This window comes from Coenobita brevimanus, chromosome 62, assembly GCF_032717465.1.
Source record: "Coenobita brevimanus isolate Jiangsu-jjx chromosome 62, ASM3271746v2, whole genome shotgun sequence".
Classification (NCBI taxonomy): Eukaryota; Metazoa; Arthropoda; class Malacostraca; order Decapoda; family Coenobitidae; genus Coenobita; species Coenobita brevimanus.
The window spans coordinates 36,130,663-36,197,113 of NC_137015.1; the positions used below are offsets into that span (position 1 = coordinate 36,130,663).

Here is a 66,451-nt window from a genome sequence, read left to right on the forward strand (position 1 = left end):
TTTGAAAGATCAAATCCTCGAATGTCACCGCTCGCAATTATACACGGTAAGGGCTGGGATACATATAAGACAACGTAAGATTAAAAAACCATCATGAAAACTACAAATTAACGCAGGAGAGGCCTTTGAAAGATCAAATCCTCGAACGTCACCGCAGCGCGCGGTTTGTTTTGATTATGTGACGATCTAGGCGGGAAATTATTCAGTGAGTGAGACATTCCCGAGTACAGTAGCACAGTATTTGTAAGTTAAATATTTAGAGTACTGTACTGTTCTGGTAAGTTTATGTGCAACTTAAAGTACTATTAAATAACGTTAAAGCAAGAAATAAAGTCTTATAACCAGTTTACCTGATAGGCGTCAGAATATTGCCTTTTTTATTTGTTCGTTTTTTCCACTACTGTACAGTATTTGTAAGTTAAATATTTACTGTTCTCATATGTACTGTACTTGTAAGCACTTAAATAAAGTTAAATCATTAAATAAAGCCTTGTAACCAGTTAACCCGAATTATATGATTACCCATGATCGGCGTTGGAATATTGCCTTTTTTGATTGTTCGTTAAACTCTTACTGTACTGCTTTTCTACAGTACTGTATTTGTAAGTTAAATATTTACTGTTCTGGTATGTACTTTTAAGCAATTAAAGCATTGAATAAAGCCTTGTAACCAGTTAACCTGATTTATATGATTACCCATGATCGGCGTCGGAATATTGCCTTTTTAGTTTGTTCGTTAAAGACTTATAATAAGAGAAAAATACATTTTTGTCTTGGTATCTTTACCTATTTGCTCAGGTTTGCTGTAATGGTTTGGATCATTTGATGCAATGCAAATTGTAGAAAACTGTGAAAACTTTCGGGAAGTGAACGAAAATCTGGGACATGAGACTGACCTTGACTTCACCCTCTCGTGTTTTCATCTGTCAGTTCACCACCTGATATCGTGATGAGTGGATGTACGATTTTTTCGCTCGTGGCCATGCCTAACCACACATAGTTACACCCATTATCTCGACCCAGACAGAAAATACAATCTTTTTCCTCCCTTGCAAAACACAAACAACCACCCTGTTTATGAGACAGCAATATATATTGCGAAAATAACAAGGTAAAATGATAGTGAAAGATGAACATGTTATGACGGAAGAAGTACGTTTTCCCCGTCTGTAAACGTATTTATATCTGCTTTGTATCTGTATTCGTAATAATTAGACTTATTGTTAGTTCTGAAACTGCATTACGATTCTATTTTTAGCCATACTCGTGGTGTGGGAGCTGGAAGTTGTGACACAACTTCCTTATTGCTAATCGGACTGACCCTCCACTTTATTCTCCCGTGGCAGAGTCTAGCCTTGGAGGACGTGCAGTTTTCTCATTTAGGACTGAAAATTCAACTCTTTTGCTCCCTTTTCCAAGCATGGGCACAACGATAACGTAAAAAATAACTCGAAACTACCATAAACATATATCAAAAAGGTGAAAATGTATTCATAACATTTTTTTTTTCCAGCCATTCCTAACAGATTATGTACTGAAATCATTCGATATCACAGTACTGCATTTCTAAGTTAAATATGTACTGTTCTGGTATGTGCTTGTAAGTTAAAGCACTGGTACCAGTTAACCTGATTTATATGATTACCTATGATCGGCGTCGGAATGTTTCCTTGTGTTTATGTACAGTATTTGTGTGTTGAAGTTTTGCTGTGGAGTACTGTATTTGTGAGTTATAACATTAAATAAACCTTCTAACCACTTAAAGCGCTTTCTAGTGATTACCAGTGACAGATAACAGCAAAACAACACATTTGGGGGCTCTAGGGAGCAAAATATGGAGTAGTTTAAATATACGCGATTTCGCACCTAACACGGCACGGTAGGAACGAAACCCACGTGTTCCGTGCAAGTTACCTGTATATCAGTTCTAACATCGGTAATGGGGGCTTCTGGAGTTCAAAGAGAAGGGGTCCTCATTGCATATGTTGGAAGGATAAGTGTCACACAGGTGGATGATTATATAAGTAAACATGCACGCAGCCCTTGCTTGCAATAACCACGTTGTGGCTGTACAGTAAGGGGGCGGAATGCTCTATGAGGGGGTTGTAATTACGGTTGTTTTGTTTTTTATTTTTTATGGCCCAGGCAATGCTTCAAGGATTGGGCATACGCTCTTAATTGGATATTGCAAGCTGGACGTTGCACACTTTGTTCACATCTGTGAGATGTAGGATCACACATTCATAGCCACCCATTCATTCACCAATTTTTTGTTTCCCCTTTTTGCAAGAGCTCTGGGACTATGGTCCTTTCACAGCAAGAAGTCCGTTCAGGGTGTGGCAGAAGTTGGAATTCCCCCGAGTGCGACGTTGCCAATTTGACCACCAATTATCGGATTATCACTCTGTCTCCCTACCTACCCCCATCACACCTGTTTCTCGCTCTCTCTCTCTCTCTCTCTCTCTCTTTATATATATATATATATATATATATATATATATATATATTGTATATATTTATTATTTATTTTCAATTTTTTTTCCACACCACTTATGAGGTAACAGTCTAGGCTCGTTTTATTTTTAAGAGGTTTCCCCTGTAGGCCTAATCCTCTCTCTGATCTTTAATCATAATCTTCTTCGTCATCAGAACTTTCTGTTATATTGACGAGAGAGAGAGAGAGAGAGAGAGAGAGAGAGAGAGAGAGAGAGAGAGAGAGAAACAGGTGGGATGGGGGTAGGTAGGGAGAGAGTGATAATCCGATAATTGGTGGTCAAATTGGCAGCTCTACGGCGTGGCAACATGGGAAAAAAGCACTGCTACGTGTCATAGAAATTCGTTCAAATCGTTGTTATAATTCTAAAAAGTGATACTCAATATACTATATAGCTTCCTTTATTATATACAGAATATGAAAAACAATTTCAAATAGCACATAGATGGGAAATAAGAGAGAGAGAGGCATGTACTACGGTTGATTTGGCAGAATCGCTAGAGGTGATTCACCAGGTGGGCCCCACCCTGAATGGACTTCTTGCGGTGAAAGGACCATAGCTACTGACTGATGTAATACCTTATGGGAGTGCTGTAACTCCTTACACCACCATGTGACTATCTAGTTGTATGTTAACACCAAGTGTAGTAACTTATATCCTGGGTAGCAAGAAACCACTCAGCTTCTCACTCATCATTGTCATTTGCCAGATTCGAGTAAAGCGACTAAGGCTATAGACAACTGGCCAGCTGTACACAGCCATAGGCTATGAAATGTTTAGCAAGACTCCTGTCCCGAGCATGAGCAAAAGTATGTAGGCACTTCTCTGCCGGCTGTAGGAATGGAAGGTGTTGTTTGAAATATTTTATGTGGTAAGGAATTCTTTCATAGTCCACCATTCTCCTTTAGGGGCATTGTAAAGGAACTGAAGGCTGTTAGTATAACATGATGACTTCATTATCTGATCATTACCTTATGAAGGTGTCTGTTCCAAGCATCAGTAAAACAAACAAGAGAAGGTGTGTTGCTCTCTAGTCGTTTGGGGAAGAGTGATAAGTATGACATACAAGTTAGTGTTGGCAGAGTATTGTTGGCATACTTTTGCACATGCCTGTACATCACAAACAGATGCAGAAAGTCCTGGTTATATGCCACAGATGCTAGCAGATACAGGGTGGTTCATATATAACATGTCTGACTCCATGTGTTTTGTTGTTGCTTTTTTAATCATACCTTACCCCATCCTTAGGTGGGAAGAAGAGGTTAGGATGATGATGATTGCAGTGGTGATTTTAATAATAATGAATGATGATTATTATATTGATTTTTATTATTATGTTGATGATTGGTATAGTGAAGCTTTACCATCTCTACCCTTGATCATTTTCTGTTTCCCATAACTCTTTCTTACACTGTAGTTATTGCTTGTTTGCATCCATTGTTTGCATTTTTTTTGTAAAATAATTAAATCTCTTACATTTGCTTCAGTAATTGCTTTAAGTTCACTCATTTTAGTAAGCAGAAAATTTTACCCTCCTCAGACTTTTATGTCTACTGCCAGACATCTTAATCCCATAGGGGGGAACCACAGACAAATTAACTCCATGTTGCACTGTCATCTGCCATTTGACTGCCCTCTCTCCAACTCACACCTCCCCTCCCTCGTATCTCTCCACTTCATTCTTCCATCTTAGCCATGGTCTCCCCTCCTCCCCTCCCCCTCCATGTCATAGACATACCTTTTTCTAGTCAGTCTCTCATTCTCCATCGTCTACCTGGCCAAACTGTCACAAAGTATTTCTCCTAATAGCACCACAATGCATCTCTGCTTCCTCATTTGTATATCTGTCCGTCCATAAAACTCCACACACTCCTCACTTCATTTCCACTGCTCTCACTCTTGTGTCCTTCCAGCAGGATCCAAGCCTCACTTCCATGCTCACTTCCCAACTCCTTATCACAGCTCTCAATGATCCAGCAACCTTTCTACCCTGTTGTACTCATTCAAGCACTTCCTTCCATCCATACTCATCACACTACATAAGTACTTGGATGCACTCTCATTCTCTATTTCCTCACCATCCAGTCTCACTGTGTATGCTATGACTTCTTTCCCCCAAAGATCATAATTTTACTCATATATACATTCTCTTTTAGAATTCATTTCCTACATACACCTCCATACCTATTCACCAAGCCTTGCATTTCATATTCATCCTCACAATACAGTCTCATCATCAAACAGTTCAGGAAGTTTCCACATCTTACCCTCTCTCATTAGACAATCCAATATATTCACATCCCAACCTGTTTTCTTTTTTATAGCTCCATCCATATATAAATTGAACAGCCACAGAGACATGACACGCAGAAACATGTCACACAGACATGACACATAAAAGCATGGCACAAGCTATGACAGAGGCATGACACAAGGGGACATGACGTTTTTGTCCTTATGCAGATTCATTTCCCATACCTCACTGGCAGAATATGATAGCAATGTGGTCCAACATCCTTCCCATAGCACTTCTTCATGACTAGCACCATATTAGTCGTGTTTCAACTGGCATTTACAAAGGAAAGATGGTAATTTAATCCCCAGTTAAACATAGCTTAATTGAATAAAGTCATCAAAATACATGCATCCCCCATACCCTCAGACTGAGCCGACAGCACACCAGATATATATGGGCAGCCTTGTATTTTGGTTTAGTAAATTGTGGGCTGCTGTTACTGTGGTCCTGTATTCCTCTGTAGTAGTCCTGTAACCAGACCACTTCTCTGAACCAATATAGCGTCAATTTCAGCATTTTTGCTGATACAATATTTGCTCCCTAAGTAAAACAGTGTCAGTTGTCTGTAGCTTATCTGTGTGTGCTGATCATCTTGCTTCTTAAATGAGATGTTGCTAAATGAGCTGAGAAATTTTGCTAACATTATGTTCGTCATTTTCCAATGCATACCACTGAAAGATGCACACACATGTCTGAAAAAGATTATTAGAGGATAATCTTTTTTGTAAGGAAGATTCTTGGTTTTAACTCATCCGAAGGTTCATATTGCCTCTTTTCTTTGATTTAATTCCAGTTTTTAGTTTCTCCATCATTGACTCTGATTCTTAGTAGTTAAAATGAGCCTGGGACCACCACAACAGCAGATATTGTCAGCCCAAAAGATCATAAATAAATGTGACATATAAAAGGATCGCAAAAAGCCATAGTGCTTTTTTACCCAGCAATGAAAGTAGTTGTTTTGCATATATTATTCTTCCTGAAGTATTGATGTTGGTTATTATATTTGTATGCCAATTTTTATGCCCATTTTCTTGTTATATTTGCATTATTATTTTTGCCATGTCATTGTGATGTACTGCACAGTCAGCCACAGGAAAAAATATGCTGAAAAAAATATGTGCTCTTGTCCTTCTTTGGTTGATTTTAATTAGCAACAGGTCATCTATGAAATTGTCTTCCTCAGTCTGTACTTCCCTCTGCCTATGACCTCCAGCCTTTTATATGCAATGTGTGCAAGGATTTCACAATTAACAGATCTTGCATTTGGCTCTCTTCTGTGTATTATTTCTTGCAGCCTTATTTTTTCATCTCTGCATTAAAAAGAAAAATGTATTGCTCTAAAGAGCACTGAGAATTTAAAACTAATAAGCATCCTTAGATAACATCCACTTATGTCAAAGATTAATGAGCATCTTGAGTTGATTCTCATCATTAAACATCCCCAGTTGATTCCCTTCATTTATGTAAGAGAGGAACGAGTTGAGATTTTTCCCTGCATATATACGAATATTTGTCGTTAATAAGGTTTATGTTTTTTGTTATTATTTTTTTTTCCTGTGGCTGACTGCATGTTTTGTATTGTTGTGGGTATGCTTTTTTGGTGTCTGTTTATTTCTATTGATTTATTCTATAGTCAGTTTGCTTTTGCCTGACAGAGTTAATTTGAATAGTAACCAAGGAGACATCATTACTTCATCACTAAGGCTTATCATATTTTATGTAGCCACAGAGATTCATAACCTATACCTTGGATTATGGCCAAGTGTAGTCAGACTGGAGATTTTATTTGAATAGTAACCAAGGAGACTCATCTGTACCTCATTACAAAGGCCTATTGAATTTTATACACCAGTGATTTAGTACTGAAGTTATCAAAGTTGCCTCATTTTGTCAGATGAAAATAAACGGGCTGTAGTTATGTATGTGTTGAATTGTAATATGTTAACTTTATATCTCTATTCTTATTTGTTGGGGTGTGGGAAAATGTGCCCTAGTAATGTCATCTTCAGGTGTTTGAAATTTTATAACTATATGGATAAGGGCGTCGTGCTATAGATAGGTAGATAGATAGATATGGAAAGATCCTAAGGTGCCACAGTGGGCTGAAGTGTTTTTGTTTACTGTTTCAAGGCACACAGTCATTTGCCATATTTTTCTAAGCATGTGCAAGAACTAATTTGCCTGTCAGGTCCCTATTGTCTATTAACCCATGGCATCTCAGAAATCAGCAATATTATGTGTTGAGCAGATTATTTTCTGCAGTATGCAGTATTAAGTTAGGCAATACGTTGTATAAAGTTGTAAGGTCTCCAACATCACAGCCAATTGTTTATACATTTTAGAACCATTAGTATTCTTATTGTTAGGCTGTGCTGTCGATATTTGTCCTACTTCGTTGCATTTTCTTTGTCTGTTGTTTGGGTGTTTGTAATGGTGTTGGTGTCTGTTGGGTTGGGTTGTAGTGGTTTATGATTGTATAGAGAGAGAGAGAGAAATATGTAAATGACAGTGATTAAATATCGGTGTTGGAATGAGCAAGGAAGTGTGATGTCCCCATGGTTTTGTGTGTGTGTGTGTGTGTGTGTGTGTGTGTGTGTAAGGTACTGGGATTTGAATGGTGAGTGAATGAGTGTCAGAGTCATTTCAGTGGGATTGCAGTTGGCTAGTTTCTCCCTCTTTTGAGTTTCCTCTTTGCTTTATGGGCCCTATACATTTCATCCATATGTATAAAAAAATGAATTGGATGGTAATGATTGCTTGAAAAAGAAAGAAAATGGTTATGATGATGATGATGATGATGATTTTCCACGTCACTAGGCATGATACTGATAGTTCCCCCCCCCCCTTAATGCTTGTTCATTCTTTGTTTTTTACTCCCACCTCAAGTATTTCTATCAGGAGAGAGAGAGAGAGAGAGAAATTGGGAGAGAGACCCTGTTGTCGTAGTGCTAATAATCATTAAAGGCCTCTGACCCTCCCATCACCTGTATTGACAGTCTTCCCCCCCACCTTCCCTTCACACAGACAAATTGATTCTCATGATAAATTTAATTCCTTTGTCAATACATGATAAACCTATTAGATCATGATTATGCTGTTTTGAAGAATATTTGCTATGTATTAGTAAATCTTGGCTTGTAATCCCCCTTGACTGACTACAGAAATCCTGGCAGCCCCAAGCATCTGTGTATAATGATTGTTTGTTGTGGTAGTGTGGTGAGTGTAGTGTGGTGTGGGAGGAGGCCTTACACTGTGGTACATGTGGTGAGTGTTTTGTGGTAGTGTGGTGTTATAAGTGTGTGTGGTGTGGGAGGACGCATTACACTGTGGCCATAGTGTATTGTCTGTGAGTTGTATATTGTGTTGGCACTGAAGTAGAGAAAGATGATGATTGTGTTGAAGTCCGGTTATGCTCATTTCACACTAACTTGGCACAAATTTTCATGTTTTTGCAGATTTTTTTTTAAACATTTCCCACTGACAGACACAAAATATTACGGACCAACATTCTTTCCATAGCTTTTCATTGTGACAGGCATCATATTTTAATGCTTATTTACTGTATTCTTACAACTCAGCATTCATGAGAGAGCATAAGCCATTTTTAAACCAGGTTAAAGTAGAGATAGAGAGAGTATAGGTGTAATTTTGTTTCTCTTGGTAGGGTTGTGTCTGAAGGGTGGGTGTCTCGTGATGGTTTTTGAAGGCTTCTGTTGTATGTCTAGGTAGTAGCTATGTACCGTCTGAAATAGTAGAAATAGTTTTAAAAAAGTGGTTGACGGCCACAGCCACTGGCGGACTGCACTTAGGCTACTGGTATTGCAGATGGTCGGTGCCGGTGACCTGTACTGTGAAATTCCGTATGCTTTTCACAGCACAGTTCTGTTGGAATGGGGTCCATTTTAGGGGAGAGAAAAAATATACAGTATATCCTTGTGAAAGTTAGTGTTGGGTATAGGATGAGAATACTGTAGATTTTTTTGAAGTACTCTGTGTAGTGTAAGTTTTGATTACATGCTTTGCATAGCATTTTTTTCATAACAAGCATCATATTTTAGTGCTATAGGTAGTAGCTATGTACAGTCTGAATAAAAAAGTATATACAGTATATATATACATATATACGTTAAAAAAAAAAATCATATTTTAGTGCTATAGGTAGTAACTGTGTACAGTCTGAATTAATTATATATATATATATACAGTACCCTCGCGTCCAACACGGTAATATTGTCATGCACAGGTCCCGTGTTGGACCAAAAACGTGTTGGACAAACAACAGAGCTTATGGGGAAAAATGAATTATGTCAGCAACCCTAGGAAAAGTCACCCTAAATGCCTACCATATACCTTAACATATATTGGTACTAGTGTAATTATAATAAATGGTGCTGTACTGTGAATGATAACTAACCTTTTAGGATAGTGTTGGTGGGCTTGCTGAGAATGGAAGGTGGTGTCCGAGGCTGTAGGTAGTCCTACTGGGTACCCAGAGGATGGCTGCTGGCGTCACTAGCGGGTAATGGCTGCCGCTCCTCCTCAACCTCCCTCATAAATCCTGCGAAATCACACTCAGAATCACTATCCTCATCCGCATCCATGGAAGGTCCTGCTTCTGCCTGTCCCAGCACTCCGGAAGCCTTCACTGCTGCCAGGATCTTGTCTTAGTTTTTTATTATGGTCCTCACACTGGCTTTATTCACGTCGTAGGCCGTGGCGATGTCCACTTTCCTCTCCCTTTTCTTCTTCCTCTTGATGATTTCTAGCTTGGTGGCCTGAGGGAGGTGCTGTTGCTTCTTGGGGTTCTCAGAAGGCTTCCTAGGCATCGTGAGCAGGATAAAATGCAATAGCAAGGGTAGAAAATGCAGTGAGAAAAAAGCACCTTCCAATGCAAATTATGCGACTGAGTGGCACTGTGGCGGGAGAAATTTAAACAAAACATCATGTGAGAGCAGAAGCATTTTTGATTGGGCGACATCAAGATCACGTTACGATAGCGTGTGGGGGAGGCAACTTGATCAGAAGTTTTGATTGGCTGTCAGCATCACAGGAACGTCCAGTATGACTGTTGGACCGGGGGTGATCGTGTTAGAGGCAAACTCTGTGGATTTCGCCCACTTCTCGGAGCTCCGTGCGTGTTATGCTAATGCACCCATGTTACAGTAATTAAATTGTATTAAATCATACTAAGTTTTTGCTCTTCGTGCTGGACAAACGCGTGTTGGACGCAAGGGTACTGTATATATATATATATATATATATATATATATATATATATATATATATATATATATATATAAATAAATCATATTTTAGTGCTATAGGTAGTAGCTGTGTACAGTCTGAATTAATAAAGTACATATATATATTGAAAAAAAAAAAAAAAGGGGGGGGGGGAAGGAGGTTTACGGCCACGGCCATCGCCAGACTGTGAATAATGCAGGTGGTCGGAGCCGATGACCTGTACTGTGAAATTCCATATATTTCCACAGCACAGTTCCTTGTGAGTGGGGGCCATTTTAGGGGGAGAGAAAAAAAAAATATCAAATATATCTTTGTGAAATTTAGTGCTGGGTGTAGGATGAGAACAGATGTTTTTGATGCACCAGTGTAGGTTTTGAATGGGTGTAGGTTCTGGGTAATGACTATACACAGTAGCTAAAACAAGTATCTGTGCAGGAGGGGGGTCAGTGTTCCCAAAAGTCAAAATGTAATGTGTAAAAGCTCAGGAAGGTTGATATACAGTACATGATTTCACCCACCTCTCTTTAGTGTTACCGTACAAGAATGGTATTACATTTGATTACTGTCTTTCAGTATAGGGGGACAGTTCTTACCACAGCTAATATTTGGTGTACATAGTCCATCTGTCTATAGCCAGACACCATGATCCCATAAGGGGTGGTTATTTGTCTTTGTGTTGGTAATTTTACAGGGAGGGACGCCAACCCCCCACCAAGAACATGTTGACACACAGGGAACATATATGGTTGGGTTATATGGTTACCACCCAGTGTTGTGAATGGTTTCCTGGCTTACAAGAAACCTTTAGGTTTGTCACTTAATGTAAAGCCACCTGAAAGTAGAGTAATATAAAGTGACAGTGGATTTATATAGCCCTGGAGTTAGTACATACAAATTGCCTTGACACTGAATGCCACATAATAATTGAATCATAAGACCAAGTTTGTTATGCTGGAACCTGATTCATAAAACATCCCATTGTCAGAGCTCTGCCAGGATCAGCTGGTGGCAATATCCCATTTCACGATATTTTAACAATTAGGATGCCATATCAGATGCCTATCACTAGAGAGAGAAATTATATACTGTTTAGAAAGAGTGGATACCATTTACTGGAATACAGATGCCACTACACAAATGGCAGGTTACAGTAGACTTTACGAGATTATTGCATCGTAAAATGTATTAGTGTGAATATGATAAAGCTGTTTTCAATATTACAAGCTTGATGCCCCAGAAATTATCACCCCAAATCTTAAGTTTTACGTCAGTTTGTCCAGCCATCTCAAAATGAACGGATCTTGAATTTGGCTCACTGTCTTGTTTTTATTTTTTTCTTGAAGGGAACATTCATGTGGGCTTCTGGCCTTCACTTCCTTCTTTGCATTATAAAGTAAAAAATCTTTCTCATGTAGTATGCACAATACTTGTTTTAGTTACTCTACAGTATGAAAAAAATAATATGCATTTCACAACACAGGTCCCTTAGGATGGAGGTCGTTTAGGTGAGGGGGAAAAAATTGTGTGATGTGTTTTGTTAGGTAGAGGAAGAAGAGAGAAGTGTAGTGCTGGGTATAGGAGGAAGAGGGATGTGTAGTGCTGGGTAGAGGAGGAAGAAGGAAGTGTAGTGTTGGGTAGAGGAAGAAGAGGGAAGAGCAGTGCTGGGTATAGGAAGAAAAGTGAAGTGTAGTGTTGGGTAGAGGAGGAAGAGGGAAGTGTTGTGTTGGGTAGAGGAAGAAGAGGAAAATATAGTGTTAGTTAGAGGAGGAAGAGGGATGTTGTTGAGGCAGTGCATGTAGTGTTGGAGCTTTTGAATGTCTATAGTGGCTAGGTAGTATGTACATTTTAAATTATTAACAGAAAAAAAATGAAATTAAAAAAAGGAGGAAAAATAAAACAAATGGTTGCACGTTTTATTTGGGTGGTCACATTTTAATTAATTTAGAACAGTGGTCAAGAGTAATTTAGAACAGTAGTCAAGTGATAGGTCTAGTACAACTTCCTTGGTGGTTTGAATGGCCATAATGCTTTAATTTTCCTCTGACAAAGTGGGGCCAGACTGGAGGACCACTTTAACTAGTAATCAAGGAGACTCATTCCTATCTCAGTACTAAATTTCACTGTTTCATGGGTTTGGTCCAGTTCTGTCAGATAAAAATAACTTATTATGAAGAGGTACATAGTGAGGCTGGGGGGAAGAGGCAGCCTTATAAGTCTGTGTGGAGGTCTTGGGGTGTGGTGGTGTTTACATGTTCGTGTTTTTCTGGATTGAGAGTCCCTTGGTTGTCCTGTGTCTGTTTAGCCATGAGGGATCTTTGGCACTGAGAACACCAGCTGATATTGTATTGGTTTTGGTCTGGAATAGGAAAGTCATGGAGTTGATAATTACGAAGCACTTATGTGGAGAGAAATATGTGGTCAGGATTCCAGGGGCTTAATGGTAAATGAATGAGCATCTGTCCCTTTTTCACTGGACATAGTGTGGTTAAATCAGTGCCACCACATGAAGATGTGTGCCTAGCACCAGATTTTTATAACAACTGGGTGTGGAAGGTGAGAAGTGTGAATTTCGGGGGTAGGGTTGCAAGAGGCAGACTGTAAGAGACACAGGACGAGGTTGTAGGGTGGCTGCCAGAAATTGAGCAGATTAGATAGCCACCATTAGGTGACCAAGGCCGATGAAAGCATGTTGGAGCTTTCATAAACAATATGATACGGATGATATAAAAATACTGAACTGTTTCTACTGGCCCATCATGTACTCGTCAGTATATATATGCATAGGTTTGAAATATCTTGAAACACATTCATCTGAGATGTAATGGCACATTCTCTGCACTATTACAAACTAAATATGTGTAAATTGTGAGGTTTGTTTGTGTATCTGCCAGCAGAAAGTAATTCCTCATTTAATAATTGATACATATTCCTGTAAATTGCTGATAGGTGAACATTGCGTAGTTAGGTCCCAGCAAGAGGGACTTTTTCTTAAGCATTTGAGGATCATATGCAAGACAGCAACTGCTGTATCATGATATGTATTTGTGTTAAATTTGAATTAGTAATATTTTTAGATGAATTAAGCTTGACCTTTCACGGCACACCTTTGAGATTAAGAAGTTTGTGAAAAGTGTATTTTTGACTGACAGATTAAGAGAGAAATAGTATCTTAAATGGGGACTTACTGATGGGGGTTTGCCAGCAAGTTATTGACTAACAAGCAATTTCTGAAGCTTAAACTAATGATACCCCTTGTTGGCATTATACTACAAATGAAAACATTTCAGTGTTTATTCTTTGTGTGTTTTAGTATTTCATATAGTTAAGTATTGTATTAGGCTTCCTCCCTTCATCTGCTTCCTCCTCTTCTCCTCCTCTTCCTTGTTCTTCTCTTCCTTCCTCTTCCTCCTCCTTACCTTACCACCCATCCAACCTCTCAGTCACCACCACCATCATGCAACCCACTCTACCACCACGACCTTGCAACCCACCCTACCACCACCACCACCGTGCAACCCACCCTACCGCCACCACTGTGCAACCCAACCTATTGCCACCACCCTGCAACCCACCCTACCGCCACCACCGTGCAACCCACCCTACCGCCACCACCCTGCAACCCACCCTACCGCCACCACCCTGCAACCCACCCTACCGCCACCACCCTGCAACCCACCCAACCGCCACCACCACCCTGCAACCCACCCAACCGCCACCACCACCCTGCAACCCACCCAACCGCCACCACCACCCTGCAACCCACCCAACCGCCACCACCACCCTGCAACCCACCCAACCGCCACCACCACCCTGCAACCCACCCAACCGCCACCACCACCCTGCAACCCACCCAACCGCCACCACCACCCAGCAACCCACCCAACCGCCACCACCCCCCAGCAACCCACCCTAGCGCCACCATCACCTTACAACCCACTCTACCGCCACCACCACCCCGCGACCCATACAATCGCCACCATCACCCTGCGACCCATCCAACTGTCACCACCACCCTGCAACCCACCCTACCGCCACCACCCTGCAACCCACCCTACCGCCACCACCCTGCAACCCACTCTACCGCCACCACCCTACAACCCACAACCCACCTTACTGCCACTCACCCTTGTTATGCCCTGCCAGGTGTCCCCTGCTATTCCTGTCATCCTTGTCCTGTTCTGCCATCCCTGTCTTGTCCTTCCATCACTGTCCTGCCATCATTTACCTGCCCTGCACCCTTTCACTCTCCTCCCCTCCCCTACACCCTTGCAATACACAGCCATATCCTCTCCTACACCCTTGCAATACACAGCCATTCCCTTCCCTGCACCCCTTGCAGTACACAGCCATGCCCTCCCATGCATCCCTGCAATACACAGCCATACCCTCCCCTGCAATACACAGCCATGCCCTCCCCTGCAATACACAGCCATGCCCTCCCCTGCAATACACAGCCATGCCCTCCCCTGCAATACACAGCCATGCCCTCCCCTGCAATACACAGCCATGCCCTCCCCTGCAATACACAGCCATGCCCTGCTATTCCTGCCATCCCTGTCCTGTCCTGCCATGCCCTGCCACCCCTGTCCTGCCATCCCTACCCTCTGCTGCCACCCCTACCCTCTGCTGCCACCCCTACCCTCTCCTGTCACCCCTACCCTGTCCTGCCATCCTTGCCTTGTCCTGCCATCCCATCCCTGCCCTGCTCTGTCCTGTCCTGTCCTTCCATTACTGTCATACTGTCCTGGCTGTGATCGGTCCAGCATCCTTACTATGCCCTCCTGTACTTCCTGTCATACAAATATTTCTCTGCCCTAGAACTTGCCCTGCACTTGTCTGCTGTTTTCTTCCCTCCATGTCCTGTCCTCCCATCACTGACATACTGTCCTGGCGCTGACGCGCCCAGCACCTTTGCTCTGTCCTAATTTGTACTGTTGTCCTGCCCTGCACCCATGCCTTGTTTTGGTATTCTTGCCTTGCCCTTCCTCTGCCACACTAACCTTTCTGTTGTGGTGTCCTTCCTCTGCCCCTGCTCTCGTCTGCTGCTCTCTTCTTCCCTCTTTTTACTCATTATGTAATTTAAGTTTATATATATTTGGTTTGTTTTATATATTTCAATATTTTAATAAATTTCTTAGCTTCTGTAATATTCAAACCAGATGTGTATCTCTTGGGAATGTGTGTGTTCATGCTTAGCAGCTGTTTGTAAGTCCCGTTGCTGATATTGTACTAAGTTGCTAAGTCATGTTGCTGCTATGTTACTGTCATGTGTTATATCAATATTTTTCAAAGTCAAAAATATTTTCATTGCATACTTTCTTTTATCAATTGGGTTAATTGTAAATATAGTACAAAGTGCTCTCCATAATATGTGTACAAATTGTGTACTTTGAAAAAATATCAAAGTGAATAATACCGAGACATATATTAATAGTACGAAGTTATGTCTCCTTCGTACTATTCATATGTGTCTTGGTATTATTCTTTTGATATTTTTTCAAAGGCCACATTAAAATATATATGTACCAAAAAATATAGAAAAGGTATATACTAAAGACATTGTACTAATACATTGGTTTTATTTCCACTAGATATATACAAGAGTGGTGCAAGTCAAAACATAACCTATCTCAATAAATGGGCCAGAGAAATACTGACTGGTAACCCAAGGTGCATGGTTGCCAGTCTGTATTTTTGTAGCCCATTTATCGAGATAGGTTCGGCGCCCTTCCCCAAGATCCTTCCAAGAGCGTGCCCTGCTCACCACTTTGTATATGCCATGTCTCGTATTGCTATAAGCCAAGCAGAGCTATACAAAGAAACATGGCAGTCAACAAAGGATAAGAAGGGCTGTATTAACATGCACTGCATGCTAAACACATTGTGCACTGTGTGTTTGCATTAATGCATGTTAAAGATCAACACACAATTGTTTCATATAAAAAAATCTCAAGTGAAAATAGCACAGTATAGGACTGAGTTGGGAAAATTAACCTCTTCACTACAAGGATGTTTAATGCTTGCTTACACCACACAATTTTACTCAGCTTAAGGTGACATACTGAAGGGGTAGGCCAGGGGAGGGCAGGGCATGGCACATTCGGGAGCACATGTCTATGTATAGCAAGGGGTTGACTTCGGACTGGAAGGGTAGAGCAGATACGGGAGGTCACAGCTGGGTATAGCAAGGATGCAGGGTCAGGAAAGGAGGGCAGGGATGGTGTGAGAATTCCTTCCTAAGCTTAATAAAACAGTGTGGCAGCAGCAAGAATAAACCTAAATAAAATGTGGGATGTAGCAACAATATACTGGGAAAAGACATCACATTCCTGAAGGGGTTCAAAGGTACTAACTTGCACTGGTTGTGATGCATGTTAAATATCCATCAAGAAAATTACATTGCACTGAACCTAACAATTTTATATTCTTCACTGTAACTTCGCCCAATTCAAAACCCTTTTCACAGTATGACTAGCATCATGTTTTAAGACTATTACAACTCTTAATTCAGGCTGGAAAGGTTAAAATTGAAAGCCAAGTTAAGTGTCCCGAATATAATCTTAGCAAATCTTTATAAATATGTTAACTCAAGGTTGTATTACTATAATCGAAAATGTGAAGGTGTGGACATGCTCTCTCTCTCCCTATAGCCAGATTCACTAATGCTGTAGAGGTACATATTGCTTCCCTGTCCCCTGCCATTTCACTGCCCTCCCTCTAGCTTACAGCCCCCTCCATATCATCCTCAGTTTCCCCCCCTCCCACCTCCAACTCAATCACCAACACTCTTAGTCTCCTACTCTCCATTCCTTTACCTTACGCTCTCCTATTTCATACACCTCTCCACTTCATACCCCTATCTCATCCTCAGCCACCCCCTGCCTCACCCTCCACCTCACTCACATACTCTTCTAAGTTGTCACACTCCATCTCACCCAACTTACATCCTCGCCTCATATACCTCTCCTCTCCATTCCCCTAACTTACACCCCCCTCTCTCGTATACCTCACCACTCCATCCCTCAATCTCCCCCTGCCTCTTCCCTCACCTCCACCTCACTCACATTCTCCTAGTTAGTCTCTCTCTCCATTCCCCCCAACTTACACCATCCTCTCCCCTATACCTCTTCTACATCCCTCTGTCTCATCCTCGGTCTCCCCATCCACCTCACTCACATACACTTTCCTAGCCAATTCTTTCACTATCACTCCATCCCTCCATATCATCCTTGGTTTACAAATTCTAATTTTTGGAGCAAAAGACAAGAGAATGACTTACTTCTGAGTAGATTAAGATGTGCAATGCAGGCATAACATATACTGTATACCAATAACAGATCTTCCTTAAACACCTTCACATAACATGAAGTAACATTTCTCACCTTTAAGGCTTTGTTCCCTTTAAAAAAAAAAAAAAAAAAAAAAAAAAAAAAAAAAAACTACGCTTTTAGCCTCCTACAGCGTACACCCCTTACTAGATTCTTTATCATATAATAAGCAAACACTTATCTTAACCGAAACACACTGGAGTTTAAATTTATCGCTCGTGGTCTGGTGCAAGTAAGCAACTCATGAAGTGCATATAAAAAGCAGTATGCTGTTCCTGGCCTACCCATCCATTTCATTCCCATACCTGGTCTTTGATTAAGTCCAACATGACAGACAAACATTAAAGCAGATAATTTTTAGGCAACGTTGTTCCCAGAGTGGTTTAAATAAAAAAATATCTTATGCAAGGAAGAAGGAACCAAATGCTAGAATGCCTGAAAGATTTTTCCATCCAACAAATAATTAAATGCTAAGAGTCAAATTCAAAAACCGTTAATCTGGAGATGCCTGAACACTGTGTTTAAATGACGGGGGGGTCGTAAGCTGTAGGAAATGAAGAGGAAGGCAGTTCCACAGCTGACCTGTTGCATACATGAAGGATTGGAAGTAACGGTTAATTCATGCATTAAGAGTTGGACAGAAAAGGTGTGAGCCTTTGCTGCCAGACAGGTGCTATGCACCCGCTGTATTGCTGGAGGGATGCAAGCAGACAGTTCCAAGAAACTGACCATTTAGGTAGCGACAGGACTGAGATAAAGATGCAACAGTTATAGTCAGATGGAATAAAAAACTGGCATGCTGCATCACTATGTTCCACTAAGCAAAATGTCAAGAAGTTTCAGATAATTTTTTGTCTGCATTACATGCATTTTTTTTTTTTAAGCTACGGTTCTCAGGTTACATGTTAACATTTTGATTAAGAGTTGCAAAAATACTTCACCCATTTGCCTAACATCTGACATAAGATTTTAAAAAAAACAAATACTACCTCCAAAATACAGTATTGGAAATTCTAAGACTGACTTTTCAAAATAAAGCAGTTTTTCATATTAAAACAAATAGTGTACTCCACTACATACAATATGAAAACATGTATATAAAGCAATCGTTTATTGGAATAAAGAAAATATTTTATGGTCAGCACATAAATATATAAGTAATGGATGTGGGATCATGAGGACCACAGTATACTAAAATCGACAGGAGTGAAGAACTGAAAAATCAAAGGATCTGCTGACTGACTAGCCAAAAGATGCTCCTACATCCACAAATACAGTGCATATACAGATGTCTTCGTTTAGTCATAAAAGTGATGGACGTGGGATCATGGGGACCGCAGTATACTAAAATCTGCATGAGCGAAGAACTGAAAAATCAAAGGGTCTGCTGACTGACTAGCCAGAAGATGCTCCTACATCCACAAATACAGTGCATATACAGATGACCTTCATTCAGTCACAGGTAGGCTTTGGCCTAAGCTAACAGTATTCCCTCCATACAACTGGTAATGAAAATTTTGTACCCTAAGCTTTATAGGAACACTTCAACAGGGGAAAAAAAAAGGGGGGGGGGAAGGGGGCTGCATTGTTTGATCCTTACTTATTGTGTGAATTAGTCTTTGGCTACTTCTTTTTGTTTCGAATCGCTTACAAAGGCTCCAACATGCTTGCACAAGTTGGCCTTGATCACCCAATGGCAACTCTCCATGCTATTCAATCTCTGGCAGTCTTCCTTTTCAGTCCCTTATCCCTAAAGTCTCACTGATTTTTTTTTTTTTTTTTTTTTTGCCTGCCTGCCTCTCACAACTCAACCCTCAACACATCCTACATGACACCTCTCACCTTCCACACCCAACTGTCATCCTCCATCCTCTCCACATGTTCAAACCATCTTTATCTACCCCTCTGCATCACTACACCAATTCATTCAAGTCCCATCCTTTCAGCTCTTCAATTGCAGTCATAACACACCTAAGGTCTGCTGTTCAAGTATGCACTAAAGAAATCTAATCATTATTTCTGTATATTTGACCATATAAATATCTTCTTCCATCACAACCCAGGTCTCACCACCATACAGCATTACACTCCTAACATGCTGCATACAAAGACTCCTTAGCACTTAGCACTGAAGGAGAGCTCTCTCAATGTCAGGAGAAGCAACGGTTCTCCGAACTTCCTCCAACCACTCCTTACCCTTGCCACAGAGCTTGCCCTTGCTCCACCTCCAACACACAACATGTACTCTAAATAACAGAACTCTCCCACACACTCAAAAGACTAGCAAGATCAATCCTTTCACATCTGACAATCTCCACATGCTCTCCCTGAAACACCACACAAAAATCTGCATTTTTTGCATTATACCTACCTCTTATGCACTCACATATCACAAACATTGAGCAAGATGCAGTTACTTCCTACACCTTTGTGGCAAACGGCACATGGCCACTCCTCTGCTTTGACCGTACCACCACCTGCCCTAGATATTTGTTTACTAGTCACATCAGCCCTCCAATCTGACTACACACTGCGATCAACTGAGACAAAAGGGAACAGGGATCCGTCAGGTTTGAAAACATGCTGTACCTATAACAATGAAATTTTACAGGCAATAGAGAGGGCTGTCTTCATGAGGTGGCACAGTCTCCTTGGTTAATAGTCATATCAATGTGGTATAGCATTAAGACTTTACAGGCACTGGTGACTTGCCTTCATGTCTCCTTGGTTACTAGTTCCTCAGTTGGTAGGTGATGGTGACCATCATTCACTCACTCGATACAGCCTACAGTGCAACCTCTAAAATTCGAAGTGCTTGACACAACCTATTCAAACTTTTGAAAATTTGAACTTTTTGGCTATCCTTGTCTTAATTCTCAAGGTAATACTTATCAGTACAACAGGCCTACTCATTACAACCCACAAAATATTTTTCTTGCATATTTCTCTTTTCTCGTGTTCTGTAGCCTACTTTTTCTAAAACACTTTACACCTCTATTCATATTTAACATTCATGACCAAGTTGTAAGGGACAACTTTACATTCACTTATCAATGCACAACAAAACTACAAGAATATTTATATCTTTCACCACCACCTTGCGTTCCACAGTGGGTGATCAGCTGATTGTTTATATTATAGCCTGACCAATGTGGTGTGATGAAACACTTTTCTTCACACTGTGCATTGATCATTCACAGAATGCTTAGCTTACTATATGTATTTTATGATGTACATTATTATAATCCTGCAAAAATATCGGAATCTTAAATAGTGATGCAATACATGTGTATAAATTGTGAAATGAGTGGAAAAAGATGGAGGCTTTTATCTACTCGTATATAGACTGCACAGTGGCTTAACAGTGATGCAAATCATCAAAGAAATATACTAAGAGACTGCCGCCTACCAACAATCATTCTTACATTAAAAGAGTAAAATTCCTTAGTTGATGACGTCTGACAAGTGGTGTTCTGTGGTTAAGGGATTTTTACCGTAATTTCACTCAAAGAACCTAAAAATCTTATCACATTGCTTTGTAACTTCATATACTGTCATGTTTAACACCACCACTGTCTGAGAACCTGTGCAAAGAGTTGTTACTCTAGTTTCAGCCTGCACTTCTTCGTGTCGTACATGGCTGTTTCCATCACCAAATTAGTCTCAATGCATGCACACACTACGTACTTGTGGCCGGATTGTCATTGCATACTTTCTTTTCACAGCACTGCACTAATCAGTAAAGCTAAGATTTTTTTGAAGCCACAATTGTGGTGATATCTGAATATGATGAAACTGATTAAAAGAACTTCTGGACTGCAAGGAGGAAAGTATATTATGTGTGACCCAATGCATTATAGCAAGGTAACCTGAGTACCAGATAAGTAGCTTCTTTAGTTTTAGATGCTAGAGTCTGCAGTCAATTGTCAGCCAATTTGGGGGGTAAAAAATTAGATTTCATAAATTATGGTAATTGAACTTTAGAAGTTTCCAAGTTTTCGAGGTTGCACTGTAGTACTGCCTACTTGTTCCTTCAACTCATTTAGTTTCTGTCCTCTCCCTCTCTCTGCTTCTCCCTTTCCTTCCTGTCACTTAAGTCTCTTCTTTCCACTTTGGGTGGTTCTACACTGGGTACCAAGCCTAATGTTTTCCTGCAACCTGGGAAACCATTTACAACGCTCGGTGGTAACCATATAGCCAGGTAACGGTGACGTGAAGCCTACTATGGTGCCCATATCAACTGGGTGGAGAGATGCAAATGCAACATCCATCCAGGAACCAAACCATACTTTTCACAGCACCTCGCTGTTGCAGAGCACTTCTCTGCCGCCATGGAATATTGGTTCAGTGTGTGGGGTGGCCCTGCAAGGAGCTGTTGCTTGCCTATGGTTGTCTGGGGTTGATCAACAACTGGTCCCTCAATTCACAATCCCATTAAACAAAACGTTCCTATCCTCCTCAAGGATGGTGGACAACAGGAGTCTCCTTAGTTACTGGTAATTAACCCACTTTATAGCCACTGGAGAGAACTGTCTTCATGCGCCTCCTTGGTTATTAGTCACACATCTCCCTATCCTCCCAAATGATAATGGTGGACTACAGGTGAAGGACAAATTCAGCCGGCAGACCACCATGTTCATGTTCAAATATGCCTGGAGACAAACTTATTCAGCACTTCTTCATGACTAGCAAACAAATGAGCCTGCGGACAATAAGAAAACTACTGCTATTTGAGAGAGAGAGAGAGGGGGGGGGGGGAATGAACTTTCCCTATATACAACTGATTCTCTAATTTCCACAGCACTTTGTGACTAGAGCACAAATGAGGACTTTTTGTATACACAAACAGCTCTTTCACTTTAACTTGGTCAAGATTTATCGTATAGCTGCTTACGGTACTTAGTTCTGTAGCAAAAACAGACAGCAATGGCTCTACATCCCTCACACAGCACTTTGTGACCACCATCAATAATTTTAATCTAATTATAGATGAACACTTCAGTTTAAGGATGGTGCGATTAGGACAAAGTTACGCCCCTCTCAAAGAACTTCATGACTTGCATGGTAATATTACACAAGATTCAAAGATGGTAATTATAGGCCAAAGTTAAACCCTTTCCACAGCAATTCTTCGTGACTAGCATGGTAATCTTAGGCCAAGTTAAAGCAAAAATAAAGATGCAGTTTTAACATAACCAATCTTCTTGGAACTTAGCTAAGGCATTTATTTTCCTTAACATAACTGGGTTGAGCTTGCTGTCTTGATATCTTCAACCATCTTGTCTGATGTCAACTTACCTCCTGCAAATATAGAAAAATATTAGCCTGCTTTCATCTGATGGAAGTGAGCCACTCCAAAAACTGAAATACCAAGATGCGGTTGCTGAGGCACCAGGCACCTAAGCCCACAGGACCAACAAGCAACCAGATCCTCTACTTCACCAGGAAACTCAAACCCAATGGGCCACCAGGCACCCAACACACTAACCTAATCACACACACACACACACACACACACACACCTAATGTAGCCATTCAAACACCTGGTAACTGGAACATCTAAAGATCAGAAGTTTAAATTACATACCTAAACAGGAAGAGACTATCTGCAAAGACCTGCAGCAAAACTACTTCACCCAATTTTTTTTTTTTTTTTACTGAAATTGTTTTACTGAAATACCTCCTTATGGCCAAATATTCAAAATTGCTAAATAATCAGCTGATGCAACAGCTGACATGTAAATCAAGTCGATTTTTCAAGCTGAGCAATTTTGTATTTCATAAGGAGACACTAAAATGCCTCCTTATAGCCAAACTGAAAATCACCTACCAGTCTGCTGATGCATCAGCTGACAACAACTGACATGTTAAATAAACATTTCAAGTTCAGCAACTTTTTATTTCATAGTGAAATTGCTCAGAGCTCTCCAAGAGCAGATATTTAAATTTTCCTTAGAGAAAAAAAAATCCCCAGGTGTACCACTTACTGACCTGTCTGTTCTGTCCCTGGTGAAAAGACTAATATTTAAAAGCACATCAACTTGAACCACCTTGACCCACTAGACCACCAGTCATCTACAGTAAATATAGCTAAAACACCCACTTAAATTCCAAACATCAGCCAAAGAGTACCTTAACCCACTGAACAATGACTGATGGCCAAAATTTTAAGGCAAAAACTTTAAACAATGCTCATACAACTAAGATAATCCACCATAATCCCTGTGCTTTATCAACCTACATCTAATGAGGTAATCCTAGAGACAGTACTTAACCCGAGGCATTCCATCCACGTATGGGTATGATGCAACATTTTGTCACAGCTAGTCCCGTCGACGTACTGGTACGTTGCGCAATTGCAAGGTTCATAATTTGCACAATTTTCAATTTTCACGCATGATTTTTCGTACATATACACGAGATACCTTCCTCTATTCCTCTACAAGATGCCAGACAGGGACAATGCCTTACACTGCGTAACCTCCCCCCCCCTGCACGCCATTGTCTCGGCAATTCACCTGTTACTAGTGACTTCGCCAATAAAGACATTCAGGACCAGAGTGATTCCCCAATCGATGACAATGTGGAGGACAAAGTTTACGTAGCATTAGAGGAAGAAACAGTCAGAAATGATGATCAGGTAATGTCGCCAAAAAAGGTCAGGTATGTTGAGTTAGTGAGTGAAACAATGCTTATAATGCCTATATTACCGTTTGAAAACCAATATACTCTCGTACTACATATAAATTCGTACCAAATAAATAAATAAATAAATACCGTTGATGAGTGGTGTGGAATAGTTACCCTCCCACAAAACTCGTTTTCTTTGGAGCCATCCTGATAGAAAACCCAGTAAGGAGGTACTGCTACCTGTATCGAGTATTTTAAACCTCAGTTGAGCTATTTATCTATGAATTTTCGATGTTTCTCACCAAAAGCAGAGGTTTTAGCCAAAAAAAAAAAAAAAAAAAAAAAAAAAAAAAAAAAAAAAAAAAAATCTAAAATAGCTCGGGATTAGGGGGTGTCGGAGGTGCGAAATAGCTCGGGACTTGACGGGTTAAAAGCTTGGATTACACAAAGCTACAACAGTTTCTGAAAATTTTTCTTGACAAAAATTTAAGATAAAGTCACTGAAATATGCCTAGCCACTGCATTTAAAAGAATGTCACAGGCAGAAGGAAACAGTCACAGGCAGAAGGAAACACAGTCACAGGCAGAAGGAAACACAGTCACAGGCAGAAGGAAACAGTCACAGACAGAAGGAAACAGTCACAGGAAGATAGAAACAGTCACAGGAAGATAGAAACAGTCATGGGCAGAAGGAAAATATATTTCTATGAACCACTTACAAGGGAGAGCTGAACAGACCATGTGTTGGGCCTTAAGTAACAGATCTGCTTAACTGCATGATTACAAAAACTATCATTAACTATTTCCCTATCCCCTGAAAGAAAGATGGTGAACTGCAGGAGTGGCAAGTTAAGCCTGCATTCCATCTAGCTCAAATTTCAGATGGACTTAGGGATGAATTCAGATATACTTCTAATTCCTTAACTCCCCTATCATCTCTTCCTTAGTGATTTGTTTTTGGCTTTATTCTTGATACCACCAGGCATTTAACAACTCAGACGACCTATGGCTCTGATATGGTTAATGAAGGCTATGCCTTCACTTTAAAAGTGTATGGTAAAGAATAGTCTGAAATTTGCAATACCGGTAATTAATCTGAATTTGAGTCAAGAAAAAAGGTACCAATGCAACTTTGAAAAGACCAATCACATGGAAAACAAGACTTGACCATCACAATACTGCTGTACCTTTCAAATACAGCGGTCTCAAGCCGGCTTGAGTTTAAATCTCAGAACCCTGTCACTTGTTCTGATTCCTTCCTTCCAACACAAGGATTTTATCCAGCTTTGGGGAAATTTTCTTTAGTAATGGGCTATTACAGACTATATCCAAACAGTTCCGTCTCCAAAGCTTACTGGAAGTATACAGAAAAATTAAGAACGCAACATACAGAAAGAAGGGGTGAAATGAAAACTTCTGGCTGTAGGTCGTTCCATTTTGCATGCCTGAGTTGAAAACATTTCAGCAATATTCTTGCAACTTTAGCTTCCTGAGCTATTTAACTATAGACTTTGGTGCATTCTAACTTTCCAGCACCTATTGAAGCAAATTTTGCAACCAACCGTCAATTAGAACAAACTAGTACCATGGCAAGATTTAACGAAAACTGTACGGGTTGGTGTATAGTACAATCCACTAGGCCCATCAATGGTTACTTCAACAGTCTGGCATCTCAATGATTAAGTAGCAATTACACAGAGTACTCACCATTTAGTATCCAGCTGAGCTGCTCCCCCATATCAAAGGTGGTGGTAGTGGTGGTGGTGACATTTGTGAAGTCTACCACCAGACACCATCCCAGCAGGGGTGACCACCTCTGCTATCACGTTGTCCCTCCCCTACAACTGCCTTGAAGCAAAAATACTCTTTAGAACTCATTAACCCTTTAAATACAATGAAGAACTACCTCAGCACTAGTTGAATTTTATCCTGAAGGTCATAAAGCTACATCCAACCCAGCCATCTCAAGGAATCTATCAGTTAATATTCTTGCCAAACAGGTATGTATCAATCCCTCAAAAAGAGGATGGTGGACTGCAGAAGGTTAATTTCAGTCTCATGTCCCTAAGTTTCACGTGCCGATAAACATGAACCCACAACAGTTAAGGGCTCTAATAAGTTTTTCTCAGTGATGAATTAATACTCACACTAAAATTTGCAAAGAAACTACTGTAATGCATCTCAAACAGTATAATGCTACTTCCCTATTCAAGCGAAGGTAAAAAGTGAACTATGTAGTGACAATCTTAATTTTCCTTCATCCAGATCTTTTCCACCTAATGACTGGATGAGGTAGGGTGCAGAAAGCAAGAGAAAACACTAAGGGGAGTAGTTATACCTAGGTCATCTCTGCCTCTTTACCCACCTGAGGATGGGATGAGGCACGGTTGAGAAAAAGAGGGAGAATCAGCCAGCATTTCACTCGAAGATGCTTGTGTATATTGGTCTAGGTCACCTAATGGCAACTCTCCATGCTGCTCGATCTCGCTTTTCTATTCAGACCCTTTTCATTATGGTCACATTACAACCATCCCAGGTCTTTTTCTTTCTCCCTCTCAACTATACCCTCAACATTCAGATCTCACCCTCTTCACCCCATTGTCATATTCCATCTCCATATTTTCAAACCATCTCAATCTACCCCTTCTCTTAAACTCTAAACAGACTCATTTCACACTGCACCCAGTTGTTATCCTCCATCCTCTCCATATTCCCAAATTATCCCAATTTACCTCTTCTCTACTCTACCCTCAATGTTCACAACTCTCACTCTCCAGTGTTATCCTCCATCCTCTTCACTTGCCTAGTGAAATGGACGTTAAATTTCGGTAAATATGAATGAAAGTGACACAGGGATTTGAGCAGTTTTCTTGAAAGCCTATGTTCAAGAATATTATTTAGTACCAGATACATCTCAGGTGATCAGCATTTGATTTTCGATTTAAAAAGTCTTGGAGATCAAAATATACCTACTTAGCGTTATTACAGAATGCCACGTGAACGCCCCCAATAGTGTGCTTGCTGCCGACCCCACCGACTGGACATATGTCCAGTGACCAAAAATGCAAATACAGTGTAAAGAATTTAAAACCACAAATAGCAGCAGAAGCCTAACTAGAAGAGCTGAAACCAAACTAGGGGTTTCGCTCCTCAGACCGCCCAGTGATTATAACCTACCTAACCTAGTGCAAACTAAAATGTGCATTATGTAAAACTTGCGCCAAAACAGTATTAATGCATTAAGAGTGTTGTTAATCATGGTGCAATCATCACTCGACCATGCGATGGCAAAGGTAGGTGCGATCATAAAGCAAACAGATCAATTAAAATATGATACAGGTTAGTAAAATAGCATTTGGCGATTAAATTTAATCACTTCATATTCCGTAAAATGTAAGATACACTCAGTATTACGTGCAATAATGGAATATCCTTTTATCTATCTATCTATCTATAGACCGACGCCCTAATCCCGCAAAGGGTGGCCGCAGACAAAACGCCTCCAAGTCGCTCTGTCACCCACCTTTTGACTACCCTCCCCCCAACTCAACCCCCCCTCCCTCATATACCTCTCAACTCCATCCCTCCACCTCATCCTCGGTCTACCTCTCCCTCCCTCCACCTCACCTACATACACCCTCTTAGTCAGTCTTTCATTCTCCATTCTCTTCACATGTCCAAACCACCTCAGTGTATTTCTCCTAATCTTCTCAACCACATCCACATCCACCCCACAGCGTTCCTTCACTTCTTCATTCGTCAACCTGTCCCTCCACGTCACTCCACATGCTCCTCTCAAGTAACTCATTTCCACTGCTCTCACTCTTGACTTGTTCCCCTCTTGCAAGGTCCATGCCTCGCTTCCATACGTCAGGGTAGGGATCACAATATTATCATGCAGTGACTTCTTAACTTCCATACTCACCTCCCTATTTCTCATCACTGCTTTCAGTGTACCAACAACCTTCCTTCCCTGTTGTACCCTTTCACGCACTTCATCCCCCAAAGTTCCATCCCTACTCATCACACTACCCAAGTACTTGAATGAACTCACATTCTCCATATCCTCACCATCCAACCTCACTGCACATTCTGTGACTTCATTCCTCTCAAACACCATAACTTTGCATTTGTTTATATTAACTTTCAGATTCCTCCTCCTACACACTGTCCCAAATTCATTCACCAAACCTTGCAACTCCCATTCATCTTCACACAACAGTAATGTATCATCAGCAAACAGCAACACCGGAAGCTTCCAAATCTCACCCTCATTCATCAGAGCCACCCCCACATCCACTGCCCTACCCTGCACCTCCTTTACAACCCCATCCATGTATATATTAAACAGCCATGGAGACATTACACAACCCTGTTTCAGTCCCACATTGAGATCAAAGAACTCACTCAGTTCACCATCCACTCGCACCGCAGCCCTAGCTCCATCGTACATACTCTTCACAGCACTCAACAATTTCCCCTCCACTCCATATATTCTTAATACCTTCCACATACCTTGCCTATCTATTCTGTCATAAGCTTTCTCCAAGTCCATGAAGGCAGCATACACTTTCCTTCCCTTCTCTAGATACTTCTCCACTAAACATCTTAGAACAAATATCTGATCTACACACCCTTTTCCCTTCCTAAATCCCCCTTGTTCTTCTCCAACTAGCTCCTCAGTCATATGCCTAACCCTATCAATGAGTATTCTACCATATATTTTACCAGTCACACTAAGTAGGCAAATACCCCTATGGTTACCACATACTTCTCTCTCCCCTTTTCCTATGGTTACCACATACTTCTCTCCCCTTTTCCTTTGTATAAAGGAACAATTATACCTGATTTCCAGTCCTCTGGAACCCTTCCCTCTTCCCAAGCCAATCTACACAACTTCCATATCCACTCCACAACAATCTCACCTCCATACCTAAGCGTTTCACCACACAATCAATTCCTGGGGCCTTTCCCAACTTAATCTTCTTCATCGCTTCTACTACTTCCGCCCTACTGATCTCTTCCTCCCTCCTCTCATCTCTTCTTCTCCCAGCCATTCCCCAACCACTTATACTCGCACTGCTCTCACTCTCTACATTCAACAAATCCTCAAAGTGCTCCTTCCATCTCCTCAATTTCTCTCTCTTCTCCACCAACAACCTATTATTCCTATCTTTCACTCCCCTACTATTTCCCCTTTCACACTGCCTTACTTACTTTACCTCCTTCCAAAACAATTTCTTACTCTCCCTCCATTTCTCACTCAGATTCCTCCCAAACTCTTCATCCACTTTCTTTTTACTCTCCTTCACCTGTCTCTTAACCTCCCTTCTCCTGCTCACATATACCTCTCTCTTCTCTCTCTCATCTTCTCTCCTACCTCTACTCGCTAACCATTCACTATATCTATCTATCTATCTATTGCCAGACGCCTCAATCCCGTTTGGGGTGGCCACAAACAAATCGCCTCCAAGTCGCCCTGTCCCCTGCCATTTCACTCCCCTGCTCCCAGCTCACACCCCCCTCTCTCATATACCTCTCCACCCCATCCCTCCATCTCATCCTCGGCCTCCCCCTCCCTCTTTCCCCCTCCACCTCACTCACATACACTCTCTTCGTCAGTCTTTCACCCTCCATCCTCTCCACATGGCCAAACCACCTCAGTGTGTTCCTCATAACGCTTCCTATCACATCCACATCAACACCACAACGCTCCTTTATATCCTCATTCGTCAGCCTGTCTCTCCATGTGACTCCACAGGCTCCTCTTAAATAACTCATTTCCACTGCTCTCACTCTTGACTTGTGTCCTTCCAACAACGTCCAAGCTTCACTTCCGTACGTTAGAGTTGGTATCACAATACTGTCATGTAGTAACTTTTTCACTTCCATGCTCACTTCCCTGTTTCTTATCACTGCTTTCAAGGAACCAGCAACCTTTCTTCCCTGCTGTACCCTTTCAAGCACTTCACCCTCCAAACCTCCATCCTTACTCATCACACTACCCAAGTACTTAAACGTACTCACATTTTCCAATTCCTCACCATCCAACCTCGCTGTACATTCACTGACTTCACCTCCCTCAAAGACCATCACTTTACTCTTCCCTACATTCACCTTTAGATTCCGTTTCTTACACACTCTCTCAAACTCATCCAACAAGCCTTGCAGCTCCCCTTCGTCTTCACTCAACAACACAGTATTATCTGCAAACAACAGTACAGGGAGTTTCCAAACACTATCCTCTCTCACCATGGCCACTCCAACATCCACTACCCTACCTTGTACCTGTTTTATTACCCCATCCATGTACAGATTGAACAACCATGGAGACATGACACATCCCTGTATCAACCCAACCTTCAAAGAGAAAAATTCACTTAGTTCACCATCCACAAGCACTGCAGCCTTCGCACCATCGTACATACTCTTCACAACATTCAACAACTTCCCATCTACTCCATATATTCTTAACACTTTCCTCAATCCTTGTCTATCCACCCTGTCATATGCTTTCTCCAAATCCATGAAAGCCGCATACAACTTCTTTCCCTTCTCTAGAAACTTCTCCACTAAAGATCTGAGAATGAATATCTGATCTACACAACCTCTTCCCTTCCTAAAGTCTCCCTGTTCTTCTCCAACTAATTTCTCTGTTCTTTCTCTAGCTCTGTCAATAAGTATCCTACCATACACTTTTCCTATTATACTAAGAAGACAAATGCCCCTATGATTACCACACACTTCTTTTTCCCCTTTTCCTTTGTACAAGGGAATAATTATACCTGACTTCCAATCCTCCGGGACTCTACCTTCCTCCCATGCCAATCTGCACATCTTCCACATCCATTCTACTACTATCTCTCCCCCATGCTTCAGCATTTCACCACACACTCCCTCAATTCCTGGGGCTTTCCCTGATTTAACTTTCTTCATTGCTTCCACAACTTCTATCCTACTGATTTCTTCCTGTCTTCTCACCTCCCTCCTCCCAGCCATTCCCCAGCCACTTATACTCGCATTACTTCCATCCTCTACGTTCAACAATTCCTTAAAGTGCTCTCTCCATCTGCTCACTTTTTCTCCCTTCTCCACTAGTAATCTACCATTTTTATCTTTCACTCCCCTGCAAACTATATGCCTCCTTCTTTTGTTCCACAGCTCTTTTCACCTCATTATTCCACCATGCTGTCCCTTGCATCTCCTCCTCACTCCACAAACCGCCTCACATGCTGCGCCTATCTCTTCCGTGAATATCTTACATACGTCTTCCACCCCTTCCATCTGCTCTAGCTCATACCTTCCCAATCTTTCTTCCACTATGCTCTTATACTCTGTCATTTTCTCACTATCTTGCAATTTCTCCACTCTTCTCACAGGAGTTGCTTCCTCCTGTCTTCCCCTTCCTCTCTTCAACCACTTTCTTTGCAGCTCTACCTTGGCCATCACTAATTGATGGTCCGAGACTCCATTCCTCCACCCTCTCCACACTCTTGCATCCAACACTTGTCTTCTCATTCGCTCATCCACACACACGTAGTCTATCATTGCCTTTCGTTCAACAAGTTCACCATCCATCCTCCTCATTACTCTCCATGTATACCGGTGGATCATCTTATGCCGAAAGTAGGTGTTGGCTATTGCCAACCCCTTTCCAGCACAGATGTCCACCAAACCACTTCCATTCCCATCTATGTCAGCTGGCACACCCCACTGACCAACCACTCCAACATTCCCAACTTTGTCATTCATGTCTCCAATCAACAGCACACTCGCTCCTCTCAAACTTGTCCATATACTCTTCTACACTCGCCCAAAACTCATCTTTCACTCTTGCCACTCGATCCTCTGTTGGGGCATACACACATACAATCGCCCACGCTTGTATACCTACTTTCATCCTCACCCATACAATCCTTGCACCCACTGTTCCATACTCTCTTATATTCTTCCACTTCTTGCTTATCATCAGACATACTCCCTCTCTTGCCCTCTCATTTTCATTGACTCCCGCACATATACCTAAACCATATTCCCATTCTCTCACCCTTTCACCTCACCATTTAGTTTCAGTCAATCCACATATATCCACTTTTGCATCCTCAAGCACCTGAACAATCTCTCTCTCACTTCATCATTCACTCCTCTCACATTCCACGTTCCCACCCTAAGAATGTCCTTTGTCCGTTCCTTGGTCCGTCCGGGTCCGAGGCGCTTTATTCGCATTTTTAGTTAGTTCTTTTTACGGGGTGGGGCACTAACCCACCACCAACCCTTTTAGTCGCCTCATACGACAAGCAGGGATACTGGGGGAGTATTCTTGAAACCCCCCCGTTTTAAAAAAGCCCAGTATATATGCTAATCCATAAAAATAAAGGAACATGTCAATACTTCATTCGAATAGGATATCGAAATAGGGGGTCACTGACGTACATATTTAATTAAATTCATATTGCTGTACCTATATTTATTTTACCTCTGCTCTCACCCACACAGGATAAAACAGGTCTCAGTTTCATTAACAACCTTATAATATTTCCTGCATGGTCTTAAATTAATATCAGTATCTGAATGATGAGATTAATTATGCTACTCAAAAAGGTACTATGGCAAAGGTGTATAGGCAAGGCACAACATTCAGGCATTGTATTAAACGACAAAAGGGCAAAAATCTATAACAAATTATGGCTATAAAACATCTTATTTCGATTTCTTAACAGACAAAAATCTTACCACTATAAAATTCTTACTTGATGGAACTGGTCCATTTCCACAACTTTAGTACATAAATGACAATTTCATTAACTTTTAAAGATACTGTAGTTATGAGGGTAAGAAAGTGTCTGTTTGGTTACTATAATCAGTTTTCACTGGACAGAACTACCCCTCCAATACTGTGGGGCTGCTTGAATTCTGCTATCTAACGCCAGACACCTCAATTTCGTAGGGGGTGGCTACAAACAAGCTGCCTCCACATTGCCCTTTCCTCTGCCAATTGGGTGCACTCCCTCCAACTTACACCCCCATGCTCCCATCTCTCTCCACACCATCCATCCATCTCATCCTAGGTTATAATGTAGGAATGAGAGTCTTTGGTCAGTTCAGCCTTCCATAATTACCTGATTACACCAAGAGCTGAAAATGCTACTGGAAGTAATCAGGTTAATAAATGCACCGCAGTACTGTACTTACCTGCATAAACTTGTTACTCTTCTCCTAGCAGTCAAGGCCCCTTGCTACACGAGTTCTACAGGCCTTCCATCGCTCCTCCTGAACCCAAATCAGGCTCCCCCCTCTCTGCAATCAGGCCATCTTGATACGGTACTTCGTTTTCACTCACACGAACCCAGGGCCACCTTACGAACACCACTGCAGTGATTGAAGAAATATATAGTACAAACTAGAGTAGGCAATTATTTAACATTACTACTACCTTCAACTTGCCCTATATTTTGCCTTAAAGTCCATTTCGCATAGTTCAGTGTCAGAACAAGATAATGTTACAGCTAGTTTTCCTTTCCACAACACTTCGTAATCACATTCTAGTATTCATCTAATGCAGTGGTGTCAAACTCAAACTTACAAAGGGCCACACCAGTTCTGTTGTTCGTGTGAGGGCCAGATCTACCTAGCGGTTTTATTTTGTGAAACTATCAACACCACCTTATCATCAGGGGAGTAGACTGTAGCACCAGTCGAGCAGGGCAGTACTCCCGAGGTGGATGGAAAGCTGATGACAGGGAGTGCTGGAGCTCCCGTTTCATCAGCCCTCAGGACTAGTTCCTGACCATCCCCCTTTGCTGAACTTTTTCAGTGTCTCAGTTACACAGAGAGTAGGCCAGCATGCTCTCCAGTACAAATTTCTCTATCTATCTTCACCAAACTACATCCACAGTACACACTACACTTCCTATTCAAAATTCACGAAAATGGCATCAATTCACCCAGCCTCGGAGTCCCCAGGGGGGGGGGACCATAAATGCCCCCGCCATCTGCCCCTCTCCCGGTGACGACTCGAGGTGCCTGGAACCACTGTCTGACTCTCTTCTTCTTCATTTCTGCAACATTCGCGGCCTTTCATCTAACTTTCGCTCTGTTGAGCACCACCTCTCCTCCTCTAAACCTCACCTTCTTTTTCTAACGGAGACTCAGCTGTCTGAGGCAACTGACAGCAAACCCTTTTCTGTATCCTCCTACTTTCTCTATACTTATTTCAAAGCCAAAGGTGGCTGTTGTGTATACATACGCAACAACTTATCTTGCTCTCGTGTTCCTGAACTTGATTCTTCTGAATTCTCCACTCTCTGGCTTCGGCTTTCCTGTCATTCTCTGACTAAATATATCTGTGCTGTTTACTTATCCCCTAATTCTACTGACTATCAAAAATTCTTCGACTATCTTACTTCTACGATGGAACACATTCTGTCCATTTCTCCTTTCTCTGAAATCTCCATTCTTGGAGATTTCAATGTTCACCACCACCTTTGGCTCTCCTCTCCTTTCACGGATCCACCTGGTGAACAAGCCTACATCTTTTCTATCCTTAATGACCTAGAGCAGCTTGTACAGCACCCTACCCATATCCCTGACCGCCTTGGAGAGAGCTCCAACATACTTGACCTCTTCCTCACAACTAATCCTTCTGCTTACTCTGTTAATCTTTTCTCTCCGTTGGGCTCCTCCGATCACAACCTTATTACCTTAACCTGTCCTATCGCTCCAATACGGCCTGCGGACCCTCCAGGGAAACGTCGTCTCTGGCATTTTGGAGCCGCGGACTGGGAGGCCCTCAGGCAGTACTTCTTTGATTTTCCCTGGAATGATTATTGCTTCCATGGCCGTGAGCCATCTGAGTATGCCTTGCGCATTACGGAGGTTATTCTCTCGGGCATGGAAGCATACATTCCTTTCTCATATCCTTTGACTAACGCAAGAAAGCCTTGGTTTAATCACGCTTGTTCTAATGCTGTCCGCAACAAGGAGAAGGCCTACAAAAGGTACCGGAGCCAACCCACCCCTGAATCACATAATCTTTACGTTTCTGCTCGGAATTGTGCTAAGTCTGTTCTTTGCTCCACTAAAAATAATTTCATCCATACTAAATGCTCTCAACTCTCCAACTCGAATTCTTCCCGCTCCTTCTGGCACCTTGCCAAAAATCTTTCGAACAACTTTACCTCATCATCCTTCCCTCCTCTTTTCTACTCTGATGGTTCTGTAGCTATTTCTTTTACTGATAAAGCAGATCTCTTCGCACAGACTTTCTCCTCCAATTCCACCTTAGACGATTCCGGTGCTGTTCCTCCATCACTTCCCCCCTCTGACTTCCTCATGGCTGACATTAAAATTTCTTCAGTTGATGTATTTTCTGCCATTACTGGCCTCAGTACTAACAAGGCATATGGGCCTGATGGGGTCCCTCCTGTTGTTCTCAAAAACTGTGCTTCTGTGCTTACACCCTGCCTAGGCAAACTATTTCGCCTTTGTCTGTCAACTTGTACCTTTCCTTCTTGCTGGAAGTTTGCTCTCATTCAGCCAGTCCCAAAGAAGGGTGACCACTCCCAACCCTCCAACTATCGTCCAATTGCTTTAACGTCCTGTATTTCAAAAGTTTTCGAGTCAATTCTTAATAGAAAAATTTTAAGGCATCTTTCCTATCACAACCTTCTTTCCGATCGTCAGTATGGGTTCCGTCAGGGACGCTCCACTGGCGATCTTCTCACCTACCTTTCAGACTCCTGGTCATCCTCCTTTCGGGACTTTGGCGAAAGCTTTGCCATTGCACTTGACATCTCAAAGGCTTTCGATCGAGTCTGGCATAAATCTTTAATTTCCAAACTGCCCTCCTAAGGTTTCTATCCTTCTATCTGTGCCTTCATCGCTAGCTTCCTTTCTGGTCGTTCTATAGCTGCTGTCGTAGACGGCCATCGTTCTTCTCCTAGATCTATCAACAGTGGTGTTCCTCAGGGCTCTGTCCTATTACCAACTCTCTTCCTTTTATTCATCAATGATCTTCTAAGCTGTACATCTAACCCTATCCACTCATACGCTGATGCCTCCACCCTTCACCTTTCCCTTCGGTTCCCGCAACGCCCATCTCAACAGTTACTTCAAGAAACAAGGGATGAGGCTATGGCACACCTAATGTCTGACTTTGCTCATATCTCTGACTGGGGTAAAAATAATATGGTTGTCTTTAATGCATCTAAGACTCAGTTCTTACACCTATCAACCCGACAAAATCTTCCACAGGTATACCCACTAATGTTTAATAATATTCAGATTAATCCTGCATCATCCTTGAACATGCTTGGGGTTTCATTTACTCGGGACTTATCTTGGAAAGATCATATTACATCTCTTGTAAAATCTGCTTCCAAGAGATTGGGTGTGCTAAGCCGACTCCGCTCTTTCTTTACCCCTGCACAATTGTTGACTCTATACAGGGGTTTTATCCGCCCCTGTGTGGAGTACAACTCATGTGTGGGGAGGCTCCCCACATACAGCTCTTCTCAATAGGGTGGAGTCAAAGGCTTTTCGTCTCATTAACTCTCCTCCTCTTACTGACTCCCTTCAACCTCTGTCTCTTCGCCGCACTGTTGCATCTTTATCTCTTTTCTATCGCTACTTTAATGGTCACTGCTCCTCTGAACTGTCTGCTTGCATTCCTCCACCTCTACGACGGGTGCGTAGCACCCGTCTGGCAGCAAACTCTCATCCCTTTTCTGTCCAACTCTCTAATGCAAGAGTTAACCGTTACTCCCAGTCTTTCATTTATGCAACAGGTCAGCTCTGGAACTGTCTCCCTCTGTCTGTATTTCCTTCTGCCTATGATCTCCAGTCTTTCAAACGTAGTGTGTCCAGGCATCTCAAAATGATCGGATCTTGAATTTGGCTCTCTATTGTATTTTGTTTTTCTCTTGGAGGGAACTGTTACTGCGGGCTCATGCCTTTGGTTCCTTCTTCCTCGCATAAAAAAAAAAAAAAAAAATCAATGCCGACTGGTGACTACTCTAGCAACTTTAATTCCCATTCCCTGTAAGCTACAATAGCAGCTGACATCAAACAAATGTAGAAACAATAGGATAATACCGGTTAAGCAAGCATCAACTCACCCAAAAATGTGGTACGTGTTCCCCTGGCAGCCTAGACCAGCTTGTTTACGTTTTGTACTTCGTCCGAATTTATCAAAATAGGAAATACTGTATCCAGACTTCAATCAGTCTAAATATTTTCACACTGTATTGTACATTACTTTAAAGTCCATGCAAATTTTAAATTTGCAATATAAAACTGGAAACATGCTGAATGAAAATAATACCGTAAGTAACACGGCAAAGCCGCAGCCTATTCAAACGTTCGGAGAAGTTCGGTACGCCTTCTAACCCTTGCAATGGCATTGGCTTCTGTTCTAAGTTATTGATAACATTAGTTCGCCAATAAATTATTCACATGATACTTTTTTAAATTATCAACGGATATTTCCTAACAGTGCTATAATATTTGTCCACATAATCCTAACAAATTTCATATTTTCCGTTTGTTATTTCTCACTTTTGTCATTGCGGGCCACTTTTCTTCGAGGGCCACCAGTTTGACACCTTTGATCTCATGTTACAACTCAGTTCAAAATACTGAGATATTCTGGATCAAGTTAAAGCGAAGAGTATAGCATCACATTCTATTAAGTTTTTGTTACGGATAAGTATTCAAAGTCGGGAGCTGTCACTCAGATATCCTATAGCAGATTTGTCTAAAATGGGCCACTCCCACAAAAAATAAACAGATGTGGTTGCATGGACTTTTGGTGAGCTGTAGTTATGATTTAGCAATGAGTCCTTTTGATTACCGTATTGCTTGTATTCTAACATGGCCTAACATTGCCACTTTCCATCTTGTATGCAGAGTTGTAATACTCTCATGAAGTTGGGGGAAGAATGTATAGCCGCACCATTGTCTTTCAGCCAATGAACGTTGTGAAGTATGTTACCAAAGAACGAAAATCTGGGCCAAGTTTTTGTGATAGACCTAAAGTCAAAATTACCCTCCCAGTTTGTCTTCACTTGGCCATCAACGAACTGAAAAGGGGCTGGGTTTCTTTACGTAGTGTCATGAGTTATCATTGTCTCCCTGGTTATTAGTAATATAATTCCAGTCTGACTACACGGGGCCATTAACTAACTGAAAAGGCGCTAGAGATCATTGTTAGATTGCTATACCATATAAATTTCAGAATTTGTGATAATTAATATACCAAAACCTTCAGAAAAGCCACGTGGCAGTAGCAACATTAAAAATAATATAATAATAATCTGAAAAAGCTTTAGCATACTCACCAAATTAGTCTGCAATTAAAAGCTCCCTCCAAAGTGATGGTTGTGGTTGCGCTAGTGGTGGTGGTGATGGTAACCCTCAACAACTAAATGCCCTGAAACCGGAAAAGGTGGCCGAATTTTTCTCCTCCATGTCATGTTTTTCGCCATCATGCTGGAAAATAAAAATCGTTGTAAGTCATCATATATCCATAAACATTGAAAACTAAAATTCCATACCCCAAACCTGAATTTCACATCGACCCCTCCAAATTCCACAGCCACACCTCACCCCAAATTCCACAGCCACACCTCACCCCAAATTCCACAGCCACACCGCACCCCAAATTCAGCACTCATACCCTACCCCAAAACTCCACAACCACACCCCATCCCAAACTCCTCTCACACACACGCACACCCACACCCTTCTCCACAAAGACCACACACAGCTCTGTTGCCCTTCTATTGTTAGCTATTACGATTTCAATGATCTAAGTAAGCTTTAAAACTACTCAGAAGTGTTTACAGTACGAAGTAAAATCCGTATCATAAAAAAAAAAAAAAAAAAAAAAAAAAAGCTTACCAAAATCGTAGACAACCTTCACCAGCCACAGATCAAGCCAGACTGAGTCACTGAAAAGCCGGCGAATTCCACCTCCCCCCAAATTCTTTCCTCCCCCTCCCCCCCTTCTAGTTCTCCCTCCCTCCACTAACTTGCTGTTTCCACCACCTCCCTCCTTTCACACCCCTTCTTCCTCTTCCCGTCCTTTCCTCCCTCCTTTCTTCCTCTTTCTGAATTTCCTTTCCTTCCTTTCACATCTGTCCTTCCATCTCTTGTCTTTCTCCTTCCCTCCAACTCTTCTTCTTTGAAAAGTATGCTTTCTCCATCTCCCCTCCCTTTCCCCCCCTCTCCCTCCCTTCTTCACCCTTACCTCCTCCCTCCCCTCCATACCCCCCTCCCTCATTCCTCCCCTGCATTCTCCCCCTCCCTCCTCCCTCCCCTCCATATCCCCCTCTCCTCCATTCCCTCCATACCCCCTCCCTCCTCCATCTCTCCATACCCCTCCCTCCCTCCTCTCTACCCCCTCCCTTCCCTTCAACCCCCTCCTTCCTCACCCCCCCCTCTCGTTCTTCGTCTATCTGGCTTTCTATAACATTCGATAGTTTAAGGACTTGTATATATTTACACACACACACACACACACACACAAATTATCTATATGATGATGATGACAATTACACCAATACTAATGGTTGTATGATCTGCAGAATGTTTATCACCACCACAATTATTACCACCAGCCACCATCATGAACACTATTAACCACCACAATTACCATCACCACCACCACCAACTACCACAATTACCACCATCACCACAACCAACCATCACCATTACCACCACCACCACCAACTACCTCCATTACCACCACCACCACCACCAAAACTAACTACCACCATTACCACCACCACCATCAACTACCACCATTACAACCACTGCCATCATAACGAAGAACTACCATCACTACCACCACCACAACCAACTATAATCATTACCATCATCACAACCAATTACCACCATTACCACCACCACAACCAACTACTACCATTACCACCATCACTACCAACTACCACCATTACCACCATGACCACCACTACCAACTACCACCATGACCACCACTACCACTAACTTCAATCATTACTACCACCACCATCACCAACTACCACCATTACCACCACCATCAACAACAACCACCACCATTACCATCACCACCACCACCAACTACCACAACCGCCACCACCAATTACCACCATCACCAACAACTACCACCACCACAACCAGCTACCACCATTACCACCACCACAACCAACTACAGCCATTACCACCACCACAACCAACTACAGCCATTACCACCATCACCAACAACTACCACCGTTACCTCACCACCACCACAACCAACTACCACCAATGCCACCAACACCAACAACTACCACCATTACCGCCACCAACAACAACTACCATCACCACGAACAACAAATACCACCACCACCAACAACAACAACAACTACCACCACCACCACCACCAAGTACTACCATTACTACCACGACCAACTACCACCATCACCACCTCCACCAACTACCATCATTACTACCACCAACTACCACCATCAACGCCGCCATCGACAAGTGTCATTACCAATTTACCACCATCATCAACTACCACCATCACCGACTACCACCATTACCCACACCACCACCAACTACCACCATTAACACCACTGACTAGCAAAGCATTTTGATGAAACTTTCCCCCAGTTAAACAGGACCTTTATATTTATCCTTTAGTTCCAAGTGTAAACAGTCTGAGACAAAGGAAGTCAAGTTTTTCTAGTAACTTAAATCACGTCTTGGTCACATCTTGTAGGTTGATAACAGGCCTATCACATCCACAACAACTGCCCCAAACTCCTCGGGAAGGAAAAAGATGGAAAACCGTCCCAACAGGAAGGGCAAGTAAAGTAGACAAACCCAAATCGTCTAAGCCACAAGATGGATCACTATAAGGCCAAAGGACTTGGTGTTATGACCAGAATGCCTTGGATGGCAAAAGTAATATGGATTATTTAGCTGAAGTCAGGCGTGGACATAGCCCAGACTCTTCAGGAAGCAAGTAGCAATATGGATGGAACTGCCATGGAGGTACGGCCATAGTACTATCACTCATGAGGATAGGAATGCCAAAATATGAATTCTTAGTAGATTCATTCGATGAGTGAGCACTTGGTCCTACGCAAGTCTCTTTTAAAATCCCGCATGCAGTGGGCTATATAACTGTCATCCTGAATGCCACCGCAGCCCACTAAACTACCCACCCCTAACCAGTCAGCAACAACACTATCACCATCATCATAATCATCACTTGTGTTGATCTACTGCATGACAACACCCACCAAATGCAATGACCGATATATGTTGCATTCCAGAGTCCAGACCCATACATTAACAAAGTGAACTACTGATCTGCTTCTCTGCCAGCCTTTTCCTCTCACACCATCAATAGGAGGCCACTCAGTTACCTTAGCTTGCATATCTCTCCAACAAAAGATGTGACCTGCCCATCATCATTTTCGGCATTTAATCGTTAGTGATTATGGTACCGGGTAATCCATATGTGCAATTAAATAAACAATTGCGGCCTACAGGTCCGCAAAAGTGCATGGAAGGAGAGAGTGCCATGTACTATTGCGGACTAACATCGATCCAGTTCCTTACGATGAATAAACTATGAGTGAACAGGAACTTTCAAAACTTTGTGCTGCACTCTTCGGAACCCAGCAGACTTTTCAGGATAAAGTGTTAGAGTTTTATAATTATTCGTCCTAAAAGTGCAACGATATTCCTAACAGCAACTGTACAAAAATGTCAGTGTAATCCACTCAAAGAGGTAATATAAAAGCAAAATATAAATAATTTTTTGTCATCCATCCTCAACATACAATAAATACTCTACCACACTAAAGTTACCTGAGAAGCAGATTTCATTCCTTATGAACACATAACAACAAATGCATCATTTATGGTTCAACACTTATTACTAACAACTCACAATTAGTACTGGTGGTACTCTACTAATACATCGTACAGAACTCAAAACATAATAACAACACCTGAACTACATTCATAACTATACTGGTACTGTTACAACACTACTTGTTTTATGTAGACACTGGATATGACTGCTATACCCTCTGGCCATAGGTTTTACAGCATACTTTAACACATGTGCTAGAGTCAATTGCGAATTCTCTTGGATATCACAGTTACTGTACCTTTTCTACAAAATACAAAGCAAGATAAATATTATAACAGATAAATCAAAACATGGAATCAAATTTACCGGCCTCAAATATACTTAAAAGTCAACTAAAAGCTGGTCAAAGGGATAACATAGCGTGCTGCAAGTTACTGACTGATGCTAAAAGTTACGGCTACATTGTTAAGTAGGCAAAGGTGTTGGCAGGCTCCTAATGTACGGTAATCATCCATGGAAAATCTGTCACTGATAGATGTGCCCAGCCTACATCCCACATTAAATAGTCAGCAGTGAAACAGAAAGGGTACATATTTTATGTCACCAATACAAGCTTCAGAATCATTAATCAAAATGAAGGGCTTGTCCACATCTTTGCTTCTTTGTTTAATTAAAATGGTTCTTAATAATGTACACATCTGAACAAACTACGAATCTGTGTCTGGTGAAACTTGTACAATATACTGTACTGCTGAGAGTCAAAGTGAGCATTCTAATGAGTCTTATAATTCTCCATATGGCATCTACAACATGACATGTGCAATGTATTATGATACTAAGGTGCATGTGGAAATATTACAGTACATTCTCTCTATGTGCCACGGATATGATAAAAATATATCACAACATTCTTCACCCAGGCCTGTTAGCCCCAGGGTTTGAATCCTGGTGTAGGCAGCTAGCACCACTTGACTCAGGTGTCCATCTACCACTTGTGAGTTAACAGGTAAAATGAATACCCAGTGTAACACAGGGGGTGGGGGTAACTGTGGTAACCTGAAGGATGCAATGTCTTTCTGTCCCAGGATAATGGGTGAACAACCCAACACTGGCTCAACAGCCTAGGTTAAAGGGATGAGCAGTGCCTCAAGAACCCACCACTACTTTTTACCTTCATAAAAATCATATTGTAAACTGGAAAGAAATTGGCAAATTGGCCTTACAGGTAACAACGAAACTTTAGTGTGTTATATTTTAAAATTTACTGTGAACTTTATTGCAAAAATGGATATAAGAAAGGCCACATTTAATGAGGACTTACTGTATATAAAGTTCGTGCAACATTGACAGAATCCAGTTACTAAATGTGCAGTTAACAAGCCTAACCTGATACACAAAATGCGGTGTTTGCAGAGGAGCCCATGACGAAACAAGCTTAGTATGGAAAAAGCATAAGCCAGGTCGACGAGATGAGCTTTGGGGTCAGATCCACAACACAAGCATTAAGTCAAGACCACCTGATGAGTCGTAAGCCAGGACATAAATTTTATATCAGGTTCACACGATGGCCTTAGGATGTAATAGAGCCCAGGAGGTCTATGATGGAGTAAGGACACTCGGGAAAGGCAGCCCAACAATCTCCACTTTGCTTTCCATAGTCGGTGGCATCGAGATAGTCCAGCTTGTCTCTCCGGGACCGAAGCCTTCCCAGTAAATTCTTCTTTTTCCCCGGCTGTCCTTTCTTTCGCTGCCCTTCCCCCTTTTCTCTATTCTTGTCTTTGTTCTCCTTCTTCTCTCCCTCAGTTTTTTGCTCTTCTTCTCCCTTCTCTGTTGCTCTACCCATACTCACACCATCATACAGCTCATTTTCATAGCCTTCACTTGTGAGCGAGTTCAGGATAAAATCGCTTAAGTATGAGTCATTTGTCACTCGCCTGTAAATACAAGGATTATATCACTCATGTGCACATGTGGGTAAATGCAGTAAAACACCCAAGCAAAGGCAATACACACAAAATATATTCCTCGATCACATAACTGGCTAGCTTGTCATAAAGACTTTGTAGTTACTTGTAGAGAAGTATATTTTAGACTTGTGGTCGAGCGGCTTTTATATCTTGTAGTAGCTTCCCCACCAAATGTCATGTAGTGACAGGAGAGGTAAAGAATAGTATGGGACTATTTTCATTTGTCTTGGAAATATTAAACACGGAACGAGTATAAGTCCCGGGTAGCTACCTCCCTGTCTCGCTATCTCTCTCTCTCTCTCTGTTCTAAGGCTAATCTCCGTCTCGACCTCTCTCTAGGGTCGCTTGTCTCCTTCTCCCTCGCCTGTTCGGTGGCTAATCTCCGTCTGAGCTCTCTTTCCTAAATTCTGGTGTAGCAGGGGTGTGTCACGTGTGTTCCTCGTGGATGGACTACATCTTTGTTCACGAGAGGACTGCTGACAGCTAACTGCATCATCTCCTTACTGGCCGCTGTCGTCAGCTTTCCTCAGTGTTAAGAGTGTGTAAGCATGTTTAGCACTGCTCGATTCTCGCAGACACAACACCTTCTCATCATCTGACTTCCTGCTTCTATCTGTCTCTCTATCTATCTATTTATCTATCTATCTAGTATGATTTGCAATTATAATAATTATGTAGTCCTTACCACAAGCTAAGAACTGGGTAAGAATGGAGATTGTTCCTTAGATAACCTGACAATACGGTATGAGTTCAAAAATACAGGCAGTAGGTGGATGTCTACAACTGACTGAAAACATCTACGTCATCCTATCCTTTTTTCTTTTTTTTTCATAGAATGTATACATGGGGTGGAATGAACCTAGGAACCAGAACAGGAGTATGGCAGCATATTAATGACGGTACAGCAATTTCGACCAACAGCAGACCTATATCATCATCATCATCATCCAGACTTCCTTTTCCACCCATAACGTAACTTTCCCAAATATAACGTAACTTTCCCACCATAACGTTATTTTTCCATCCATAACGTAACCTTCCCACCCATAACGTAATTTTCCCATCCATAACGTAACTTTCTCACCCATAACGTAACTCTCCCACCCATAACGTAACTCTCCCACCCATAACGTAACTCTCCCATCTATAGAGTAACTCTCCCACCTATAACGTAACTCTCCCACCAATAACGTAACTCTCCCACCCATAACGTAACTTTCCTACCCTTAACGTAACTCTCCCACCTGTAACGTAACTCTTCCACCTATAACGTAACTCCCCACCCGTAACGTAACTCCCCCACCTATAACGCAACACAGACTGCGATACTAACTTTGTGATAATCTGCAACATCTCTCCTACTAGGCCTTCAGGGTGGAGGGGCGGCATGGAGGCCAACTCGCACAGGGCACGACGCACACATCCACCGCCGTCCACACCCAGCCTAGGTGTACACAAGTGCACACAGTAAGTACAGTGTGGGCATAAAGAGCACGATGCACAAGCCTACCATCATCCATACCCAAATTAAGCACGTAAAACACATACGGTCTGTACATTATGAAGACACACACACACACACACACACACACACACACACACACACACACACACACACACACACGCACAAATGCAGACCTCACACAAGAACACAGATATTCATTACATTAATCACAATGACGGATACACATAATACACTGCAAATACACAGAGATATTAAGTCATCATATGGTAAAGGACTGGCTCCTACGAAAACATATACACCAGCCACTCCATATCCACCGACACACTGGAAGGAAGAAAAGTATATTCATTAAAAAAAAAAAAAAAAAAAAAAAAGATAAAGCAATCAGACTCTTACACAGCCACAAGCCATTCCACAGATGCGACAAGAGCCATCTCTGAACCACACTTTGCTTTGGAGCATGAGCTTTGCTGCCCTATTAGCCCGCAAGGCTCTTGACCAAATGACAGCCATTTCTCAACAGCTACCACCAACACCACCAAAGCTATACCACCAACGTCACAGCTACCACCACGACCATCATCATTACAGCTACCACCACCACCACTACAGTTACCACCACGACCATCATCATTACAGCTACTACCACCACCACCACCATCACAGATACCACTACCACCACCATCACCACAGTTACCACCATTTTCGATTGAATAAAATCGTCTGTTCGTAACATCAGTAAGGTAAATGACACCTGAGTGTAGATGTACCCCCCCCCCTCTCTCTTTCTCTTTTGGAAGATGCATGGAACTCCACGGAAATGCCCCGCCACCTCTTCCAAGTGCGCATATTGTAACATCAATGGGGACAAGTTTTGTGTCCAAAACACCACTTCAGAAAATATCAATCGATATCAACTTCAAAGTGGCCTGTCTGGGACCCAGTTCCAACTATCCTGGCAGGTTTCATCCAAATCCTTTGGTCAGTTTTGGCCATGCCACACACACACACAAACACACACACACACACACACACACACACACACACACACACACACACACGCCGGCTCAGTGGTAATGCTCTCCCTTTGCACCTGCTAAGACAGAGGTTTGCGACTTGCTCGGGATGCGAAAAGTTTCACTGACGAAGTGGGCAGTCACTTTCCTCCTTGAGCAAGAGGATGGGTGTGTGCATGTGTGAAAGTCAGAGCTTTGCCCTTAGATCGGACTATATGAGCTCTCAGCTCTCTTCCAGGAGGGTAAAATGGCGATGATCACAACCATCACGTGCTCCTGACCGACCCGGTGAATTACACACACACACACACACACACACACACACACACACACACACACACACACACACACACAATTATAGTAAGGGGAGCCCACAGCCAACAGCCCAAACTCCAGCACATCCTCACATGGACACAATGCCCTCCATATCGGAAGCCATCGCCCCCACGGCCTCGCTCCACAGCCTGGCCGCCTTCTTGCCCCCCTGGTTCTTTTTATTGGGCCACTCCATTATGAAGATGAACGGCAGCTCGAAGTTGATGTTGTCACCCTCGAAGATGTTGAAGAGCGGCATCACGAACCTGGCCTCCACCTGGGAATGGAGACAGATTTAGAGACAGACAGAGACGGACAAATGGACAGACAGATAGACAGACAGACGGAGAGACTGCCTCTACCTGGGAATGGAGACAGATTTAGAGATAGAGAGAGACGGAAAGACAGATGGTCCACCCAGGTAAAGAGATGCAGAAAGACAGCTGGTCCAAAGAGATAAATAAAGACAGAAGAACAGATGGCCCATACAGATAAATAAAGACAGAAAGACAGATGGATCATACAGAATAAAAAAAGACAGAAAGACAGAGACTGGGAAGGGCGGAATGACGAATCTATCCTTGCGGTTCTAAATCTGGCGAAAAATGTAGTGAAGCCGAGAGAGACTGAGGAAGAAGGGGAAATATGCAGTAAAGATAAGTAGATAAATATACAGCAAATATATAAACAGATACATAAACAGAAAGATAGGCTGATAGACGACAGACAGATAAATAAATAGGTATAATAATACAAAAAACAGATACAAAGATAGACAGATACTGACAGACATGACAGGAAGGATAGATGGATGGATGTACAGATATAGATAGACAGACAGACAGATAGAATGAGACAGATAGATAAATGTACAAATCGATGTACAGACTGAATGATCGAGAGATAGACAGAACGATACAGAGAGAGACACAAGACGCAGCGCCAATAACAGCGCAAGAGTTCTGGTTGTGGTTGATATTTCTTGCTTATTTCTTTCATTACTATTAATTATTAGCCCCTTCAATTCAGAACGTATTCTCTATGCTCTTTTCATGTTAGACTGGCCCAGACTTTCCTTCTTTCTGTAGTTATTTTCTCGCAGCTCAGTGTCAGTGAGAGATAATGCTACGACTCTACATTTCTTTCATAGTGCTTCTTCGTAACTTGCACCAATTCCATGTTAATTTCTTGTCATAACTGGAGTGATGCCATTTTTTAGCCAAGTTAGTGTAAAAATTGTAGAGTTTTTCTTGTTTTCTCCGGTCGATCTTATTCAGCTTAGGGGAGACTTGCTTCAGGTGATGCATACATACAGTATTTACAGAAAAATATCTTCACGCTTCCCTGTACTGAGGCTGGCCATGGTATAGATGGAAGCCAAGACAACTGCCAAAACCAGCTATTTACTTCTCAACAGTTGCTGCAAACTGTGTGGAAAATACTGTGATGCGTAATAAGACTTGCAACAAAGTGAATCTCATCTTGGACTTTGACTCAATTTACTTTATGACTGAGCGTTTTTATGGCTGTGTGACAAGTTCCCAAGCTTGAAGCCATACTTTACTCTCATTTAGTACTTCTCACGGTCGATGTTAGCTAAACACACACACACACACACACACACACACACACACACACACACACACACACACACACACACACACACACACACACACACACCACCGCCTCACCTCTATTATGGGTGAATATTGGTCTTTTATCATAATCTGTCTCCTCTTCCTGGGCCTGCTGTCAGCCTCCCTCAGCGCGGTCAGGTCAGCCAAGGTCAGGTTGGGGCCAAGGAGTGAGGTGAGGGGGTCGGACGGGAGTGAGGGCAGGTTGAGAGCGGCCAAGGAGAAGGCTGAGAGGAGGTCATTGCTGGGCGTGGCTAGGTACTCCGCTAGGGTGGGGCACGTTACCATCACAGCCAGTACCAAACCTAGTGCTGGGGGAAGGAATGGCTATGTTAACAGAATGAATAATGATGATGATACTACTACTACCACCACTACTACTACTACTACCACCACCACATCTACTACTACTACTACTACTACCACCACCACTACTGCTATTAATACTGCCTCCCGATCTATGGACTTGCAGTACGGGATGTTAAAAGAATAGGAAAGACGAATATTTTCAGATCTTATGTGCTTGCTTACCGTATGGCACTAAAGAAAATTTTAAGTGTACCTACAGACAAGAGTAATCATGATGTTGCTGAAGAAAGTAAACAGCTTTTATTTACGCATCACACTGCTGTAATTCAAGGGAGATTTTTATAAGGATTTTAATTTCACCCAAACCCGCTACTGAAGATATGTATTCCACGACTCAGACTAAGACATATGAAGAGAAGCATACGATAAAACTTCTGGACCAGATATATCATGAAGATTTGGAATGTACAAATCATACTGTTAAACCACGAATATCATGGGTGCTAAGACACGAACAGCGGAGGTGATAAGTATGTTTGTCCATATATTTCACACAATACATTACAAAACAACAACAACCGACTTTGCCATTAATACCAGCAATGGCTGTGTGTGTGTGTATTATGTCAATATGTAATATATGGAGTCTATATAGTATATACCAATGGACAGTATTTTTAAGGCTCCATATTAATTATTGTCTCTACTTGTACGACGAAATAAAGGAATGACTGATTGATTGATTGATTGATTGATTACCCGATTGACTGACTGACTGACTACTACTACTACTACTACTACTGCTACTACTACTACCACCGCTACAACACTATTGCTGCTGCGCTACTGCTATTAGTAATAATACTAGTAATAACAACAACATTAAAAACTTCAACATTCCCCACCTCCACTTTGACAAGGAGACTTAGCAGAGGCAGTTTGTTACGCTGCTTGAACTGCGAGATATAAGACAGTATCACTCATAATCGTCCTTGACCACAATCGCGCAATTTATCCTCTTTCTGGTATTCGAACTGGGAGGGGAAAATGTCCTAAGCATTCTGCATTTGGATTGGTAAGGGATAATGTCCTTAGCATTCTGTGTTTCTGGCATTTGGACTGGGAATGGGTGATGTCCTAAGCATTATGTGTTTCCGGTATTAAGACTAGGAAGGGAAACTGGCCTAATGGTAGACGTCCTGCGGGTCCCTACTCTGTAAAATGTAGCGCACCCGGATTCAAGGGATTAAATGATACAGTCTAAGGAACACACACGCCATTTTTTTCACACACAAATTACCAACATCCAATTAAAGCTGACTGAAAAAAGTAGATACGCAGTTTCTTCCAGTGTAATCAGAGAAAACATGGAATCTACATACCCAATCCTGCGATATGTATGCCTACTTCATTGAAATCCATGTGCTCGCAGTCCCCTGTTTCTCATGTTTAAAGGAAGGGGCTGACCCCCCCCCCCCCAAGAATCACTGGGCGGGGGTCACGCTCTCTAAATATCGCATTACGGATTAGAGTCCATTGTACAACATGTACTAAAATATCAAAACAATATCTGGCCTTTTTCAATATTTCTGAGAGTGTTAAATTTGGTGAGGGGGCATGGCCCTTTTAAAAGTCATGGTTGGAGTTCTGTATACAGCGGACGACCTTTGGAGTCACCAGATAAACTAACCTGGGATATATTATTCAAAACCAACTCCTACTTTTGATAGTTCTTATTTTTGTGAATGGCTGATCCCCCCCCCCCCAAGAATCCTTGGAGGAGGGAGTTCATGCTCCCCAAGTAGCGCATTATGGTTGAGAGGTTGAAAGTCAATTATACAATATACACTAAGATATCAAAGCTATATCTGCCCTCTTTTCAATACTTCTGAGAATTTCATTTGGTGAGGGGGCTGACTCCCCTAAAAATAATGGTGGAAAGCTTTAAATGGTGAAAGATATTATCATGGAACTAAATGAAACGACCTGAGAAGATTCGTTGAAATCCATGTGCACACTTTCACCTGTTTCTGATCGTATTTATTTTCAAGAGGGGGGCTGACCCCCCCCAAGAATCAATAAGTGGGGTCATGCTTCCAAAACATCGCATTACGGTTTAAAGTCTACTGTCTTGTACAACATGTACTAAGTTGTCAAAGCCATATCTGTCCTCCTTTCAATATTTCTGATAATCTTTAATTTAGCGAGGGGGGCCGACGCCTCCTAAAAATCATGGTTGTACAACTACATATACTGGAAAGCCTTCCCAGTAACCAGCCGAACTCATCTACGAAGTTTCGGTGAAATCCATGAAATAGCTTAGGAGTTAAAGCGCGTGCACACACACACACACACACAGTCTGAGTCTAGCGCTTAGGTGTAGGGCGCGTTGCCGAAAATGATACCATCCGGCTTCGCAGAATTAACAGCAACAACAACAACAACAACAACAATAATAATAATAATAATAATAATAATAATAATAATAATAATAATAATAATAATACAGAAGCAAAGTCTTGGGAACACACGCGCCACTTTTTCACACAAAATTACTGGCATCCAAATAAAGCTGTTCCTAAGAAAATATAAAAAATTAATAATAATAATAATAATAATAATAATAATAACAACAGTAGTAGTAGCAGTACTAGTAGTAATAGTAGTAGTAGCAGTAGCAGTATTAAATAATAATGTCTTAATCATACCGGTGAATTTAGATGATGGTAAGGAGAGGAAAGGCCATGAGTTTTCTGTCTTGTTATTGTTTTTTTTTCAGGTAAACACACACACACACACACACACACACACACACACACACACACACACACACACACACACACACACACACACAGAGGAATACCTGCATATCATTACGTGACTCAGTTATCCTTAATCCCATCCCGTTCGTATCTAGGGTCGTTATTTTAAGATTCTTTTGGACTTACATATTACATCATAACATTTTCTCACATGGAGCTAATATCACTTTAATATCGTCACAGGTAATATCAACAGCATACAAGAGGATATTAAGATGGAATGTGGAGAACAAATCGCCGAGGAGGAGGCGTTATGAAACCCCGGAACCATTCAGAATACGATCCCGAAAATTATGGAGTGTGGACTGTAGTTTGCGTGTCGTGGTGAAGAGAAAGATTGGGATTAAACAAACAGTAATTGAGTGTTTGCCTTGATGGTCTTGGTGCAGCTGAGTGGCATTAATCTAAGGCCTCTTCCCTTCTTACTCTGGATATTTTAGTTAATAATCTGAGGAAAGTTCAGTGTGCACCACCGCAAACACATATACACACATGCTAAACACATACACATATACATATATATACATATACACGGTAGTCTACACGTATTTATGCACATATACATAAATTAACACGAATACATATATTTATACACAAACAAAACAATAGTAATTAGAAATGCTGGCTCAGACCTTTTGCAGTGCTGATTCTGATTTGTATATCATGGAATCATTACCACAAACTTCGTAAAACAATTAATGCAATCTTAATATACTTTTTAAAATCACGACGAAGGGTTATCATCTAAGCTGAATATTATCGTGTGGACGTAAAAATAAATAAATAAATAAATAAATAAAATACAGCCCGCTACAGATGGTAATTGTAAACCTAATATTTTACTTCAGCGACCTCGCTTTTCTATCACTGCTAACATTAAAATCATCACAATAAACAAGCTAACACAGAAGGTTCCGGATTTTAACTTTACCCAATGAAGAAAAAAGTAAAATGAGCAAGTTTCAACCCTAATATTTCATCTACACCTAATCGTTCTGAGAGAGAGAGAGAGAGAGAGAGAGAGAGAGAGAGAGAGAGAGAGAGAGAGAGAGAGAGAGAGAGAGAGAGAGAGAGAGAGAGAGAGAGAGAGAGAGAGAGAGAGAGAGAGAGAGAGATTATTAATATCGTCAGCCTGAGATAGTTCACTTAATAACGAAGGCTTTTTCTATCCACCTCCTCTTGGATGTCAGTCTATTCGGTCGCCAGATTTGCAAATAACCCATCACCTCCCTCTCGGTCTGCCTCTTCCATTCACCCTTTTTCTTGGTTGTTACTCAGTTTTCCAATCTGGCAAAATATTATACGAAAGAAGAAATCTGCCCATGTCCACTTCTGTCTTATGATTGTTGTGGTGGTTACATAATCGTCTGAACATATCTACATCATCTCAGAGCACCGCAAACCTTACCTCCTGAGGAGTTAGTCTCCAGGTTTTTGATTATGGAGTTATGACGGAAAGGACAAACTAACCCAAGACATTATCCTTCTCAAGTTATAACGGGAAGAACAAATTAACAAAATACATAAAATCATGGCCCTTGAGCACGGTACCTCGTCTAGGGTGGCCAGGACACTACAGGAGGAGAGTATGAAGGAAGAAAATAAATGAACAGATAAAACTCCACGTCAAGTTAAATTACCAGTGGCAGATGAAGGGATCAGTTAATATCCATCGCTTATACGAAGGACATGAAGGCAGACAATCACTTTTCGCTGAGTCCTAATCTTCCCTACGAATACGACCCGCACTGGAGGATGACATATCCATTCCCCTACTATGTTTTTGTGTTAACTGGGACTAGGGCGAAACGACCTTTGTCCAAGAGTCTGACCGGCCAGAGAATCTAATTCACTTCTTTCACCTGCGAGCTGGATGCTGGTAACCTATGCACCAACGGCTCTCCCAGTCAAGCAGATATCTGTACACAACGTCCCTAAGAGAGGGTGTTAAACATAAAATCGACAGCATGTTCCTATAAAATAAGATTTTCATTTATATTTCCTTACTTAAATGAATGTTGTTCTTTATATAAGTATACATAAAATCACTGTCCCTTAAACGCTACTCAACACAATGACCACAATCTTGCTATATCAAATTCATATCACAATAATTACAAAATAGTTACCAAAAAAAAATCTAGGCTAAACACACACACACACACACACACACACACACACACACACACACACACACACACACACACACACACTAGAGTTTCATACAAAGAAAAGTCATGTCCTAGAAATTGGAATAAGTAACACAAGACCTAGTTGTGAATATAAAATGGGAAGAGAGAGGATCAGCAAAGCAAGGGAAGAGAAAGACCTGGGAGTGACCATACATGATAATCCATCACCAGAGAAGCATATAAATAAGATCACTGGAGGGGAATATTGATCGATGGCCAATATGAGAGTGAATTAAAGGTGTTAGAAGACTGGACAGATGGAGAGAGAAGATTTGTTTGTGGAAGAAGATGAACGGACAAGAGGACATGGATGTAAATTGAAGAAGAATAGATGCTTAACTCGTGTGAAAACAAAAACAGCTTCCCAAACAGAGGTACAGTCAACTGGAACGGTTTGGAAGTGGTGATGCAAGCAAAGAACATCCGTGTGCTTAAAAGCAGACTGGATTATTAATGAGACAGGGCAACACAAACTTTCTTCAATTCCTGTAGACTACAACTAGGTACCCCCCCCCACATACACACAAACACATGGAAAAGCAAAGCTGCAATGTATATTATGATTATATGACGACTCATGATTTAACTGCCTTTAACTAAGTTACGCGACTAGCTAACTGAGGGCGGTTATTAAGCCCTACAAGAAGTAAACCACCTCCATAGCAAAGTAAAATTACGTGGCAATAAAACAACACTGCTAAAATTTCTCAAGTCCCAGTAAAGCTCCTAGGAATCCAGTGGCTAACCTGAGAAAAGCGGCATAGTATTCTCCTTCTCCTAGGGTCGCCGGAGCCAAACTGACCCCATACTGTAGCCGAGGATGTGAGGGTGATCATACGTCTGGCACCACCACACACTGTCACCGGACCTTCAGTTCTGTTGGAGCAGTTTCTCTATCTAAGGTGAGGGTGTATCATAATCATCATCATCATCATCATAATCATCATCCGAACTCTTGCATATAGGGTGGGCGGAATCCACAGACCAGGAAAAAGAAGTGCAACAACCGTATGGGAGTACCTGCGAAAAAGGGCTACACCTCCATTCACTCATCAATTATATGACATACACAACTATAAATGTAACGACGTAACGCCAATGACAGTACAATAATCGTATTACCAATTAAACTAAAGATAAATGAACATATAATTAATAATAATTTCCAGAGCTATTGATGAGAACAATCAATATCGCCATCTATTTGTAACGAAATATACAGGAAGGATAATGGCAATGTAGTGGTAAACTGGATGGAAGAGACAGTCCAAGGACGGTGCAGAAGGATAACGCTGAGTAGGTGTGCGACGATGGTTTGGAATGGAATGAAAAGGACTGAGGTGATGGAGGAGGAGAGGTAGGTCCAAAACGAGATGGAGGGACAGGGTTGTGAGGGTACAGGAAAGTGGCCTGAGATGACAAGGATTTAAGGTATAGTGGCGAAGATGATGAGAGGAGGAGGCGGTAGACCCACAACGAGACGAGAGACAGGGTTAAGGATCATGAGAGAAGGTGGGCTGGGGTGGAAAGGACTAAGAGTATCTCCTTTAACTGACAGAGGCAAGAGGAACAGGTTGACTACTGGGCTGCTGATAGAAAGATCGCGAGATCTCGCCTGAAACAGGGAAAAGTTTGGGAACACAAAAATACGTTAAGACTGTTAACTAATCTAAATATCATGACGCCATCCCTGCGACTGCCATGATACAAATCTCGAATGACACAGCCCTATGATGTATTCAGTATGAACGATGTTGTTGCTTCTGTTATGGAGCCAAGTTCATCCTGTCGTGAATCTGGTGGACTGTAGGTTCAAGTTACCTTTCTGTAGTCTACCATCCTTCTTTCGGGAAACGTGGGGAGGGGGAGAGTAAGAGACGTTTGTATAACCGGTCGGCTCGTTATATTATTGGTGCCACCTAATGAAGACATTCCTCTCCAGTACCTGGACGCTGGGTAATAGCTCATTATGGTGAAATGTTAATCTATGTGACACCATCTGTTGCACGTATGGACTGTTGGACCTTAGGGAACGGACTGTTTAACTAATTCTCACAAAAAAAGAAAAAAGAAAAAAAGGAAGATGCTTGGAATAAAATGGCAGTAGAGCAGCGAAGAGAAACAAAGAAGCATGCACCAGAGCAGCAAAGTACGTTGGGATGCAATGAAAGACTCTAGTTAGAGCAAGCCTATAACAGTGAAAGGAATGGAAGAAGGGGGAGAGGTAGACCGAGACCGAGACGGAGGGAAGGCATAAACTGACTACAGCACTGAAATGAATGGAAGAATAAGGAGAGATAAACTGAAAACGAGGAGGTACAGGATTAAAAACGCCTATAAGAATGAAATGAATGGAAGCAGAAGAGACAGACCGAGAACGAGAGGGGGGGAGGGGAAGGAAATGGGTTGATTGGCAGACTTACAGCACTAACATGAATGGCAGAGGAAGGCGAGGCAGTCCGAGAACGAGGTGTAGGGAGGGGAGGGTTAGGAAGTAGGCCTATAGCTCTGAAGTGGATAGGAATAGGAAACAGGCAAACCGTTGACCAGGTGGGTGGGGATGGAAGGAGGGACTGTGGTTAGGTAGGCATAAGGCTGTGTTATAAGGTCTTCCAGTAGTGGCCACTCCCAACCACAAGACGGAAAATGTTGTCACGAATGTATGGAAACACACATATACATATATACATTTTTTTATTCCAACTTTGCCTAAAACTGCAATCTCTCCACCTTGGTTGCTGCGTTTTAGTAACAGATTAACAATGGAATACGATGCTAGTTTGTAAAAGTCGCATGGAAAGGACAGACAGCCGCAACTCTCTCTCTACTTCTGCCAGTGAGTTACGTGAAATAAACTAGAAACTGGTGGAAATCCGAGCCAAGTTAAGGTGAAAGAACTGGTCTATCTCTCCATCTGGTATGCTTGTCAGTGCTCTTGTCTTGTACCTTCATTCCAGCCCAGTTTACCTTCATACTATTCGGCAAGACTGTCCTTCCACCTCGTGCTTGGTCTGTCTCTCCTCCTTCTATGTTCGTTCCTTCTATACTCTCCTGCCTTCATTCTATCCCAACATATTTTCATGTTGGACCACCCTACTTTCTCGTTCTTGGTCTACCTCTCCTCCTCATCTCAACCTTTTTGCTGCTCTATGCTATATTCCATCCCACCTCACCAACTCGTTGTTCCCTCAAGCCTATCCATTTCGTTCTTGGTCAACCCCTCCTTCTCCCATCCACTTTACTGTTACATACTCAGTTTCCTAGTCCTTCATTTCATCCGTTCTCACTCACATACAATTCTACTCCTCACTCCTGTCCCTCTGTCTCATTCCCTCTCTCCCTCTCGTTCTCCTTTCTCAATTTTCTTTCTTCTCTCTCCCTCTCTCTCTCTCTCTCTCTCTCTTCTCTGTCCTTAATTCCATCCTAACCCATCAGTCTTCTTTACTTCATGCTTAGTTTACCTTACCTCCCACCATCTAGTTTACGCTATAAACTCAACGCTAATCCTTTATATAATCCCCACCCACCAACCCTGTCCCTCCATGTCGTGCTTGGTCTGCCCCTCCTGATTCTCCTATCCATTTCATGGATCTATTATCAACTTTTGCCCTTCATTCTATCCACATTCATCTTTTTTTTTTTTAATTCTATCTCTTGGAGTGGCCCGGTCAGTCAGCCACTTCCAAAAGAATTTCGGAAGCAAGGTGCCTCACTCCCACAGGCTTCAACAACGCCCCATCTTGCGGCTCTACTGATCCAGCATCTGTCTATGGCTTTTGTACTTGTTTACTTACCTTCTGTGTCGTCAGGCTTTATTACCAACTACGTCCCTCTTTCCATCCTAGCTTACATTTTTTTCGCCCTTAGTATCCTGTGTCGTTCTCGTGGGTTTGGTAGGCTCCCCAGCACCTCCTACTTACCAGTTTCTTTCCTCATTACGCACGTTAACCCTTTCAATCCGGTCATATATATTTTTTTTTTGGCTACTTCCAGACGATTTTAGCCAGCCTAGGAGAGATTTTTCGAGCTGATGAGGTTATACACAGCCTTCACTAACCCCTACACTACCAGGGGGGTTTACTAAGATTAATAAAATCGTCTGAAAGTAGCATGAATAAACTAAAAAAAAATACATCACCTGAGTGGTGTCAACCTTTTTAATTCAGTGATATATTTATTCTTATTCTTGCTACCTTCAGACGATTTTCACTGGCCTAGGAGGGATTTTTCGAACTGGAGGGGTTAGATAAAGCCTTCATTAACCCCTTCACTTCAGGAGATTACTCATAAGTTGAATAAAATTGTCTGGTGGTGGTCTCATTAAAATAGTGGTCGGGATGGGTTAACATTATTTTGTGTGGAGTGAGGGGGGAGTGAATTAGAGAGGGGGGGGGGCTTGATGACGAGGAGGGAACGACGTGGAGGCGATTCCTTTGTAGTCACCCATTTCGAGATTAAGATGCCTGGCGATAGATAGACAGATAGGTAGATACAGACGGATTAAACTGACAGATACAAACAATGTAATTTATGTAAAGCCAATGTTAAAAAGTCATAAATAACACATTAGAATATTAAAGTGAAATACTCATAATAAATCAACAAGGACGAGATTAAGAGACCCTTCCAAGGCCTCAGACATTCTATAGTTCGTTCACTTTAACTTGGTGGAGATTTTTGTCCTTCTGAAGTTGTATTCCAGTCGTTCAGAGGCAGAACTGGATAAAACTATGGCTCTGCATCCATTCCACAGCACTTTTTCGTAACTAGTACCATATTCTATTGTTTATATCTTGGTACAGCTCAGCATTTTAGTACCATATTCTAGCGTTAATGTCTTGGTACAGCTTAAAATTTTAGTACCATATTCTAGTGTTAATGTCTTGGTACAGCTCAGCATTTTAGTACCATACTCCAGTGATAACCTCTAGTTACACCTCAGCATTTTAGTACCATGTTCTAGTGTTAATGTCTTGGTACAGCTTAGAATTTCAGTACCATATTCTAATACTGATCTCTTGCTACCGCCCAGCATTCAAGATGGAGAGGTGGTGATTTTACGCCGTTAAAATGAACAATATATACAGTAGTTAACGCCTTTTGTATGATTACTATATTTTCGTTACCGCCATACAATTACATCTATCTTCAGTCACCTGCCGTAATGAAGGGGTTGGAGGCAATTTTCAAAAACCACTTATTCCTCTGCGTTGTCTGGCGGTGGTCTTGGTTCCGAACGTGTTGTGGCCTAAGCGCTGGGTCGTATTCTAAGTTTACAGATTTCGCAGCCCCTGTTCCCTAGCGATTTATTCCATACATTACACCTCAGTATCCTTTTGAATGGTAATACTGTAATTTATGTCTACACAAAACTATATAGGCAGCATAAAAAACAACGATAAGGAGTAATATCCAAAATAAATCACTAGGATAAAGTGCTGCGAAAATAGTATGCAAAATAAATCGGTTAGGAAAAGGTATTAGGGGCGTAAGGGAGCCTCCTGTCCTTAAATGGTCTGGATTAAGACAGCCTAGCCTCGGGACCCTTGTGTGTGTGTGTGTGTGTGTGTGTGTGTGTGTGTGTGTGTGTGTGTGTGTGTGTGTGTGTGTGTGTGTGTGTGTGTGTGTGTGTGTGTGTGTGTGTGTGTGTGTGTGTGTGTGTGTGTGTGTGTGTGTGTGTCATGACGCAGCAACACAAGAGTTAATGGAAGGAAGTCTATCTGGACAAAACCGGATAAACTTCACTGCCACTGACTAGTATGTTTAAGAATAACGTGTACTACTACTACTGCTACTACTACTACCACCATCACCACCACTACTACTACTACTACTATTACTACTGCTGCTGCTGCTGCTAGTAATAATAATAACAATAATTATCGTCATCACCATTATCATCATCATCTTGCCATTCTTTCCCAACAAAGGATGGGGTGAAGCAGGATCCAGAAAAGAGGAAACAATAAGAACTAGAGAAAGCAAATAACAACAACAACAACAACAACAATAATAATAATAATAGTAGTAATAATAACAATAATAATAATAATAATAATAATAATTGATGATTCTTTTTCGGGGTAAACTTCCCAGGAACTGATTTCTACTTCCCCAGCTGACGCGCCAATCTCCTACTGGACTACACTGGTTTTGACAGATTCAGAGCACTTTTCAACGCCTCGGTACTGCATCTGGGTTATCTCAAGCCATCACTGTATGTTGATTTCCGCCTCAAGATACCTGCATCGGGAGGCTGGTAAGAACTCATCTCTTTAAAGTAAGGATAATAACAGAAATAATAATAATAATAATAATAATAGTAAATACAGGGTGGTCCATACATTACCACTCCCACTCCCACACCAGCAGACAGAGCCGTCCCCGCAACACATACGATACTGTAAATTCTATTCCCAATACGAGACATAATTATTATATATTGTGCCAACAAGTGGCAGATTTTTGGTTTCAGCTCTATTCCCATTATTTATTGGGGGTTTGTTTATATATTTTCTTACATGATAGTGCGTGTTCCGTATGAATAGTACTGACGATAACATCTTCATCATCATCAATATCAATATCCTCATCATCATCATCACCATCATCATCATCATCGTCCGTATCAACATCAGTATCCTCCTCCTCCTCCTCCTCCTCATCATCATCATCATCATCATCATCAGCAGCAGCAGCATCAATATCCTCCTCCTCCTCCTCATCATCATCATCAATATCCTCCTCATCATCATCATCATTATTATCATCATCATCATCATCATCCCAGTCTACCAAATCCAGGAAGACAAGAGTAACAATTATATCACTATCAATCATTAGAAAACACGAATAATAATGAATCCAAAATTTTAATATATTTCCCATTCACACCATTCAGGATCACAAACGGGGGGGGGGGAGTGCTGAAGGTGCTGAAGTGCGAGTGTCTTATTTCAGGAGGTGACAAATCCTGAACTAATATGCTGGAGTTTCAATAAAAGTGAAGGATACAATCTCTCTCTCTCTCTCTCACACACACACACACACACACACATGACGGGGGAGAGCCAAGTGCTGAAGTGTGTCTTATTTCAGGTAACAAATTGCCTTCATCGCAGGAAGTGACGTATCAGAACACCCAAAACAGACACTTGGCCTGCCCTGTCATCCACCCCTGAAACGTGTGTGTGTGTGTGTGTGTGTGTGTGTGTGTGTGTGTGTGTGAGAGAGAGAGAGAGAGAGAGAGAGAGAGAGAGAGAGAGAGAGAGAGAGAGAGTGTAGCAGACACCCAGATCACACACATTACGTCCCATAACAGATGAATCTCCCCCACTGACCTGGGTTACAGACGAGGGTTGGAAGGCGACTCTCTCCCCACCCACCTCTACCCCTCCCCCTCCCTCCGGAACACCACAGCATACCATAGGATAGTGTGTGTGTGTGTGTGTGTGTGTGTGTGTGTGTGTGTGTGTGTGTGTGTGTGTTTTAGAGAGAGAGAGAGATGAGGGGGAGGGAACACCTGAATATGATTTTAAGTTAATTTGATATTACGCTGAGAGAGAGAGAGAGAGAGAGAGAGAGAGAGAGAGAGAGAGAGAGAGAGAGAGAGAGAGAGAGAGAGAGGATATACCTACCATGGGGGTCACGTTTGTCCTCATGACCCGCTTTCCAGGTCACCTGACTGAAGGGAGGGGAAGGGGAGAGGAAGGGAGGGGAGGGGAGGGGAGGGGAGGGGAGGGGAGGGGAGGGGAGGGGAGGGAAGAGGAAGGGAGAGGAGGGGTGGGGAGGGGAAGGAGGATGTAAGAGGATGAGGGGAAGAAGATACAAGATATAGGGATGGGTGAAAAGAGGGTGGGAGGGGGAAGGGGGCGACCATAGCAGCAGGCAGGAAATATAGATTAGCCGACCCCTTAGCCTACAAGGAAGGTACCTGCCGGGGTGAACTAGTTGCGGTACAGATCTCACCTACATGTGTGACAACAGGATACAAACGAGGATGGTTCTCTACACCCCCCCACCCCACAACCAATCCCCCCACCCCACAACCACTCCCCGCCCCACAACCACTCCCCCCCACCCCACATCCACACCCTCCACCCCACATCCACTCCCCCCATCACATTAACCGGCAAGAAAAAGAAAGACAAACACCATGACTGAGGGAAAGAACAAACATAGGAATCTGTTCAAAAGAAATGGGAAAATTCTGATGTCAAAGTCTGTCATGGAAACTTACTGGACACACACAATGATAATACGACTAGAAGTAATAAGATAATTTACACAAGTAAAAGATAAATAATAGCGAAAAACTACTTAATAATTCGTTCAGCACTGCATTGGTATTGACGTCTAGCATCAGATGTTAGTGCTAAGTCCACACAACAGACTCAATTAGCATGAATATTATAAAAAAAAATAAATAAAATTCACAGATCACAGTCCCAAGTTAATTAATTACAGTTACTTGAGCTCCTTAATCACCACCTTCGTAGGCTAATGAATCTTACTGAAACAATGAAGGAAATATGTTAGTGCCGTAGCTCTTCACTGCACCGTCTTACATTTTACGTTTGCCCTTAAAAAAGTTTGAGGAACAGTACTGAACATTGTTATTCGATGTGGGTGTAGGGGAAGGGAGGAGAGAGAGAGAGAGAGAGAGAGAGAGAGAGAGAGAGAGAGAGAGAGAGAGAGAGAGAGAGAGAGAGAGAGAGAGAGAGAGGAGAGGAGAGGAGAGGAGAGGAGAGGAGAGGAGAGGAGAGGAGAAAAGAAGAGAAGAGAAGAGAAGAGAAGAGAAGAGAAAGGAGGAGGAGGAGGAGGAGGAGGTGGAGGGAGAAACATCAGATTAATGTAGGGACGGAAGGAAGAGGGGGAACGTGGAAGGAGGAGGGGAGGGGTGATGGGGGAGGGGAGAGGGGGAGGAAGGAGGGGAAAGGCAAGGGGGGAGGGGAGAAGGGATGGGTTACGGAGGTAGGACAGATGTAGAGATAAAAGAGAGAAAATGTGTTGGGCTAAACGGAGAGGAGAAGGGTAAATAGGAGACAAACAAGAAGAGAGGGAAGGAGGAGAGAGGAGCGGGACGGAGGAGGAAGAGAAGAGGAGGAAGAGGAGGAGGAGGAAGAAGCAAGAAGAAGGGAGGGGGGGGGAGGAAAGAGAGTGAGAACACATGAGTTATGAACAGATGTTGTGATAAAACAGAGAAAATTTATAATCAAGTATAAAAAAGACGAAGGAAGGGAAGCATAAAGGAAAGCAGAAAGCAACATTCAGAACTCCTTTTGAGGCTGCTTGTTGAAGATAATGACTATGGTATCTAATTCTACGAGACGATGATAAGGAAGTAAAACAAGAAGGCTCTAAAGAAAGGAAGATGGGATGACACGGAAGAAGGGTGGAGAATGGGAACAAAGGAAGATGGAAAGAATATGAAGAAAGAAGAATGGAAAAGAGGAGGGAGGGTGGGAGTAAAGGAGAAGGAAAGGAGGAGAGAAGGAAGAAAAGGGGGAAGAGGAAGGTGGGTTGGAGGTACAGAGGGAAGAGGGAAGGGAAGGGAAGAAAGAAGGAAGGACAGAAAGAATTAAAGAAGGAAGGCAGGAAAGAAGGAAGGGGCAGAGAATGGAGGATGGATTAAGGAAAGAAGAAAAACGGAACAAGAAAAGCCCAATGAAGGAGGGCAACTGCACTAGGCCAGTTGGTCCAGGCGAGGCAGCTCCAATAATAAGGATGGAGGGGTGAAGTTGTTTAGGGAAGAAAATTTAGCAAAGCAACTCTCTCTTCCTCCCTCCCTCCCTCCCTCTCTCTCTTTCTCTCTCTCTCTCTCTCTCTCACACACACACACACACACACACACACACACACACACACACACACACACACACACACAAACCAGCTCCTCCAGTCGGCGCCGGCAGGAAAAAGTGCGAAGGAACACAGAGTAAGGAAAAACTGACGAGGAAATTGTACAGAACAGAGCGTAACGTAATATTTGCGTCGGGGGAATGTAACAACCATTTAGAGAGAAAAGAAAGAAGCAAAAACAGGGAAGAAGAAAGAATAAGAGGGAGGGAGGAGGAAGGAGAGAAGTAGCACGACCAAGAGGAAGGAGGGTGGAGGGTATGAGGAGGCAGATTGGAAAGGGAGGAGGAAGAGAAATGAAGAGGAAGAGAGGAAGTATGTCAACATGAGGAGGGAAGGAAATTGAAGGAGAATGAAGAAGGAAGAGGAAAGGATGATGGGAAGCAAAGCAGAGGAAGAAGAAAAAAATAAAGTAAGGAGAAGGAGGAAGGTCAATAGGAAGGGAGGGAGAAGAGATGGAGAGTGAATGAGGGAAGGCAAACGGACAGGGATGGATGGACGGAGATGATGGAGAAGAAGGGGAGAGAGAGAGAGAGAGAGAGAGAGAGAGAGAGAGAGAGAGAGAGAGAGAGAGAGAGAGAGAGAGAGAGACTAGTTACATCAATCTAGCTTTAATCACTTCACATATCCCATCTTCAGTGGCCCTCATTTTATGCTCTTCCTACATTTAGATCATTTCATTCAGCTTAGGAGGGGCCTTTTCAACTGGAGGGGTTAGATACAGCCTTCACTAACCCCTCCAATCCTAAAGGCCCCTCCTAAGTTTAATAAAATCGTCTGGAGGCAGTAAGAAATAAAGTAAAAAAAAAACAGCATCACTGAGGCAATTTCACGTCCACCCAGGGGACTTCAGATTCGTATATCCATTCTACTCATTCCACTTAATTTTAGCCATATTCAGGCCCAGGTAGGTCAATTTAGGTCTATTTCAGTCAATTCACGTCTTCCCAGGTCCCCCCCCCCTCTCTCTTTCTCTCTCCCTTATCCACTTTGTTCCCATACAGTTTCAGTATTTCCCTCCACTTATGTTTACAAAGGCGCATGCTAAAAAAATCTTGCTTCACAATACAAAAGCTTTCCAGATATTATGCTACAGTGCTTGGACTGACTCTAGCTGGCTGGTGATGTGGAGAGCGTAAAGGTGGATGTGTAAATGCCTATGAGGTGAAGTCGGGAGGCTCAGGGCTTGCATGGTGAGGGAATGTGTGGCCAATTTAACAAGATTTTTTTTTTTTTATATAATTCTCCCTCTTTCTATTTTTCCTCTCTCTCTCTCTCTCTCTCTGAGCCCTACTTCACTCCATTCTTAGGTACGAAAGAAGTCATGATGATGATGATGATGATGATGATGATGATGATGACGATGACGATGATGTTGCTTATGATGCTGACGATGATAATGACGATGATGACGTTGCTGTTGTTGTCGTTGATGATGATGATGATGATGATGATGATGATGATGATGATGAATTAATAAAAAAGCTCTGTGTATACCAATATGGCCGCCCAGGTAATCTACACAGACAGGTAGACACTATGTAGAAGTAAACAGAAGTTCATACATCACAGTAAAATAGGTTCAAAGGCTCATAAGAAACTGAATAGGGGGAATAATGGGTGGGATGGGCGGAGAAGTGGGTGGGATGGGGGAGATGTGGGTGGGATGGGCTGGGATAGGGTGGGGGTTATATGACAGGTGCGTAGGGATGCCGTAAATAATAACTTTTCTTTTAAGTTTCTCCTAAGAACATGAACAACCAGAAAAAATGAAGCACGTATATCTCTCATTTCCTGGGTCTCACGAAGGGCTAATGAGAGAGAGAGAGAGAGAGAGAGAGAGAGAGAGAGAGAGAGAGAGAGAGAGAGAGAGAGAGAGAGAGAGGCTGGGGTGAAAGAGGTATAGCGGAACCACTGCGTTATGCATTACAACATGGTCCCCCCTATCTCTCTCTCTCTCTCTCTCTCTCGCGTACTACATTTCTCCTTCCTTGGCCATTCTTTTCTTCCGTCTTTGTGGCAAATGGAACAACACTATCTTCGAAAATTTGATGTACTGTACGCAACAGGAGAGGACAGTCGAGTTTGGTAACCTGAACGAAGTAGTTAAGAAGATTAAGATATTTATTACATCTGACAAGTTTTACAAAATGAGTACATTGGATAAAATGCACACAAATGGTTTAAAATCACACACACACACACACACACACACACACACACACACACACACACACACACACATACACACACACAACGTTTTCGTGTAGGGAGAAACGTTTTCGTATAGGCAGACGAAGCAACTAGACTGAAAACAGAATACTGGATGAGCAAAATATATACAGTAATCAAACTACATCAGTAAGTACCATCTTGAGTTTCATAGCTGCAACAAACTATATATATATACAGTTAACTGTAAAATAGTTTGGATATGTTAATCATCATTATCTTTTTTATCATCAACTTCATCATAACCATCATCATCATTATTATCATTATTATTGCTTTTACTGTTATGTTACTTTACGCTACCGTGTTATTCAATCGTCCTTCCTAATAAGATTCCACGCCAGTACGTATATTATATTTCTGAGACAGGAGTTGCCTTTTAAGTGTCAGCCAGCTCATCTTGTATTCCTCTTATGATAATAGATCATCCATCTCTCTCTCTCTCTCTCTCTCTTATTCTCACCTTTCCTTCCTCCCTTCAGTTCTTTCATGACTGTAAGGCATGGGTTCGATCATTCTACATACTCTACTCTCCACTTCGGGTGACTCTACATTGAGTGACAAGCCTGAAGGTTTCCTCTGACTCAGGAAACCATACCACTCTGGGTGGCTCTACACTGCGTGACAAGCCTACTGGCTTCCTGTAACGCAGGAAACCACTTCCATCGTTGGATGTTAAGCAAATAATCAAATGGGAGGTGGGGGAGATTTAAAACCTTCAAACGCTCCTGTTAACCGGGTGGAGAAACGCAAATGCGACGTCCATCCAGGAACAAAACCTCCACACTCTTCCCTGTGCC

General features: G+C 42.1%; 1 protein-coding gene across 1 annotated transcript; it reads right to left on the reverse strand.

Annotated features, from left to right (window-relative positions):
• Positions 1-22,596: 22,596 nt before the first annotated feature.
• On the reverse strand, positions 22,597-48,526 carry LOC145403921 (uncharacterized). Its single transcript, XM_080275526.1, has 5 exons — positions 48,296-48,526; positions 46,697-46,881; positions 45,112-45,252; positions 43,681-43,775; positions 22,597-22,664 (listed from the first exon to the last, which is right to left on the reverse strand). The coding sequence occupies exons 1-5, from the start codon at positions 48,524-48,526 to the stop codon at positions 22,597-22,599; spliced, it is 720 nt and encodes a 239-aa protein (XP_080131652.1).
• Positions 48,527-66,451: the final 17,925 nt, after the last annotated feature.

Coding starts and splice junctions, on each gene's coding strand:
- LOC145403921 (XM_080275526.1), bottom strand. CDS start 48,526: ATGGTAACGTGCCCCACCCTAGCGGAGTACCTAGCCACGCCCAGCAAT. Junction 46,882..48,295: donor AATATTCACCCATAATAGAG/GTGAGGCGGTGG, acceptor CTCCATTCCCAG/GTGGAGGCCAGGTTCGTGAT. Junction 45,253..46,696: donor ATGGAGGGCATTGTGTCCAT/GTGAGGATGTGC, acceptor GTGTACACCTAG/GCTGGGTGTGGACGGCGGTG.